Source organism: Aulostomus chinensis, chromosome 1, assembly GCF_037954235.1.
Source record: "Aulostomus chinensis isolate RoL2024-O1b breed Wild chromosome 1, RoL_Achi_v1.0, whole genome shotgun sequence".
Taxonomy (NCBI): Eukaryota; Metazoa; Chordata; class Actinopteri; order Syngnathiformes; family Aulostomidae; genus Aulostomus; species Aulostomus chinensis.
Window position 1 is genome coordinate 33040103 of NC_141320.1, and position 72089 is coordinate 33112191.

Below are 72089 nucleotides of genomic sequence, written 5' to 3' on the forward strand. Positions count from 1 at the left end.
AGCTCTGACTGTTGGGATGCACATCCATGTGATGGAAGAGCTGTTTTAAACAGGGAATCATTTGACCTCTTGACCTGTGTGGGCAGGTACAGAGGGACGATTCCATCATGAACAATAATATTACTTAACAAATGGGTCTTTAGCTTCTTTCTGAATGTGTCCACAGCGTCCTCATGTCCAGTGGGAGAGCGTTCCAGAGTGTAGGAGCTGCAACTTGGAAAGTTCCCTCTCCTTCAGTGAGGCTGAATCCCTGTGGTCAGGGAGGATAAGGGACCCCACAGGTATCACTAAAGTGCTTTAGACTGCAAAGCACTCAGCTAATCAAGCTGGGATCAACTGCTGTGGTGATCAAGGTATCATCATATATAACAAACAAAGAAAACAGAGTTGAGGAAAAGCACACAAAGAAGAAGCTATGAACATGAACAGAGCATCTTCTACACCAGATGTCACACGGCTCAGTAGACCTCTGGTTAGACCCGTAGCAGGTCCAGTCTCCAGGGTGCCCCCATCATTCTGCTTTTCAGTTGCAGGACATGCAGCAGAATCCCGTCGCTCCCCTGCAGAAGAACATGTGAGAGCGTCTGCTTGCTCTTCTATGGCTGGACGTAGGGGAGAGTCTGTTTGCTGTTCTCTGGCTGGACGTAGGGGAGAGTCTGTTTGCTCTTCTCTGGCTGGACGTAGGGGAGAGTCTGCTTGCTCTTCTCTGGCTGGACGTAGGGGAGAGTCTGCTTGCTCTTCTCTGGCTGGACGTAGGGGAGAGTCTGTTTGCTCTTCTCTGGCTGGACGTAGGGGAGAGTCTGCTTGCTCTTCTCTGGCTGGACGTAGGGGAGAGTCTGTTTGCTCTTCTCTGGCTGGACTTAGGGGAGAGTCTGCTTGCTCTTCTCTGGCTGGACGTAGGGGAGAGTCTGCTTGCTCTTCTCTGGCTGGACGTAGGGGAGAGTCTTTTTGCTCTTCTCTGGCTGGACGTAGGGGAGAGTCTGCTTGCTCTTCTCTGGCTGGACGTAGTGGAGAGTCTGTTTGCTCTTCTCTGGCTGGACGTAGGGGAGAGTCTGCTTGCTCTTCTCTGGCTGGACGTAGGGGAGAGTCTGCTTGCTCTTCTCTGGCTGGACGTAGGGGAGAGTCTGTTTGCTCTTCTCTGGCTGGACGTAGGGGAGAGTCTGCTTGCTCTTCTCTGGCTGTACGTAGGCGAGAGTCTGCTTGCTCTTCAGAAGTTTGCTGGACCTTCACTTGAAGGTCATGATTTTCCTCTTTCAAAAAGCTTTTTAAATCATGAAGATTTCCCAGGATTTCCCACTGAGCACTGCTCCTTTTCTTCTTTTGTGCTGTCACTGCACATAGAAGACTCTGAACTTCACCTTTCAGACTGCCAGTCTTTGTGGGGTCCTGGTCCTTCCTTGATTCAAGGTGGGCCAACTCAGCAGTGAAGGTCTCTGTACTGGTCTCACCACCAGTTAGGTTACCCAGTCAGATAAACACAGAGTCCAATAACACCAGTAGAAGTCGGAACTTGTTTTGGCCGTTTACTGAACATCAGTGTGAAACTGTAACACAAATATTACAAATACGGATATTATACATGTGTCCAATACAAATGTAAGCAACAGGATGAGTATAAAGCATTTTCTCTATCAGCCTTCATGTCACTTAAAGCGTTTCCAAATAACATAAATTACAGAATAATCTCGCAAATACCACTCTCTAAGCATTAATATAAACCTTATAAAAATAATACTTACAGACATTGCGTCTAAACAATGGCTATGAAAGGATGCAGACAGATGAAAGGAGCTAACACTGTTACGTTAGCTGCACATGTCCTTCATTTGCTGCTTCTGACAACTTCCTGTCTAAACCGGAAAAGATGTAGCATTAACTTTAAAAACTAATAACACCCACAAGGGGGCTCTAAACAACAAAATTTCAATAGTCTACTGAGACCTTAACACTCCCCACCTGGGGTCTTTCAACGACCCCACAAACTTTACCCTTCACAAAGCGGTCTCAGGAGACAGAAGAAGGACCACTTCTGTAACAGGTCGAGAAAAGACCTTTTGGGCTCCGTCTTTGAAGACTCTAATGTCCACTTTCCTTACTCTTCCATCTTGGCTTGGTGAAACTTTCTCGATGATGGCCATTGGCCACTCGTTCCTTTTGGCCTGGTTATCCTTCATCAATACCACATCTCCCTCCTTGAGATTGGGCCTTTTATCTTGCCACTTGCGTCTGCACTGTAGTGTGTTCAAATATTCCCGACGCCACCTGTTCCAAAAGGTCTCTGCCAGGTTCTGAACACGTTTCCATTCCAATTTGAAGAGATTCACTGTCCCAAAGTCTCCTGGCGGAGGTGGAGGGACGCCGTTTTTTTGCTTCAGCAGCACAGCTGGAGTCAAGATAAGTGGTGCTTCTGGGTCCGAAGACACAGGAATGAGGGGCCTTGAATTGATCACGGCTGTGACCTCAGCCATGAATGTTGTCAGCACCTCATGTGTAAGGCGAGATTGTCCACTTTGGAGAAGCATACAGTCGAGGATGCGACGGGCGATCCCGATCATCCGCTCCCATACGCCGCCCATATGGGATGAATGGGGCGGGTTGAAAACCCATTTGCACTGCTGCTTCTGAAGATACTTCCCCACAATGTCCGAACTGCAACTTGAGGCATCCATGTTCAGCTCATGGCAAGCACCAATGAAATTAGTGCCACGGTCAGAGTGGATCTGCTTCGCAGGACCTCGGATTGCGAAGAATCTTCTCAGGGCGTTTATGAAGCTGCTAGCAGTCATGCTCTCAATGACCTCTATGTGCACAGCCCTTGTACACATGCAGCAGAACAATGCAGCCCACCGTTTGCTGTTGGCGTGTCCACCTCTGGTGCGGCGTGAGACTACTCCCCATGGCCCGAAGATGTCTACCCCTACGTAGGTAAAGGGTGGTGCTGCTTGAAGACGCTCCGCTGGCAGATCAGCCATCTGTTGGTGTTCTGTTTTACCGCGAAGCTTTCTGCATGTGACACATTTGAAGAGGATACTTCTGATGCACCCTTTTGCTCCAACAATCCAGAATCCAGCAGCACGGATGGCGCCCTCTGTAAAATGTCTACCCTGATGCTTCACAGCATCATGGTGTTGACGCACAAGCAGGGTCGCCACGTGATGTTGACCAGGAATAATGATGGGGTTGGTTTCATCCATTCCAAAGTCAGACTGGGATATGCGGCCTCCCGCTCTCAGCAATCCACTACTGTCAATGATGGGACGTAGCTTTCTTAAGCTGCTTTGAGATGGAAGATTCAGTCCCCTTGCAATGCAGTCCAGTTCTTTCCGGAAACACTCATGCTGCACACTTTTGATCACGAGGATCTTCGCTTTCTTAAGCTCTTCTTCAGTAGGGCCTGCACGACAGATGTGCCATCCATGGCAGGTGTTGTCTGGTGCAGACTGAGCAAAGGAAAGAGCTATGTGTATCAGACGGGCAATTGCTGTCATGAGTGTGCTCCATGCAGAGAAACGCTCAAACTTCCTATTATTCATTAAACCCTTTGAAACTTCTGTGGCGCTAGCTGTGATCAGTGGACGAACTTCGGCATCAGCGTCAGAGTTGATGAGGTCAAAAGTTTCTTCAGGTTCAGAGAAGTGCAGAGATGAGTTCTGGAGAAAGGCTGGTCCAGACAACCAAGTCGTGGCACTAAGGGAGACAGCAGCGACTGACCTGGACCCATGGTCGGCTGGGTTATGTTCTGTGGGAACGTATCGCCACTGTTCTGGAGAAGAAGACTGTCGGATCCGCTGGACTCGGTTATTCACATAGATGTAGAACCGCCTTGCTTGGTTGTGAATATATCCCAGCACCACTTTGCTGTCAGTATAATAAGTGGTGTGGTCGAACCTCAGGGCCATTTCTTCAACCACCAGCTCTGCAACTTCAACTGCAAGAACTGCTGCGCATAACTCCAACCTAGGAACTGTAATCTCTGGTTGAGGTGCCAATTTAGCCTTCCCAAAGACGAAACTGACTTCGCTTTTGCCATCCTCCCTAGTTAGTTTCAAATAAGCCACTGCTGAAATGGCCTGAACAGAAGCATCTGAGAAGACAAATAGCTCTTTATCTCGAGCATCAGAGAACGAGAATGATGAGTAAGCCCGTGGTATCCGGAGTGCTTGAAGATCTTGAAGGGAGGTTTTCCACGCCGTCCATTCCCCTTTCATGTCATCCGGAAGCGGTGTGTCCCAGTCCTCAGCTTGCTTAGAGAGGTCGCGGAGTAGAAGTCTGCCTCGTATAGTGACGGGTGCCAGAAAGCCGAGAGGATCGTACAGGCGGTTGACCGTCGACAAAACTCCTCTTCGCGTGTATGGCTTCTCGTTGTCCGAGATCTGAAAAGTGAATGTGTCTGTGGCGATGTTCCAAGATACTCCAAGACTTCGCTGCAGAAGTAGATCATCAGAGAACAGGTTTAAGTCTTGGATTTCTTTTGCACGGTCTTCAGGAGGAAAAGCCGTGATGACTGCAGGTCTGTTGGAAGCTATCTTGTGTAGCCGAACGTTAGATGCTGCAAGCATTTGCTGAGCTCGCTTGATGACACAGATGGCTTCTGCTTCTGTAGAGAGGGACTTCAGTCCGTCATCAACGTAGAAGTCTCGCTCTACGTACTGTCTGGCATCGCTGCCAAACTCTGCCTCTCCTTGCTTGGCTGCTCTTCTGAGGCCGTAGATCGCAACTGCGGGGGATGGGCTGTTGCCGAAAACGTGCACACGCATGCGGTAATCTATAATGTCATGTTTGGATTGTTGTCACGGTACCACAAGAAGCGGAGATAATCCCTATGGTCCTCCCGTACCACGAAACAATGAAACATGTGCTGAATGTCTGCGGTAACAGCCACAAGTTCCTTCCGGAACCTCAACAGTACCCCCAGTAGGCTGTTGTTGAGATCAGGTCCAGTAAGCAGCACGTCATTCAGAGATATCCCTTCGAAAGGAGCGCTTGAATCAAAGACCACGCGAATCTGCTCCGGTTTCCTGGGATGATAGACCCCAAATGATGGGAGGAACCAGCACTCTTGGCCTTCAGGAAGCGGTGGAGCGACTTCAGCATGCTGGTTGATGAGCAGCTTCTCCATAAACTCTAGGTACTGTGCCTTCATCTTTGGCCGTTTTTCTAGAGTCCGGCGAAGTGAAGAGAGGCGCTGGTAGGCATAGTCTCTGTTGTTGGGTAGCCGTCGCCTTGGAGAACGGAAAGGCAGAGGTGCAACCCAGCTTTTAGAGCTGTCCTGATAGCACTCATCCTCCATCAACTGAAGGAAACTCAAATCCTCCATCGATGGCGCAAGTTGGTGGTCCTTGGCTGAGTGGTGGAAGACTGACTGGCCCAGACTCTCACTGGTGTCTATCAGTGAGTGACATGTAGTAAGGTTTGTGCTGAGGGGCCGGCAGATGAAATTCTCCTTTATGTAGACCTTACTAGTGCATGGCTCGAGGTAAGTGGGACGACCATTTTCCAGGATGCAGGTCTTGAAGGCTTTCACTTGAGATGGTCTGTGTGCACCTCTAAGGCACACGTCACCGATGATGACCCACCCTAAGTCCAGTCTTTGAGCAAAGGGGGCATCATGTGGACCATTAATTTGCTCCCTCACCTTATGCACTCGTAAAATGTCTCTTCCCAATAGCAGGAGGATGTCGGCTTCTGGATCGAGGGGAGGAATTTCTCCGGCGATACGTTTCAGGTGGCTGTGGTGAAGAGCTGCGTTTGAAGTGGGGATCTCAGAACGGTTTTTTGGGACCTGGTTACATTCCAGAAGTGTTGGAAGTGGTAGACTAATCTTCTCATCCACTGACTCAACCATGAACCCACAGGCCCTTCTGCCGGCTGTTTGCTTGCGTCCTGCGCACGTCTTCAGCGTGTAAGGTTGTTTGTCTCCTGTAATGTCAAAGAGCTTAAAGAATTCGGACCTTACCAAGGAACGATTGCTCTGGTCGTCTAGAATGGCATACATACGTTTCGACCTTTCATGATGTCCCTTGGGAAACACGTTGACGAGGCATATCTTTGAGCATGCTCTCTCGCTCACTCCGTCTCCACACACTTCAGTGCACTTAGAGGTCACCTCCTCGTCATCACCTTTGTCAGACTCCCCACCGTTCTCTGAAACAGTAGGATCTGACCTTGACCTCGAAGGTACTGGGCCTGGATGAAGTGCTGAAATGTGCTGAGTACTTTCACATTCCTTGCACTGTATTTCCACTTGGCAATCCTTGGCAAAGTGACTTGTGGATGAGCAGCATCTAAAACATATAGAACGCTCTTTCAGAAACTGTTTGCGATCTTCGTAACTCTTCTCTCTGAAGGTGCGGCACTTCCGCAGTGTATGGGGCTTATCATGAATTGGACAATGTTTGGCAAGATTCATCTCTCTTTTCTGATCTCCTTTTTTCTCTGGAGGTGAAACTTGGGTCTTGTGGACTGTGATGGGCGTCCGAACAGACTTGTCTGGCTTGTCTCTTTTTGCGGATTGGAAGGACGTGGTGTTAAAGCTGGGGTCTGTTTGTGTTCTAGCTTCAGTCCGGATGAAGTCCACAAACACACTAAAAGGTGGAAAAGGAACCTTGTTTCACGACTTGTATGTAGAACCCACTGACTTCCACTTTTCCTGTATGCCAAATGGGAGCTTCTCCACGATTGGGCAGACGCCTCTGGAAGTATCTAGGTATGAAAGCCCAGTCAGGATGCCATCCCCCTTAGCAGCTTCAACTTCCATCAATAGATCTGCTAATTCTTGGAGTTTATGTGGGTCTTTGTACGAGACCTTAGGAAAGGTTTCCAGCCTAGAGAAGAGAGCACTTTCAATTGCCTCAGGTGAGCCGTACGTTTCTTCCAGTCTTTCCCAAATCATTACTAAGCCTCTAAACGGGTCTCTCATATTGACAGCCTTTATCCTGCGCGCATGCTCGGACGATTGTTTCCCAAGCCACTTGATGAGTATGTCGAGCTCTTCTCTTGGTGAGAGGTCTAGTTTGGCAATGGCACCCTGGAAGGATGATTTCCAGGCCCAATAGTTTTCTGGCTTATCATCGAAGGCCGTTAACCCTGTAGTTACCAGCTGGGAACGGGTCATACATTTGACAAGGTCAAGAGTGGTGGTTTGGGTGCTTGGACTAGCTGGCACAAAGGGGTTGTAGTAGGGTTGGTAGGTGTCAGGCTGTCGCCTATATCGCTCCTGTGGTCTGTCTCCAGGCTGCGGCTGGGGACCAGGCTGAGGAACCACAGGCTGAGAGCTGTGTCCTGAATACTGGCTGTCGCACCCCTGCTGTTGTGGAGTGGTTAGTCGCTGAGGGAGAAATTCACCTTGAACCTTGGACTGTTGACTACGTTGAACAGCACCAGCTTGGAATGGTGCTCGACCAGCGGCTGGAAGCGGAAGGAAACCTGACTCTTTGTCATCTGATCCAGCTGGCTGAAGAATGGATTTGACCCTAGTTTGATCGTACACGTAGTTAGCTGTGCGCTGAAGTCGTTGCTCGAGAGGAACTGGTGTAGAAACACTTTCTGCTTCCATCAAGCCTGTCTCGAGCAAGCCTGCTTCCAGAATCTCCGCTTTAGCTAAGGCAGCATCGGCTTCCTTTTGGTCTTGCATAGCTTCTAAGGTGGCTTTAATGCGAGCTGTTTCAACCTTTAACTCTATTTCTCTATCTGCGAAGGCAGCTCTGGCTTTTGCTGCTTCTGCTCTAGCCCTTGCTTGAACGACCATCATGTTGGAACTGGAGATTGAAGAGCCTTTTGATTTTCTCGATTTAGATGACATAGAATGATTATCTCCATGCTGAGATGCTTCCTCACGCGAAGACATGATGGTGTTGTATATCGAAGCAAATACTTAGCTTGAGTAGTGGGATTGAGACAGCAGAGGCAGTATGCTTGCTAACCATGTGTTGGGCGAAGAATCCTCACGGCTCTCCTTTCTTCACAGCCTATCGTGTGGCTGTCTTTTCACTGTACTGGTCTCACCACCAGTTAGGTTACCCAGTCAGATAAACACAGAGTCCAATAACACCAGTAGAAGTCGGAACTTGTTTTGGCCGTTTACTGAACATCAGTGTGAAACTGTAACACAAATATTACAAATACGGATATTATACATGTGTCCAATACAAATGTAAGCAACAGGATGAGTATAAAGCATTTTCTCTATCAGCCTTCATGTCACTTAAAGCGTTTCCAAATAACATAAATTACAGAATAATCTCGCAAATACCACTCTCTAAGCATTAATATAAACCTTATAAAAATAATACTTACAGACATTGCGTCTAAACAATGGCTATGAAAGGATGCGGACAGATGAAAGGAGCTAACACTGTTACGCTAGCTGCACATGTCCTTCATTTGCTGCTTCTGACAACTTCCTGTCTAAACCGGAAAAGATGTAGCATTAACTTTAAAAACTAATAACACCCACAAGGGGGCTCTAAACAACAAAATTTCAATAGTCTACTGAGACCTTAACAGTCTCTGTCTCCTGAGATGCCGTAGAAACTCGTCTCCTCAAACATCCATTTTCTGCCTCTCTCTCCTCACTCTGGGACCTCAGCTGTTCAAGAGTCGTCTTCTTCTCAGTGAGTTCTTCTCTCATTTTGTTCTTCTCTGCGTGGATGGAGTTGAGCTCACACTTGAGGTCACACTTCTCCTTGTAAACCATCTTCACCTCAAGCTGAAGATAGTGGACTTGTGTGTTCAGGTCTCTGATCTGAGTCTGGTTCTCCTCCCTCACAGATTCAAGGTTGCCCACCATGGCAGACATGTTCTCTACCAGCTGATATGCAATGATCTTCTCTTGTCCAAGACTAGAAACCTGTCCCCACAAATTCTGGTTTTCTGTCCATCTCTTGTCACACAGAGACTGAAGCTGATCAAGTGCACTTTTCTTCTCAGTCAGGTCTTCCTCAAGACATTTCATCTCCATCTGTTCACTCTCCCTCAGAGACTGAACCTGGGTCAGCTCTTTTCTGAGCTCATTGTTCTCTCCATCAACCTTCCTCCCCTCACGCTGAAGACTGTGGATTGTTGCGTTCAGGTCTTCTATCTGAGTCTGGTTCTTGTCCTGGACCGTTTGGAGGTTGGCCACCACAGCAGTGAGGTTCTGTAGCTCCTGGATTGCTCTTTTATTCTCACGTTCAAGAGTAGAAACTTGTTCCCTCAAATTCTGGTTTTCTGCCTGTGTGTTGTCACTCAGAGACTGAAGCTGCTCAAGTGCAGCTTTCTTCTCAGTCAGGTCCTCCTGCTCTGTCAGCCTGAGAGATGGAGGAGCAGGATCACATTGACCAGGATCATTCAGTGGATAAATACAGCTCCTACTGAGATCCACCAGATCTCTGAATGCTCCAACTACACAATCCAATGGAGTCATAGCCTTCTGTCCTGGGTTGATCTGAAGATCTTGAGCCAGACTAAATCTCCTGGAACTGTCAAGTGTTTAAAGAGCAAAACTCCCCAGAAATGTGGAGTCTGGATTCTTTTCTAGAATGAGACGGCAATGACAGTCCTGCAGAGTGACATCACTGACATGACTGGATGACTTCAGTCACGTGACTGGATGACTTCAGTCATGTGACTGGATGACAATGTAGATGCCAATGTAGAGGTTGGGGAAATAGTCTCTGAGAATCCACCTTGAAGCCACACCCTCCTTGTTCTTCAAAAACCCAAACAGTGACCATCAGTCTCCCTCCAATCCTGTACTTGGTTCAATGTTGCTGTTCCAATCAGCTGTCAAATAAACTGGAGCCTATCCCAGCATCTACGGGCGAGAGGTGGGGTTCACCCTGGACGGGTCGCCAGTCCATCACAGGGCCAACACACAGAGACAAACAACCATTCACCCACACACTCATACCTACGGTCAATTTAGAGTATCAATCAGCCTCGTCCCCTAATGTCCATGTCTTTGGACAGTGGGAGGAAGCCGGAGTACCTGAAGAGAACACACGCAGGCCCGGAGAGAACATGCAAACTCCACACAGAAAGATCCCATGCCCGAGCCGGGACTCGAACCCGGGACCTTCTTGCTATGAGTGCACAGTGCTGACAGTGCTGACCGTGCAGCCCCGCTATGGGCTGGTCTGTCTAATTTCCTGCAGCCAGGAGGGAATTAAAGGCAGTCAGGGGTTTTTAATGTAAGTTGATGGTGTCTCATGCAATCTCTTTCAATGGTGGTTTAAGTGAAGAAAAACATGGGTTAGTCAGTAGGACTCTGTGTGTGTGTGTGTGTGTGTGTGTGTGTGTGTGTGTGTGTGTGTGTGTGTGTGTGTGTGTGTGTGTGTGTGTGTGTGTGTGTGTGTGTGTGTGTTCCCATGCAGATTTTCCCTTGTGACAACCGATTTGATTTGGAAACCATCTCATTAGAAACACTTGAACTGTTGAACAGTAGAATTTGTTTGAAACAGTTTACAACACTGAGTGACAGGATTGAAGAGGGAAGATTTTTGTATTTTCAGTTTAATTCTAACTTAAAACTGGGCATGAACATTTTTAGTCGTTCATATTCTAACATACAGAGGAAGTCATGACATTCCCTTTTTTTTAACCTGTCCTGTTCAGGAAATGGAAATGGAAATTTAGCTGCTATGTTGAATCAGAAAAACCTTTTGAAGTCTACTTTTGCTTCAGTCAGAAAGTGGACTGTTGTTAACTCTCACAATGGTTGGTGATTCTGGAGGAAGAAAAAATCCTTATGAACCTCTTTTTAACAGACACTCATTTCTAAAGATGCAGGTTCATTTTATTTTTCTTCTTTTAGCAGAGGATGGTTTCAATCCATCGACCTCTGGGTTATGGGCCCAGCACGCTTCCTCTGCGCCACTCTGCTCTACCATTGACTGAACAGTCCTTGTTTTAGGACAGCATTATCTGTCTTTGTCTCTGCCCTGCTCTCCTGCTCTCTTTCCCCTCACTTAGTCCTTGACATGATCCATGCTCTACAGCTCTGCGGGTGGAATGAAGACCTGCGTCTGCTCTGCCCGTGCCGTCCTTCGTCTCAACCTAAATTGTTTGACCCACCTTTATAATGATCGGACTCGCTCCCGCTGAGCGCGCCAGGCGCTGCAGACAACACAACCAAACTGGCCCCGATCAGGATTTGACAGGCCGAAACATGCCCTAAAAACACCAAGAATAATATCCACCACCTTCTGAACGGGGCCTGGCCCGTCTCCTGCATCAGGGGCCGCCGCAGTCGCGCATCAGTTGTTCAACAGCTGTTCGCCCTAACACTCAATGAGACAAAGACATAGAAGCTCAAGCTGCTGTTGAGGAGGCCCTGATCCTAGAGTGGTTATTACTCTGTGTTGTGGCTGCAGCAACCCCGGTTCGAATCCGGGTCACGGCAGCATGAGATAAATTTCTTTGTGTGTATTGATGGACACAAGCCAAGCAGAAATTTCCCACGATGCAATAGGGCAGTGTTTGGTCAGTGTTGAGCAGGCGTCAGTCTGACAATGATGTCATATTATTGTGTCATCACTTGACCAGACCCAAAAGTAGGCTCAGGTATCAGTTTCTTCTCAATGCTAATGTCTGCTAGCTTAGTCTGCTACTTTGATGGCTCTGCCTGCTCAAAGGTCCAGACCCCTGGATGTGGTGGTTCCTACCTGAACGTAGATTCTGTCAGCTCATGTTGTTAAATCAACTCACCAGGAACACCAGTAGATTTCAATGGACTGACAATGAGTCTCATTGAATGGTAAACATGTCAAATATGAAGTCATCACCTGAGGAGGTCTGCTGCTGGAATGAAGCTCCAGATATTCACAAGATATTCTAGACCTTAAAATAAAGCATTTTTATATTTGATTTATTGTTCATTCAGGTCATCCAGTCACGTGATTGAAGTCATCCAGTGATGTCAGTGATGTCACTCTGCAGGACTGTCACTGCCGTCTCATTCTAGAAAAGAATCCAGACTCCACCTGTGGCTCCATGATCACTGATGGACCTCTGGTTGGAGGCTGGACGATGATGTTTGGACTGGAAGGAAAACTCCTTGTCCAAATTCCATTGTGTTCAAGTTTAAAGTCCCACAATAAGAAGTCGCTGAATCTGACAGGTGGAGGTTTGGAACTACAAGATGGTGCTGTTTTCTTGACTTGATGCTCTGACTGTCAGGGTGGATGACAGCTTCTTCTGCTGCTGCATCTGAGTGGCTATGATTGGAGGTTTTACCTCCCCAGGTTGTCTGGTTCCAGGGGAAATTTTAAAATTCCAGTCCCCAACCTTGGCTGTTCTGAAACTCTTCCTCTGAATCACTCCTGAGTTCTTGTTAAGAGCTGGAAATGAGCTGCAGCAAGAACAAATACCAGTGCCAACCAGATCAACTTCATGGCTGTTTTTGTAGTGATTTGGTGCCTCATGAGGAGAAAATTTGGGCACAAAAGTTGGACAAGAGTGTTTGTGGAGGGTGTTTTTTTGTTGTTGTTGCAGTGTTGTAAGTCACTGTAACTGCAGCTGAATGATTGAACTTTCTCCAAATATCAATCCCTGTATCAATGTGAGATAGAGTGACATAAATGAATAGAACATTACTGACTGACTGAAACTTGAAAAGCACCAGACTTTGGTCAGAGCCTGGTTCTAATGTTACTTAACAGCACTTTTTTTCCACTTTTCTTTCTTCTTTTAATCAAGAAGAGTTGATTTGAGGAAATCACACTCACACATTCGACTGTCATGGAGGGAGCGCCACTGATGCAGTTTGGTCAGACGGTGCAGACACACTTGACCCCAGAGAGGTGAGCAGGTTTTGGACCAGGTTGGAACTTGTCAAGTATTTGAGACAGAAAATGACAGAAAACTTTAAAAACAAAAAAACTTTTTTTTGTTTTAGATTTATTGCCCTTGCAGTAATGTCTTATTTCCAGCTTTGCTCTCCCTCAACCACTGTTTAGTGTCGTACCGTAAATGACCAGTTAGTAGTTGGTAGGCGTTTATTTTTCCAAAGTCAATGTGGACCCCGGGTGTTGAAAAGAGACCAGGTGTCGATTGGTAACAGGCTTTTATTTTGGCACTGGCCAGCACTGGGCCATTTTTATTATTATACAAGGTATAACAATATACTGTAGTACTTTAAAGAACAGTAGTGCAAATATCAAGATTGTCCAGAGAACACTTTCCACAAGAACACTTTATTAGTAAGGAAAGGGGCGTGACAACTTGAGGCCCGTATCCTTCCACTTCCACGACAGTCTCATGTGGCCAAAATAGCAGATCTACAAGGTGATAACACGTCAGCCGTCTGAACCCACGCAGGCACAGGGAGAACATGCAAACTCCACACAGAAAGATCCCGCGCCTGAGCCAGGACTCGAAACCTGAACCTTTTTGCTGTGAGGCCACAGTGCTGACCACTGCACCACCGTGGAGCCCACGCATGGATTGATAGTAAGTTAAAAAAAATTGCAAAATCTTACATGAAACCAAGTTAAGATAACATTGATCTCAAATAATGGCCCCCAGGTGTTTAAACAAGCCTGGCGTTTATTTCAGACGGGCGTCTACTTTACAAAATGAGGTCGGACCCTCGGCCATCAAATGAGACCTGGCGGCACTTTGACACCAGGCTATTAATTGGTGATTTAGGGTATTTATTTTACTGACTACTTCATTGACAGGTGGTAAAAATGTCTGGTGTTTCCTGAACTCAACTGAGTGCTGCTCAGTAAAGTTGCCATGACTTGAGATTCTCTTCCTGCTGGGTCCATTTCAACATTCTTATCCTTCCTATCATTGGAGATAAAGTATCAGTCAGGGCTGTACTTGATTAGTACTGCATATAGTACACATCAGTCACTGCCATTACACAGTGGAATGGTAGTTGAAGTACTGTTTAGCAGCAAGCTGAAAACTGTTGTGGTCTTTGACAGTTCTCTTGTTTGTGAATGAAAATCCTGTGAAGGAGAATCATGGAGACATCCTAAAAATGGCTGAGGTCTCTGAGCTGCAGCAGGTCTGAGCTGCTTTTGATGCCCAGATGATGAGGAGGCAGTGAATGGTGGGTTTGGTGGAGCTGGAAAAAGGCTGCAGGTGGTGAGGGGTCTGCTGGTGTCAGGACTTCCTCTCCAGGTCTGAGGGCTCCTCCCTGCAGTTCCCACAAACACCACAACAGTCCTGGAACCCCTGCAGGTGGTGGAGTACCATGATGACCCTGATGCACCATCAGGGCATCAAAAACCAGTCCTGATGGTCAAAAAGGTCCCTCCACTCATCCAGGGTCGACTCTAGAAGAAGCTTCTGGAACACATGAGCAAACACTCTCAAATATAAATCCTGATGTAAACACACTGGCAAACCAACGTTTACCACAATGTTGATTTTTACAATTTCCTTCAATGTTTGAAAAACCATCAAAGTGGACAGAAGCCCAGATGGTCCAAACCTGTTTCCTGTCTCCTGCCATTGAAGAGAGCCTCTGTTCTGTCCTGCTGCTGTCCAGTTGTCTCTACTGAGCTCCTCTGCTGGTTCCACCTTGAAGAGGGTCTGAGCTAAAACTGAACCTTGGGGAACTTCAACCTTTGATCTCAGAGTTTTGTGTTTGATCTTAGAAGTCTTTGTTCTCTCAATGTCAAGTGTTTTATTCCTTTTGCTGTTTTCCCCACACTTGAAGGAGAGTTGTACCAATCAAGACAATCAGGCAGGAATGCACTCCAAACCAAACTGCTTTTTCTCGTTTTTATTTTTTCTTCATTTTCTCATCCACACCTACTGATCTTGGATCTGCTGCCCGTTCCTGCCTGGTAAAAGAAGGAACCAGCACCTGGTTCTCCAGGCTGAATGAACTCCAGGACGTTGGCCAGCTGGCACCAGGCGCTGACCCAGGTCCTGCATGGGAGATACTGTAAGTTCTGTTCTGCCCTGCTCACAACCACAGGCTGGTGTTGAGGCCTGCAGCAACCAGGGCCCCAGTCACCAAGAGTATAAAGGCTGGTCATTGTGGCAGTGGGAGGAGTCAAAATGAAGACAGACCAATGTGAGCAGGACGTTCCTGGAGAAGTCAGAAGAACTTGACCATGTTTCCTACAGTACCCAGGAGGCCTGGTAGTTGTTGAAGGAAGCTCCAAAAGCAAAGAGCAGACAGGAGGATATCAAAAGAAAAGATCCAGACATAATCCTCCTCTGAGTCCACAGACCTGAGCACCGCTGCTCTGACTACCAGGTTACCTCCTGGTTATCAGTGTGAAGTCAATAAAATAATTAATAATAATAATAAAAGAAATAAATAATACTAAATCAAGGCCAGTTTAATAAATGGTAGAGCAGAGAGGAGCAGAGGAAGCGTGCTGGGCCCAAAACCCAGAGGTTGATGGATCAAAACCATCCTCTGGTAAAAGAAAGGAGCAAAATAAACCTGGTTGTTTTGAAATGTGAATCTGTTAAAAAGAGGTGGAAATCAGAATTCAAACCATTGAGAGAGTTAATAACATTCTACTTTACCACTGAAGCAAAAGAAGTCTTCAGAAGGTTTTAGTGATTCAACATAGCAGCTAAGTTTCCATTTCTATACTGATTATCTGCAATGGTTCGTGGGGGTGGAGCCTATCACAGCTGACATCAGGTGAGGAGGGGGTTCACCCTTGATGGGTTGCCAGTCCATCCCAGGACCAACACATACAGACAGACAACCATTCACACTCACAGTCATTTAGAGTGTCCAGGTAACCACTACCCTCTTGATGTCTTTGGACCGTGGGAGGAAGCTGGAGAACCAGAGAGAACCCACCCAGAGACAGGGAAAACCTGCAGGAGGGGTGGAGATGCAGGGGCAGCAGAGTTGAATGAAGCAGGATCACCTGGCAGGTCTCAGCTGGAGGTGATGACATCACTGGCCTCAGTCCTCACCAGTGCTCTGCGCAGCAGGGACGATGGGGAGAAACTAGTAGAAGCACTCTGAGAGTTGGAGACAGCAGGAGAGAGACCACGACAGAGTCACCCATGGGAAACTGTTGGATCCACTCAGGACAGGCTGCTCCAGAGAGGTGGAGGCACCTGTACAGGGTGCTGGCACAGGTCTGGAAAGTCTTAAAAAAATGTGTGTGAAAGTATGGAAAACTTTTCTCTGGTAGGAGAATTTTAGAGGCACTCAAAGGCACATAATCTTGTCATTGCACGTAATCTTGTGGAATCTCTTTCAATACTCCAGTGGTGTTTAAGTGGTGACAATATGGGTTAGTGACTGGGAGTGTGTGTGTGTGTGTGTGTGTGTGTGTGTGTGTGTGTGTGTGTGTGTGTGTGTGTGTGTGTGTGTGTGTGTCTGTCTGTCTGTGTCTGTGTCTGTGTCTGTGTGTCTGTGTTTGTTTGTGTGTTTATATGCAAATCTTTCCATGGAACAACGGTTTTTATTTGAAGCAAGAGCCTCCAGATCAAAGTCAGAATTGATGATGATGTCATCAGGGGGCTTTTATTGTTTATTTATTTGTACCTAGAATTCTGTCTTTGATCTCAGGAGGACATGAAAGAAACTCAACTTTAAAAAGTATATGAGAGCATTCAGCTTGGTTCGAAAACATTCAACAACTTTCAACAGGAGAATTTGTTAGAAACAGTTTACAACACTCAGAATTAAATTGAAGACACAAAAACCTTCCACACTTAAATCCTGTCTCTAACTTCAAACTGGGGATGAACATTTTTATAATCAATCTGTCTCTATGTGTTGGCCCTGCCATGGACTGGTGACCTGTCCAGGATAAACCCCGCCCCTCACCTGAAGGCTGCTGTGATAGGCTCCACCCCCCACGAACCATTGCAGATCATCAATAACCAAAGCTACTAAGGAGGATTACAGAGTTTGGGAGTCAGTGACTTAATAGAGTCTAACAAAGGGTTGGACCTGAATGAGACAGTCACCCTTCAACATGGGGCCATGGCAGAGTGAACCAAGAACACTACAATGGGGGTGAGAGTGGAGCCATGATGGATTCACAGTTCATCACCTCCACCATCATGTGGACCACCTGATCACCTCTCCCTCAACCTCTAAATAACTCATTCCCTGACTGGGAATCGAACCCAGGCCACGGCGGTGAGAGCGCCAAATCCTAACCACTAGACCATCAGGGACCACACTGACCTCTCCAACAACAGAGACTATAGACAATGACTCAAGAACACAGGACTCTGTGGTCTCAGCTTGAGATGCAGAGGGTCCACCAAGACCACCAGACACCTCAGCCTCCTAAAGACAGTCCACCCCCAGGATCCTGCCCCCCTCTGCTCCAACTCAGCCCTCCATTCATAACGTGACTTTCGCTACGTCCGAACTGCCAAGTACCAACATACGTCCTCCTGCTACGACCTAAACATGGCGGCACCACTCAGACACCCTAGAAGATTGGTGGGGAAGCACGACCTCTGCTGGCAGAGCACAGACACCGCAATTAGGTAGACAGCACCAACGAAAGCTCCACCTGCTGGCCTGACTGTGGTACTGCACTCCACTCTGAACAAACCCTTCACTCATTCTCTATTATTAAGCATGTTAACGCACCTGTACAGGTGTGTTCACATTATATACATATTATATATTTATGCTTGGCCGTTTTTGATGAACTTGGGTGGGACTCTGGTGCAGGGATGAGGTCATGGAGCTGATCTGGGAGCAGTCCTGATGTTAAATGCTGTGATGAAGGACAGTGTGGTGGCAAAATGGGTCAATTTTAAATTGTCAACAGTTTAACGTTGTTGGCAGGACTCCAACCTGAGCAGGGAGACCCCAATGGATTTCTAGTCCATCGCCTTCACCACTCGGCCACAACGACCACATTCACACACATTTGTAGGAGACTGAAATTAGACAATGAAAGTTCATGTCAGCACAGTCAAACATTTTTTGTCCTCTCTCAAAGACAAACTATTTGTGTGTGTGTGTGTGTGTGTGTGTGTGTGTGTGTGTGTGTGTGTCAGTGTTGTGACTGAGCAGTGAAGAAGACGACCTTCTGACTCCATTTTCTTTGTTGCTCTTCTATCAGTTCCTCAGTTTCACTCATCAAGTGAAGCAGCTTTGACAGGTTTACTTCTCTGTGTGTTCACAACTTTGGTCTTTAAACTCCTGACAAACTCACCACGTCACACATTTGGTGAATTAAAGCAACAAATAATGACATCATGATGATTCAGGTTAGGGGGGCACGGCCTGGAGGCAGAGTGGCCGTCTAGCAGAGTTGCTGGTTCAGTTCTCACTTCAGCTGGTGACCATGTTGAAGTGTCCTTGAGCAAGACACTGAGCCCCTCATTGCTCCTGATGACCAGCATCCAAGACCAACAAGCTTCTGATTGGCTCTGATTCTCTGAGGCAAAGTCCAACACAGGAAACAGAAACTCTTGAGTTTGTCTCACTTTTTTTTAAAGAAACTCAGCACAGGACAGTGATAGGAGGCTGGTTTCCTTGATGTGGGCTTCACCTCCACTGTTGTCCACATTTAAATGCTGGCTGATGCTGGTCCCCTGTTGAAACCTGGACCAGACCAGGGACCTTCAGACCTTCAGTCTAACGCTGTTCCAGCATTGGATGAAAGAGACTGGTGCTCTCATCTTCTTCAACACTGACTTGTTCTACCAGGACAAGAGCTCTGAGCTTGGATGTCATTTAGCAGTCAAAGGCTTGTTAAACTGGTCAACATCAGCTGGTGTTCACTCTGATGATGTAGCGATGGTCTGGATTCTTCCTTCTGGAGCACCAAGCTGCTGGGAAGAAGCCTGATGATGTCAGAGTTGTGTTCAGTGGCTCCTGCTGGGTCCATTTCTGACAAATGGGCTCCAAAGAGTTCACTGTTTCAAAGGCTCAGAGAAAGCAGCACCTCATGGTGGTCAGGAGACGAGGTGGCCGAGTGTTTAAGGTGATGGACTGCTGATCCATTGAGCTCTGCAGGCGTGGGTTCCAATCCCATCCTCGTCGTAGGAGACTTTGGTTTCTGCTCCTAGATTCTGGAACGCCTCTGAACTGTGACGCTTTCCAAGAGGAGATCCTGCAGCACCAGAGAGCTGCAGTTCCAGGACCCCACAGCACCACCTACTGAATTGGATGGTAAAATGCATTTGTTGGACTTTTGTTTTTTGGTGACAGCGCCACCTATCGAATTAGATGATAGCAAAATACTACTTTCTAACTGTAGTATTAAAGGTTTATTCCACCAAAATACTACTTCCTGTCCTTTAGTTTCTAACTATAGTATAAAAGGTTTATTCCAATCCCAACAAAATACTTTCTAATTTATAGTTTTAAAGGTTCATTCCACAAAAAAATACTGCTTTCTGTCCAACTTCTCATTTTTAAAGGTTCCTTCAGTTGAGGGCTCCTGGTTCTGTGTGAGGGGTTGAGGGTCGATATGGGATGATGAGGAAGATTTCATGTCCCGATGGTCCTGCTAAAGTAACTGAAAGTCATGATATCAAACAATGTCACCAAAATATGCTTGAACTCTTAAAATGGTAATAAAATCCACTGGAATCATTTCACCACAAACACTTTTATTGTGATTTTGTGAGCATCATTTTTCAAACATTATAACATAAACTTTAAAAAGGGTCCATTCACTAACACTCTTACTTGAAGGTAGTCACTGATATCAGTAAACAGCTGATAAAGATTTGTGTTCATGTTTTAATTCTCTACTCTGACCTGTGCTGAGACACTGGACCAGAGAGGAAGACCTGCTCAGCCTCCTGCATGGACCAATTCTGCAGCTCAGTGATGACGACGAGGGATTCAGCATTGAGTTCATTTTAAACTTTTTGGAGGAAACAACTGTAAATTAACCAGCAGTTACTGGTGATGCTTCACAGTTTCCAAGCTCAAACGGCCTCCTGCTTGTTGGACTCACAATTTCCAAAAAAGGTAGACATCAGAAGTCAAATCATGTTTTTGTTTGGTTTTGTGTTGTTTTGTTTTTTACTGGAGGAAAACTTCAAATTGTGATGATGTGTCTGACTTAGAAACTGAACCCCCAAAAATCAAAAAGTCTCCTTCTTCTGTGCCGTGATCTCTGAGCTGATCATGATTGATCTCATCAATAATCCTTGGCAGCCGACCAGTCACACACAGCCCCCCCCCCCCCACACACACACACTGAGACATGCAGCAGCTCACAGTAACTGCCTCAGTCACACAGCAGATAGACTCCTTTCTATAACAAGATAAGCAGTAGAAAATGGATGGAAGTGATGATGAACTGATGAACAGGTGATTTGTCCAAAAGTCAACATCAGATTCATTTCCAATCTGTGGAAGCAGTTTCATCTTGAGGTTCCAGGTAAGAACAGCCAGCTGTGGGCTGACACACATCTCTTCAGGAGCACTTCTATGCTCCAAACTTGCCAGGTTGAATTGTGTCTGTATTCTGAGGGCAGCAGGAGGACGGAGGAGTGAGGACACACACATTTGGAACTGAGAGCAGCTGTGTGTGGGATTTCCCCTCCAAAGATAAAACCAGCTCCTTCATGCTGGCTATGAATGTTTACAGTCACACTGACCCTGCTACAAATACTTTGATATGCAACAGACTGGTTTCTCTTCTGGTAGTTTGTTATCGACTGTTGTCACATTTAAGGATCAATTTAGCTGATAAGATGAAGGCTCCAAAGGACCAGCTGGAGATGCCGGGGATTGAACCCGGGGCCTCATACATGCAAAGCATGCGCTCTACCACTGAGCTACATCCCCTCTGTCAGAGTCATTGTTTAACTGATGCAGCAACACAAACACAGACACAACATTTTTTTTAATTATTATTCTTCATTTTAGGGAAAAAAGGAAGTCAGCCTGTGATCTCAAAGGCTCTGTGATCTCAGGAGTTTCACTGTGATGTCAGCCCTCACAACCTTAGACCACAGAGGCAAGTCAGGCTCCAGGAAGCTGAGGCTGCTCCGTTCTCAGTCCAGTCCAGAGTGAAGGTTTCCCTCTCTGAAGCTTTCCAATCCAGCCCAGATCCTCTCTGACTAGCAGGAGTCTTTGACCAGGAAATGAGAATTATATTGAACGTCTGCTCATCCTCAGAATGAAGTAAAAGTATTTGTGTTCCTAAAATAATCTCCAGATGCTAAGATCAATTATTAACATTGATTGACAGCTCTAAACTGACCCACCATCACTATACAGTTGCAACTGAAATATTTAGAAATATTTCAAGGAAGCAGCAGGCCCTCATCTGCCCCGGTCCACCCGACTGTGTCCCCTGAGACAGATGACAGCTCGCTTCTGGCAGAGGCAGTTAGGTTGAGGACCGTTGCTGATGTCATCAACCGATGTCTCCATCACAAAAGGTGACAGACAGGATGGTCATGGACATAAAACAGAGGCCTAAGAATGAGAAAGAATGGTTGTCCTGACTGAAGTTTAGCTTGAGCTTTTTAATTTGTTACTAAAGGAAGTATTGGTACAAGTAAAGGCAGGCGAACTTTCCACAAATATTCAGAATTAACTTTGACAACCAAAACATGAACCAAGACGACAAAATAGTGAACATGAAAAAGGAACCAGTCCCACCTTCTTGTGTGTTCCTGCTGAAGTAAATGTTTATGAAGATTTGTTGTGTTCTTTTTCCAAAGGTCCAGCCAGCATTGCAGGTCTCAGGAGGAGGAGCCACTTCAGCAGGATCTGTGGGACAAATCCCCCCACGGTGAGACCTGTCCAGCTCCCTGCAGCTCTGCAAGTGTTACCAACTCTTCATTCCAGCTGTTTGGTTGAATCCCATTTTTTCACCTTTGAACCTTTTGAACACTGATGAGGAGGTGAGGCTGGAGGCAAAACCACAACCTCACGTCAGCTCACAGGATGAACCAAAATGCCAGACACTTCCTGTCACTGCTCCAGCACCACCTGTCTCCCCTCCATGTCTTTACCATCTGTGCAGCTTCCTGCTGTCCCTGCACCCTCACAGGTGATCGCTCCACCTGGAGCCTCACAGATGGGTTCTAACCTCCCAATACCTGCAGCCCAGCCTCGACCCACTCAGACACAGTCACCCGTTCAAGCTGGGCCTGGTACCACACTCCAGTACAGACAGAGAGAAAGAAGACACACGGGATCCTTTGAAGAAAATGTAATAAAGACAGGAAGCCCCCATCACATTGTCAGTGTTTCAGTGACTGGCATTGTGAAGAGACTGAGACAAAGTCAGTTATGAATGGAGGGCTGAGTTGGAGTAGAGGGGGGCAGGATCCTGGGGGTGGACTGTCTTTAGGAGGCTGAGGTGTCTGGTGGTCTTGGTGGACCCTCTGCATCTCAAGCTGAGACAACAGAGTCCTGTGTTCTTGAGTCATTGTCTATAGTCTCTGTTGTTGGAGAGCTCAGTGTGGTCCCTGATGGTCTAGTGGCTAGGATTCGGCGCTCTCACCGCCGCGGCCCGGGTTCGATTCCCGGTCAGGGAATGAGTTATTTAGAGGTTGAGGGAGAGGTGATCAGGTGGTCCACATGATGGTGGAGGTGATGAACTGTGAGTCCATCATGGCTCCAGTCTCACCCCCATTGCAGTGTTCTTGGTTCACTCTGCCATGGCCCCATGTTGAAGGGTGACTGTCTCATTCAGGTTCAACCCTTTGTTTGACTCTATTAAGTCACTGACTCCTGCAAGGACAAACTGTAATCCTCCTTAGTAGCTTTGGTTCCTTGCAGCACAGAAAGTCTGTTCACTGATGTAGGAACTGGAAAACTTAGAGCTCCGGTCCTTCGTTCCTTCCTACACTGAGCAGAACAAACACAGAACAGAGAGCAGTTCCTCCTACAGTTCTCAGAAAGTCTGAGGGCACCAAAGAAAGGAGGGAAATGCAATCAATGTTGAATTATTTTACATTTCTTATATTTGATCAAAGATAGAACTTAATAAGCGTCCATCAACCTGCAGGACAAACTCCTTCACTGTGTGGGAGGTTCAGAGTCCCTGGTTTGATTGCAGCTTTGACCTGAGCAGGTGTTCATCCTCATCTCAGTAACAGGGGACACTTTATCACAGCAGTGGACAAACATCAGCATTCATCACCCAGCAGCTCCTCTGATCAACAGAACAAGCTGAAGTATTCTGGAGAATGAGGGCATCGATCCCTCTACCTCTCACATGCTAAGCTAGCACTCTACCATTGGAGCTCAGTCCCCTTTTGAGCTTCCATTTGAGTTTTCTGTTCCCATCTCTATGGTAACGGTCAGTTTTGACCCACATCTTCAATCAGCTGTAAAATTCACTAAAAACAATTTTATATCATCCAAGTTGTTTCCATCTCTTGGTTTCCTTGGTAGGCTTCCTTATCCATGGAAATATTGATTTGAATATTTTGTTGTGGGCCTCTGGACCTTTTTTTAGTCAGTAAACCCTCGATTTCAATTAAAAAAATGATAAAATGAACCTTTGGGTTTGGCATAAAAGTCTTTTTTTCAGCAACAGAACTTTAATATAAACACTAAATGAAAAGCAGAACAGGCCAGAACACAAACTCTGCTCTGCCGTCCTTCCTGGTTACTGGGCATGGACTGCTGGAAGGGGCATTTTCCTCAGAAAGGGACAAGACGTTCATCCACTGTCACCTCTGGCCCTGGGTTGAATGTTGGTGCAAGGAGCTGCACCCATCTTTCCCAGACATCCCCAATGGGGGCAAGCTTGTCAGTTCTTGCTCCGGTGTCTCTGTGGTCAAATCTGAGGACTCTTGATGTTCGTTGAAAGTTCTGAAGTGGCCTTGTGGCCCGGAAAATATTTCTGCCTGTCGATGCGTCCCAGAGACGATCAGTGGCCTCACTGCAGGATCTGAACACTCCAGGAAGAAGAAGAACACCAATAGAAGCATCCAGGTGTCCCTCATCAATGTCTTTCCTCTTGTCACCATGGACTTTTTTTCCTTTGAGGTTTGTCACAGCAATGCTGACTCTTTGTAGTGACGGTGGCATGAACAGAACCATCAACCATAAACAGCTCCAAACATGTCTTGATGTCACTGCCTCTCGTCACAGCAAACCTTGTGATTCCAGGGCTCATTTTGATGACATCAGCAGCAGCTGCCCTGCCATGTACATCAGGAGACACTGAGCTCCAGCCAATGTTCCCTCTAGTTTTTCATGTGTCTGGTTATCCTCACAAGCTCCCTGAGCTCACTGAGGACCACTGTGAGCACCATCTGAGGTAGGACCTGCATGGAGGCCAGAGAGAGAGAAGAATCAGGGACAAGGATCTGTCGGTTTGCTGCTTTATGAAAATATTGTAAATGATTATTATTCTTCATAATATTGTTTTAGTAACCTGCTTAGGAGTTGTGAATGATGCAGAGTCCATGGGAAACAGCTAATGCTGTGGTACCCCCCCCCCAAGTTACTGTACAAACCTCAGAAACCTTTTGCCATAATAAGACAAGATGTTGTTATAGAGATGTAAAGATAAACCTATAGAGATGTACATGTATATAGATGTAGTCAAGTCAAGTCAGTTTTATTTGTATTGAACCAAATCACAACAAAAGTTCTCTCATGACTCTTTACTAGTAGAGCAGGTCTCGAACCAAACTCCTTCAATGAACCTCCACCCAACAGTTCTCCACCAGCAGCACATCCTGCAACAGTGGTGACAAAAACCTTCCTTTTAACAGGCAGGAACGTCGAGCAGATCCAGGATCAGTGGGGATGGCCTTCTGCTTTGACCGGTTGGGGGGAAAGAGAGCAGGAGAGCGGGGCAGAGACAAAGACAGAGAATGGAGGAAGACAGATATACAGAAGGAAAGAGAGGGACAGAGATAAAGAGAGAGAGAAGGGAAGAGACTGATGGACAGACGATGAGCAGGTGGAGCTACGGGTGGCAGCTTGAGCCTCTTCAGGTCTGCAGCCTCCTCCAGCAGCACCGACATCTGGGATGAAGGGAGAGAGAGTTAGTGACACATCTGAGTATGATTTATAAATGACAAATAAAGGAGGACAGAGAGGAGTAGAGAGAAGCCCAGTGCACCATGGGAGATCCCCCAGCAGCCTAAGCCTATAGCAGCATATCTAAGGGCCACCCTAAGCAGCCCAACTATAAGCCTGATCAAAAAGGAAGGTCTTTAGTCCGCTCTTAAAGGTCGAGAGGGTGTCTGCATCCTGGACTGAAACTGGGAGACGGTTCCACTGGAGGGAAGCCTGATAGGTGAAGGCTCTGGCTCCCAGTCTACTTTTAGAACTCTAGGAACCACCAGTAACCCTGCATCCTGGGAGCGAAGGGTTCTAGCTGGATAATAGGGGACTAGGAGCTCTGTCAGGGATGAAGGAGCCTGATTGTTGAGGACTTTGATGGTAGAAGGAGAATTTAGAATTCTATTCTAAATTTGACAGGTAGCCATGCAGAGAAGCCAGTACAGGAGTACTGTCTACTAGTTCTCATCAACACGCGGGCCGCAGCATTCTGGACCAGCTGGAGAGTTTTCAGGACCTACTTCTTCTTTTGGTCACAGGTTTGAAGATACCTGTGGAAGTGAAAGGAAAGGCTGTGAGAGCCACACCTCTCCAGTGACCTGGGACATGATGGCAGTGGTGGGATTTGAACCCACGCCTCCTTAGAGACTGGAGCCTTAATCCAGCGCCTTAGACCGCTGGGCCACACTACCTCACTGTGCTGTTCTCTGAGTTGGTCTGCTAAAGGCATGTTGAAGAGGAAGTAACAATGATATCAAACTTATTCTGAAGGGGGACCCCTTCCCTCCACGGTCACAGGAAGTGACGACAGCGCTGCTAGAAGCAGGAAAGAAATGGTAAAAGGACTCAGTTTGTACAGAGCCTTTCTACCTCAGCAGCACTCCAGGAGCTGAACAATGTCCTCTCATTCACACACACTCACACACTGATGCTGAAGGCTGCCATGCAAGGAGCCAACCTACTCATCAGAAGTATTTAGGGGTTCAGTCTCTTACTCAAGGACACTTTGACATGGTCACTGGAGAAAGTGAGGATCAAACCAGCCACCCTTTGGTTGCCAGACGGCCACGCTAATCCTGAGTCATGTGACCTGGATAAGATGGTGAACTACAGCTGATCGCCACGCTAGCAAACCTCTTTTGTTTGGTTTGTTGTTGTTTAGTGACTGTGGATGAATACACAGGAGAAGTTGAGCATGAATTTGTGTTCCCTGTTCACTTGAATATATGCAGGAGTGTGAGGTGGAAATAATACTTGGAGGAGAATGAGAGTTCAGTCTCAGCGCTATGACCTGTGCTGACACTAAAACATGTCAGCCCACAGAACAAAGATGGCAGTCCTCTGGGAAAGCAGGTACACCACACATACATGAAGAAACCCTACAGGAAGCAAATATGTTGCCAGAGACTTTTACTCTGTTTTTGTTGTTTACCCAAGTACAGGATTGGAGGGAGACTGATGGTCGCTGTTTGGGTTTTTGGAAAACAAGGAGGCTGTGGGTTCAAGCTGGATTCTCAGAGACGATTTCCCCAACCTCTACATTTGCATCTACACTGTCATCTAGTCATGTGACTGAAGTCATCCAGTCACGTGACTGAAGTCATCCAGTCATGTCAGTGATGTCACTCGGCAGGACTGTCATTGCCGTCTCATTCTAGAAAAGAATCCAGACTCCACCTGTGGCTCCATGATAACTGATGGACCTCTGGTTGGAGGCTGGACGATGATGTTTGGACTGGAAGGAAAACTCCTTGTCCAAATTCCATTGTGTTCAAGTTTAAAGTCCCACAATCAGAAGTAGCTGAATCTGACAGGTGGAGGTTTGGAACTACAAGATGGTGATGTTTTCTTGACTTGATGCTCTGACTGTCAGGGTGGATGACAGCTTCTTCTGCTGCTGCATCTGAGTGGCTAGGATTGGAGGTTTTACCTCCCAAGGTTGTCTGGTTCCAGGGGAAATTTTAAAATTCCAGTCCCCAACCTGGGCTGTTCTGAAACTCTTCTCCTGAATCACTCCTGAGCTGCAGCAAGAACAAATACCAGTGCCAACCAGATCAACTTAATGGCTGCTAACAGCCTCAGACACTTGATTTCCATCAATCTGGAGCCAAGAAGGCACTCACCTGTGGTTCTCCTCCAGGAGGGTCCAGGTTCTGCCATTGGGGCTCCTGGTGCCACTGCCAGAGAGCCTCAGCTGCACACTGCAACATTTCAACAGGAGATTGACATTCCTTCAAATGTCCTGACATCTTATTCCAATGGTTCTGTTCCATATTTATATTTCAAAATAAATCATACAATGAGGGGTGCACGGTGGTGCAGTGGTGCAGTGGTTAGCACTGTGGCCTCACAGCAAAAAGGTTCCGGGTTTGAGTCCCAGCTCTGGCACAGTATCTTTCTGTGTGAGTCTCCATGTTCTCCCTGTTCCTGTGTGGGTTCTCTTTGGTACTCCAGCTTCCTCCCACCATCCAAAGACATGCAATTTGGGGACGAGGCTGATTGATACTCTAAATTGACTGTAGGTATGAATGTGAGTGCGAATGGTTGTTTGTCTCTGTGTGTTGGCCCTGCGATGGACTGGCGACCTGTCCAGGGTGAACCCCGCCTCTTGCCCGTAGATGCTGGTATAGGCTCCACACCCCGCGACCCTTACTAGTAAGGAATAAGTGGAAGATGACGACAACGATCACACAATGAAACCTGCCACAGCTGGTTTAAGAGAGCGAACAAGCTAAGAGATCTGAAACCAGTAAAAAATGCTTTTCTGTGTGCAAACTAGTGAGGGGCATGGAAGGATATTTTACCACCAATACAGAACCCAGACTTTAGTCATGTGATGAGATGGCGACTCTGATTATGAAGTTAATGGACAAAATGTGAATTGAAAGAAAATACATTAAAAAATACGAACTAAACTAAATAAATAAATAAAGAAGCAGCACAAATAACGTTTTCTTCTGCACAAATTTACTGGAATTAGACTGTATTTTTGGTCAATGAGTAGATGAAAGAGTGTCAGATATATATTATATACATGTGATACATGAACGTGGCTTTGGACAAAAGCTCAGTGAAACTGTAGGATTGTAGAATTATTTAAACGTACTAAGTGGACTGTTTCAGGTTTCTTGAAGACGCTTCAGCTCTCATCCAAGAGGTGTCTTCAGTTTTCTTCACTGATGGGAGGATTTATGGCTCTAAGGGGGCGGGACCTTCTCCAGAGGTGATTGACACATGCGAGCTCTGGATTTCAGAGTTGTTTTGGTCAGGTTATGAAAGGGAAGTTGACACAAGTGGTATCTGTGTCAGTTAAAAGCCTCACAGTAATTCCATAATCTAGGAGCAGAAACTAGAGACACTTGCGACAAGGATGGGATTCGAACCCACGCGTGCAGAGCACAATGGATTAGCAGTCCATCGCCTTAACCACTCGGCCACCTCGTCTGCCGACAGCAACCCTGACCTCTGAAACAGCTGAACTCTTTGGAGCCCATTTGTCAGAAATGGACCCAGCAGGAGCCACTGAACACAACTCTGACATCATCAGGCTTCTTCCCAGCAGCTTGGTGCTCCAGAAGGAAGAATCCAGACCACCGCTACATCATCAGAGTGAACACCAGCTGATGTTTACCAGTTTAACAAGCCTTTGACAGCTAAATGACATCCAAGCTCAGATTCTCTTGTCCTGGTAGAACAAGTCAATGTTGAAGAAGACGAGAGCACCAGTCTCTTTCATCCAATGCTGGAACAGCGTTAGACTGAAGGTCTGAAGGTCCCTGGTCTGGTCCAGGTTTCAACAGGGGACCAGCATCAGCCAGCATTTAAATGTGGACAACAGTGGAGGTGAAGCCCACATCAAGGAAACAAGCCTCCTATCACTGTCCTGTGCTGAGTTTCTTTAAAAAAAAGTGAGACAACCTCAAGATTTTCTGTTTCCTCTTGTAGGATTTTGCCACATAGAATCAGAGCCAATCAAAAGCTTGTTGGACTTTAACGTTGGAGGACTGAACAAGTCATGACATCATCAGTTTTACCTTCACAGGTGCTCAATTTACTTTACTTTCAATTTTACAGAGGTAGAACCTGAAATCAAAGCTGTCTGTCCAAAGAAGTGAAAGCTTCCCAGGTTGTGATGTTCTTGTCTACAGACTCTGTCTTGTATGGAGCTTCAGTCTTTAATGAAAAGACTCCTCCATTAATAACATCACTGTGCCTCTGCAGTGAATCAGTCACTCCATCCATTTTCTGTACCACTGATTTGTTAAAGGTTATGGGGGGGTGACATTTGGTGAGAGGCAGGGTTCACCCTGAACAGGTCACCAGTCCTCAGGTCCACTGAACAGGTCCCCCATGTGGGATGATGGCGTTGAAGGCAGAGGAGAAGTCCAGGAAGAGAAGGCGGACATAGGAGTTCCTGCTCTCCAGATGGGTGAGGGCTCTGTGGACCACTGGTGAAATGGCGTCATCAGTGGAGCGGTGTTGCCTGTAGGCGTACTGGTGGGGGTCCACAGAGACATTGATGGAGGCCTCTATGTGGGCCTTGACCAGCCTCTCAAAGTACTTCATGACTACTGGGGTGAGTGCAATGGGTCGGTAGTCATTTTGGCCTGTCACTGTGGAGCACTTGGGGACAGGGACAATAGTGGCAGTCTTTAGGCAGGTGGGGACAGATGGCAGCGCCCGTGAGGTGTTGAAGATGTCCGCCAGCACCTTGGACAGCTGTTGTGCACAGTTCTTCAGTCCTCACCCTGGGATGTTGTCTGGGCCTGCAGCTTTGCGAGGGTTGATTCCCTGAAAGGTCTTCCTCACGTCTGCTGTGGTCACACTGAGGGGCGTGTCGTCAGGTGGTGGTGTGAGTCTGGTGCTGGGGGGGGGGGGGGGTGTCAGGGTCCTCGAAGCGGAGAAGAAACTGATTGAAGGAGTGAGGCGCTGGACCTGCTCTACTTGTGAAGTGTCATGAGATAACATTTGTTGTGATTTGGCGCTGTACAAATAAAACTTATGACTTAAATGGAAACTGTCTGGGGGGGGGGGGGGTGTAGCCTCCATCAGGGATGTGTTTGATGTCTGAATTCTGTCTTTGATGTCTGAATTTTGTTCATTGATCTCCTGCTTCAGTCTTTGATCTCTGAGTGATCCTAAACTCATCAACTCATCACATCACCTTCACAATCTGTAAAGAACCCGGGTGTCATTTTGGACTCTGAGCTGAATTTCATTCCACACGTCAAGAACATAACTAAGAGAGGTTTTTAATCATCTTAAGAACAGAGCCAGAATCGCCCGTTCCTCTCAGGCCAACACGGAGGTGCTGATGCATGCTTTTATTTCCAGTCGTTCAGATTCTTGTAGTGCCCTGCTGCTCTCTGGTCTCCCCAAAACAACCATCTACAATCTACAATGACTCCAGAACTCTGCAGCACGTGTGCTGACGAGGACCAGAGGGCGGGAGCTCATTACACCAGTTTTAAAGTCGCTGCATCGGCTCCCCGTGTGTTTCAGGATCAATTTTAAGGTTCTTTTAGTAGTTTTTAAGTGTCTTAATGGTCTTGGCCCACCTTATTTATCTGAACTGCTTTTGTCATATCAACCTTCGCGGACCCTGAGGTCCTCTGGCACCGGCCTTTTAGTCATTCCAAGAGTCAGAACTAAAACCCACGGGGAAGCTGCATCCAGCCATTATGGCCCAAAGTTCTGGAACAGCCTGCCAGAGAACATCAGGACCGCAGAGACTGTTGATGTTTTTAAAAGGAGGCTCAAGACTCCCCTTTTTAGCTAAGCTTTTAACTGACTTAGTCTCTCTTGTCCTTTCATTTTATCACAATATCTTATTGTTACTTTAGTCTTTTAATTATTTTATTCTACTTTTTTATTAGCTCTTAAAACTTTTAGATTTTGTAAATATTTTATGTCATTCTGATATTTTAATATGATTGTAATTTCTGTTCTTTCCTATTCTACCTTCTTTTAGTCTTTTAGTTTTTAGCTCCAGTGTTTCCTGGTGGGGGCCCTCCACACTGGGAGGTGTGTCTGGTCCGCCTGCGGGGGCGTCGTCCTTGGGATTGTCCAGGCCCGGAGAGCTGGGGGGCTCTGCATTATATGTGGAGTGTACCGGGGTCTGGGTGGCGGCGCTCCCTGTGGTTGTGGGCTGTGGCACCTCCTGGTGAGGATGGCCCCCATAGGTGGTCTTTCCTCACTAGGATTTTCAGTGCCCTGCCATGTTCCTACTTACAGTCAGTGTGTGGTTGTGTGTATGCGTGTGTGTGTGGGGGGGGGGTAGTGTGTGCATGTATGTGGTCATGTGGGTTGGGAAGGCCGGGTTCTTAACATGTATTTATTGTATTGTTTTATATTTTATTGAATGTTGCCTGTTTTCTCTCAGTTCTGTGAAGCACTTTGTGTTGCAGTCTCTGGATGAAAAGTGCTGTAAAAAATATAAATAAAGTAAACTAAAGCAGACGGACGACTCGAGAATGAGAGAGGAAAGAGTAAACAAAGCAGACTCTTTTGAGGTCTTCTCCTTGGTCCCTTCATTTTTTGAGAAGACACTGGACTCAACTGCTGTCCATGATTCTGGATTGTGTTGATATCGTTGTGAACGAGGATTAGGCCAGGTTTTGTAGGCGGGATCACTGGTGTGCAAACACACCTGACGCTGTGGAGAAAAGATGGCGAGCCACCCACAGGAGAGAGAGAGTCGGAGTGGAAAATGGCGCTGCAAACCTCACCCACCCAGGTGACACTGACCCTGACGGTGGGATTGTGGTAGGACAGAACTGACAGGTTTCACAGAGACACCTTGAATTTCTTTTGGACTGATAACGGACTGAACGAAAAGACTGGTGATGAACGGGAGAGACTCTGATTATTGATTTGTGAGATTGACTTGTAAATTGAAATACTTTGGCCCTGAGTTTTATTTTTATAACTTTGTTTTGTTCACGTTTCCTGATTGTGTGCCAAATCGGTGTTACATGAGTGGGTTGTTGAAAGGGAGTTCAAGCTTGGATAGAGCCGGTGAAACAAACCAACAGGAAGAGGGAACGTAGAACTAAAACTCATACATAGGCTGAACCAAGATCAAATGAGAACCTAGACTGAGGAAACTCAAATAGACACCGTGAAGTAAACAAACAATCATAGAAATCCAGCCACCAAATTAAACCTCAACTCAAATAAGTCGGGTTAACTTCAAATAAGACTCAAAAGAGGTCAATAACCTGATTCTCCTGAGGTCTGGTTTCTGTCTGTTGGTTGGAGGGAGACTCCTTTATTGAATGTGTGTGGATGTAAAGGGTTTGGAACCAATAGTTTTTGTTTTTCTGACATTTTCTGTCTATAAAGAAGTCGGCAGTTTTATTCACTGACTAGTCTGTGGTCTGTTATTCTTACATTAGAATCAACCACTCACATGAGCCTAAAATCTCTGGTCCTCCACCTGAAGTGAGACACATGGGAACTTTGACCCTCATCAACCATGCAGGGAGGAGTTCTCAGAGTTTGATTGTGCTGATGAATCATCAGAACTCTCCATCACGCCGTGACGAGGACATCTCAGTGTCAAATCTGTCATTTCCTGCTGCCAGTAGGTGGCGCTGTGGTCACCACTGACCTGTAGATGTGTTCAGACTGGGATGTTGATCAAACCTGGAAGTTTCAAACAGATCTGACAGGTGGAGAGGATTCAGAAGAGTTGAAGCTTCATTTTAGTTGGAGCCTGAAAATGAGGAGAGACTGAGGGCTCCCAGGAGTTGCAGGTAGGTGCTGCCCCCTAGTGACTCAATGGAGAACAACATGTAATGACATGAACGTTCTCCATTTTTCCATTTCTTGACTTCATTCATCCTCAAACTTCTTCAAGCTGGAAGAGAGTGAGATCATTTAAAGTAGAGAGTCAATAATCAGCATCTCATCACTCATTTGTTCTCTGGTGGTGACCTCACGACTCAGCAGTGTGACATCACACATTTCGCTGATGTCATCCTCAAGTGTGTCACTCAGTTCATGCAGCCTTCATTGTTTTATTTTATTATTTCCTTTCACTTTGATCTTCACAAAGACAAAGTGCGTCTGATGGAGGCACCGCTGACAGAGTGGAATGTTTCCATGTTGCCATGACAACGTGAGGCCCCTCACCTCCTCTGTTCCTTCTGCCGGTCGGCGTCAGAAGAGCAAGATGGCTGCTTCTCCATCTGGGTGGATGAGCAGCTCCTCCCATCTCAGGCAGACGCTCCCTGGCTGCATGTCAGCAGCTCCTCAAAGCTCCTTCTGGTTTCTTTGCTCTCCTGATGCTGCGCTGGTGGATTTGTCCACCTCTCATTCTCCAGGATTCTCAGCCTCATGTTCTCTCCCTCCTGTTCCAGCTCCTCCAAGTTTCCAGTGGAAGTTTGGCTTTTGTTTGCTACTTTGTCTTTTCTCCTCTGTTGGTGCTTTGAGTTCCTTTGTTGTTCTTTGTCTTTTCATCATTCAAGCCTCCTTTTGTTGAACGCTCCTCTCCCCCGTCTGTATTTGGGTCCTGTTCTCCTCCACTTTGGCCAAGAAGGCGGCCCAACAAGAGTCACCAGTGATGTCACAGCTCCTGGATGCCCCGCCCCTTTATCTGGTGCAGGTTGTGTGATGTCACTGAATCCCACTCAGACCAAACCAGTCAGAGATCAGTGTGTTTGTGTCAGTGATGTCATCGCTGCTGACGTCACAGCCCTCCATCCAGACACGCCAGACTGAGGTGGAGGAGGTGATGTTGGGGTTTTCAAGGTCTTCGTCATGAGTGGGAGGGGCTGAGCTGGTGAATGATCAGCTGACCAGGTCTGGGCTCAGTTCAGATGTTGGGCCACTGCTGACTGCCGTTTGCCTGAGGAAGACCCAACGTTCCCCTCAAGAAATGGAGGACAGTTTTTAGTGCAGCGTTCATTCTGGTTGGAGTTTTCCTTTCCTTTGCCCTGCACCTCTCTGGTGGGGAGGTGCTCCCTGTTGACGAGGACTCAGTGGAGAAGACTGGACCAGGACCTTCACTGGTTCAAGGAGCACCGAGGCAAAGGGAGGCCCAGACCAGCAGCCAGGGTGACCAGTTTGAAAAGCTGCTCCTCTTCCATGCTGACTTGTTGGTGTCTCCTCTTTTATTCCTGAGTGATTTTAATCTCAGCTCTCTGAACCTGAATGGAGCAGAACCAGGAAATCATTGCAGGAAATCATGGAGGAGAAATGAATGAATGAGACTTCCAGTCAAACTGAGACAAACGTCCAGGTTTGGTCATCAAAGATATCTGACATTCATCAGTAGACTGACAAAGATGCTCATTATTATTGCAGCAGATTAAACTAGAGAATAAAGAGGGTCTCACTTTGGAAAACAATATTGCAGGATATTTTTGTTTTATCAGAGAGGCTTTAATGTCTGTCTTTGATGTCTAAACTCTGACTCTGATGTCCTTGGTGGTGACTGAATTCTACCCCCTGACAGACGGAAGGCTCATATTGGCGATGCAGGTAGGTGCTGCCCCCTAGTGACCCAATGGAGAACAACATGTAATGACATAAACGTTCTCCATTTTTACACTTGTGAGATAAAAATACCTCACAGCAAGAAGGTTCAGGGTTCCAGTCCCGGCTGGAGCACAGGATCTTTCTGTGGGAGTCTCCATGTTCTCCCTGTTCCTGTGTGGGTTCTCTCTGGTACTCCAGCTTCCTCCCACAGTCCAAAGACATCAAGAGGGGACGAGGCTGATTGATACTCTAAATTGACTGTAGGTGTGACTGTGAGTGTGAATGGTTGTCTGTCTCAATGTGTTGGTCCTGTGATGGACTGGTGACCTGTCCAGGGTGAACCCCACCTCTCACCTGTAGATGCTGGGATAGGCTCCACCCCCATGACCCTTATCAGGAATAAGAGGAAGACAATGGATGGATGGATGTTGGAAACGACTGCAATACAGTATATAAATATTCTAGTTCCATACATGGGAACCTGGTTCTTCTGCTCTTTAACATCCTCCAATAGGAATGGACCGTCTATGACAAAGTATCAATAAATCTATCAAGGAGGAAGAAGAATTCTGATCAAAGAACTGAAGTCAATCTGGAGATCAGTTGATCTCTGGAAGGAGGAGGAGGAGGCATCCTGTGCTTTTATCTCTCTGTTCATGTCTCCTGCTGAGTGTGTGTGTGTGTGTGTGTGTGTGTGTGTGTGTGTGTGTGTGTGTGTGTGTGTGTGTCCCAGCTGCAGCAGTCAGTTCAGGTTCCTTCAGTGTGACTGAGGGAGGTTTCTGTCCGATGGTTTCTCCCAGTGTGAACACAGCCTGACTGCTGATGCTGTGCCGACTCTGACAGTGGTTCAGTTTTTCTCAGTGGCTTTGTTGCTGCTCTCAGATCAGAATGAAAGTTCTCTCAACTCTGAGTTCAGCCTCCACAACATCGAGTCACTTGTTTCTCCTTCCTTTGATCAAATAGCGAACGCTTTTGGACGAGGAGGGAGGAAACCACGGCGTTTCACTGCTTTACATTTAGAATCTCACGCCAAGCCGGAGAAACAGGTCCTGAATCAGTCACGTGGTCACTGCCAGCTGGCGAGGCTTCGGACGTCACCACATACGTCATCAAAATGCGCTTCGAAAGAAGAAGAAGCGGAAGGTTTTCGTTTTCAAACAACAAGGAAAGAAGGAGAAGTCCGTGAACCCCCGGCCTCGGTCTTTGTCTCCTGAAGGCTGAGTGGCGCACGCACACACGCACACACACACACACACACACACACACACACACACACACACACACAGCCTGTCTTCAGTATAAAATGGTCTGTCACGTTCTCTCACGTTGGAAGATTTCTCTGACTCCATTGTGAATACAGAGATTCTTCATCTGCCACCTGAGTCTTGATCCACTGATTCCTCTGATCCACCTCTTTCTGCTCCAACAAGGCTGACATGGATCAGGTGGGTCCATGTCATCCAATCAGGAGGTTTCTCCTCTCAGTTAATTTTCTTCATCCCAGTTTAGATTGATTCTCCTCAGCCTGATGAAGGAGCATCTGATCAGGTGTTTGGCTGCTTGTTGGTTGTAATTCCATAGATTTTAATCTCAGATGTTATAGAATTAATAAGAACACCTTAAAGACCTTTGTCCAACACTTGAAACTCTCCTGTCTGTCCAGGCCCACTGGCCTTTGGTAGTGAGGTGGTGGATGCATGTGAATGAAATGAGGCTGGTGTTGCTGTGAGGAGCCACTAGAGGGAGACACCTGTCGTTCCTCCCAGCTGACAATGAGGCTTCACAGCTGCATTTGAAGCTGTCCTTTATTGGTCCCAACTGTCTTGAGCTCAGGGGCCAAACTCACCAACAACACTTCCTCCTGGTCATGTGGTCTGTTTGTCAGGAGATTCCCAATCCAAAGTTGTTGACACACAAGAGAAGAAAACACGTCAAAGTTTGTTCATTTTTATGAATCAAACTGAAAATGAACAGAAGAGTGACGATGAAAATGGATTCAAAAATAATAAATAATCATGAATAATGAATAAATACTCAGAATTTACTGGCATTTGACTGCATTTTGTGGTTAATCAGTAGATGAAAGAGGAACATATATATTCTATACATGTGATGTACGTACGTGGCTGTGGACAAAAGCGTCTGCTCAATGAAATTGTAGGATTGTAGAATTCTATAAATGTAGAATATAATTGTAGAAATGCTCTCTCTCACCACCCCCAACGTCTGTGCCAGGGTCTCTGGCCAGTGGTCAATGGCTCCTATCACCTGCCCAGGATGGATCCAGCTTGCTTGTCTTTGTAATTCTGCACTTATTAGAGACCTGGAAACAAAGGAATGCTGAAAAAGAGAAAATAGGACCTCACACAAATGGGCTTGTGACAGAAATTAAGATCATTTTGTGGATATCCATCCTCTTCAAATGTGTGTGTGAATGTGGTCGTTGTGGCCGAGTGGTGAAGGCGATGGACTAGAAATCCATTGGGGTGTCCCTGCTCAGGTTGGAGTCCTGCCAGCAACGTTAAACTGTTGATGTTCTATGTCAGGGTGAACGTCCTACCTGTGCCTGATTCAGTGTGGTGGCTCACACCTGAATTTATCCTAACAAGCTAACTTCTTAACGCCAATCTACACAGTTTGAATCATCAAAACCTCAAACTGCAGTAAGATTTTTCAATTCTCTCATCCACAACAATCCTCATCAATAAAATCTGGAAGAAGGAACCGCAGAAAGTCTGCAGGAGAACGTCGACGAGTGCTGCCACCGACCCGTCATGGGGAGGACCGGTAACGTGGCGACCCCACTTCCCAAAAGAAGCCGACCGTCCAGCGCACCCTCATCACCCAATAAGGACCTAGGGGACATCCTGGACTCAGTTGACAGGAAACTAACAAGTTCCGATGCTGGACTCTCTCGTGGAAATCCTCCACGAAGAGCCTCCATGAGTCTCTGGGACTCAGCCAGCAAAAGGTGGCTTCACTGGCCGCTAAAAATCAAGCCCTTAAAGCCTCCAGCCTCCCATCACTGTTTCCTCCCTCTCAAATATGTATCCTGAAATATGGATTTGAGTCTTTAGATGCTGTAACGTCCAAAGATCATATTCTTATTGACCCTCCCCCTTCTTTGTTCCACCATGGAAAGAGGAGAACTCTATTCTAGTTTAGTGGATGAACATAGAGGGACTACACCTGGATCTCTGTGTTTAACAAACAATTGAGTTAAACATCAGGAGTCATGAGTTTGCTCAAAACTAATGACTTGGAGTGAGTTCAATGAGTTCATAGCCAACAATTCTCCATCAGCAAGCACATCCTGCAACAGTGGTGATAAAAACCTTCCTTTTAACAGGCAGGAAAGTCGAGCAGATCCAGGATCAGTGGGGACGAGGTTACAAACAAAGGTACCTCAAAACCTCAAAATAATACTGCAGTGATGTCGAAAGAATTGCTCATGATCTCAAAATGATGCGACAGTAATGGAGGAAGAGTTGCTAATAACCTCAAAATAATGCTACAATGATGTTGTAAAAATTGCTAATGAACTCAAAATGATGCTAACAGTAATGTAGTGAAAGTTTCGAATAACCTCAAAGTAATGCTGACAGTGAGTTGCTTCGAACCACAAAATAATGCGACAGTGATGTTGGAAACATTGCCAATGATCTCAAAATAATGCGACAGTAATGTAGTTAAAGTTGCTACGAACCTAAAAATAAATACGACAGTGATGTCGTGAGAATTGCTCATGAACTCAAAATGATGCTCACAGTAATGTAGTGATAGTTGCTAATAAACTCAAAGTGATGCTGACAGTAATGTAGTAAGAGTTGCTACGAACCTTAAAATAATGCAAAAATAATGTAGTAAGAGTTGCTACGAACCTCAAAATAATGTGACAGTGATGTCAGAAGAATTGCAAATGATCTCAAAATGATGCGACAGTGATTTAGTAAGAATTGCTAATGAACTCAAAATGATGCTAACTAATGGAGTGAACGTTTCGAATAACCTCAAAGTGATGCTGACAGTAATGTAGTAAGAGTTGCTACGAACCTTAAAATAATGCAAAAATAATGTAGTAAGAGTTGCTACGAACCTCAAAATAATGTGACAGTGATGTCAGAAGAATTGCTAATGATCTCAAAATGATGCAACAGTGATGTAGTAAGAATTGCTAATGAACTCAAAATGATGCTAACAGTAATGGAGTGAAACTTTCGAATAACCTCAAAGTGATAGCTTACAGTCATGTAGTAAGTGTTGCTACGAACGTCAAAATAATGCGACAGTAATGTAGTAAAAGTTGCTACGAACCTCAAAATATTGCGACAGTGATGTCGGAAGAATTGCTAATGAACTCAAAATGATGCTAACAGTAATGTAGTGATAGTTGCTAATCAACTCAGTCATGCTTACAGTAATGTAGTAAGTGTTTCGAATAACCTCAAAGTGATGCTGACAGTCATGTAGTAAGGGTTGCTACGAACCTCAAAATAATGCGAAAGTAATGTAGTAAAAGTTGCTACGAACCTCAAAATATTGCAACAGTGATGTCGGAAGAATTGCTAATGAACTCAAGATGATGCTAACAGTAATGTAGTGGTAATTGCTAATCAAGTCAGTGACGCTTACAGTAATGTAGTAAGAGTTTCGAACAACCTCAAAGTGATGCTGACAGTCATGTAGTAAGAGTTGCTAATGAACTCAATTCAATGCTACAGTGATGTCGTGAGAATTGCTCATGAACTCAAAATGATGCTAACAGTAATGTAGTGATAGTTGCTAATAAACTCAAAGTGATGCTGACAGTCATGTAGTAAGAGTTGCTACGAACCTTAAAATAATGCAACAATAATGTAGTTAGAGTTGCTACGAACCTCAAAATAATGTGACAGTGATGTCAGAAGAATTGCTAATGATCTCAAAATGATGCGACAGTGATTTAGTAAGAATTGCTAATGAACTCAAAATGATGCTAACAGTAATGGAGTGAACGTTTCAAATAACCTCAAAGTGATGCTGACAGTCATGTACTAAGAGTTGCTACGAACCTCAAAATAATGCGACAGTAATGGAGTAAAAGTTGCTACGAACCTCAAAATAATGTGACAGTGATGTCAGAAGAATTGCTCATGATGTCAAAATGATGCGACAGTGATTTCGTAAGAATTGCTAATGAACTCAAAATGATGCTAACAGTAATGGAGTGAACGTTTCGAATAACCTCAAAGTGATGCTGACAGTCATGTACTAAGAGTTGCTACGAACCTCAAAATAATGCGACAGTAATGTAGTAAAAGTTGCTACGAACCTCAAAATATTGCTACAGTGATGTCAGAAAAATTGCTTATGAACTCAAGATGATGATAACAGTAATGTAGTGATAGTTGCAAAGAAACTCAGTGATGCTTCCCGTAATATAGTCAGAGTTTCAAACGACCTCAAAGTGATGCTGACAGTCATTTAGTAAGAGTTGCTAATGAACTCAATTCAATGCTACAGTGATGTCGTGAGAATTGCTCATAAACTCAAAATGATGCTAACAGTAATGTAGTGATAGTTGCAAATAAACTCAAAGTGATGCTGACAGTAATGTAGTAAGAGTTGCTACGAACCTGAAAATAATGCAAAAATAATGTAGTAAGAGTTGCTACGAACCTCAAAATAATGTGACAGTGATGTCAGAAGAATTGCTAATGAACTCAAAATGATGCTAACAGTAATGGAGTGAACGTTTCAAATAACCTCAAAGTGATGCTGACAGTCATGTACTAAGAGTTGCTACGAACCTCAAAATAATGCGACAGTAATGTAGTTAAAGTTGCTACGAACCTAAAAATAAATACGACAGTGATGTCGGAAGAATTGCTAATGAACTCAAGATGATGCTAACAGTCATGTAGTGATAGTTGCTAAGAAACTCAGTGATGCTTACAGTAATGTAGTAAGAGTTTCGAACAACCTCAAAGTGATGCTGACAGTCATTTAGTAAGAGTTGCTAATGAACTCAATTCAATGCTACAGTGATGTCGTGAGAATTGCTCATGAACTCAAAATGATGCTAACAGTAATGTAGTGATAGTTGCTAATAAACTCAAAGTGATGCTGACAGTAATGTAGTAAGAGTTGCTACGAACCTTAAAATAATGCAAAAATAATGTAGTAAGAGTTGCTACGAACCTCAAAATAATGTGACAGTGATGTCAGAAGAATTGCTAATGATCTCAAAATGATGCGACAGTGATTTCGTAAGAATTGCTAATGAACTCAAAATGATGCTAACAGTAATGGAGTGAACGTTTCGAATAACCTCAAAGTGATGCTGACAGTCATGTACTAAAAGTTGCTACGAACCTCAAAATAATGTGACAGTGATGTCAGAAGAATTGCTAATGATCTCAAAATGATGAAACAGTGATGTAGTAAGAATTGCGAATGAACTCAAAATGATGCTAACAGTAATGGAGTGAAACTTTCGAAAAACCTCAAAGTGATGCTGACAGTCATGTAGTAAGAGTTGCTACGAACCTCAAAATAATGCGACAGTAATGTAGTAAAAGTTGCTACGAACCTCAAAATATTGCGACAGTGATGTCAGAAGAATTGCTAATGAACTCAAAATGATGCTAACACTAATGTAGTGATAGTTGCGAATCAACTCAGTCATGCTTACAGTAATGTCGTAAGTGTTTCGAATAACCTCAAAGTGATGCTGACAGTCATGTAGTAAGAGTTGCTACGAACCTCAAAATAATGCGAAAGTAATGTAGTAAAAGTTGCTACGAACCTCAAAATATTGCGACAGTGATGTCGGAAGAATTGCTAATGAACTCAAGATGATGCTAACAGTAATGTAGTGGTAGTTGCTAATCAAGTCAGTGATGCTTACAGTAATGTAGTAAGAGTTTCGAACAACCTCAAAGTGATGCTGACAGTCATGTAGTAAGAGTTGCTACGAACCTCAAAATAATGGGACAGTGATGTCGGAAGAATTGCTAATAAACTCAACATGATGCTAACAGTAATTTAGTGATAGTTGCTAAGAAACTCAGTGATGCATACAGTAATGTAGTAAGAGTTGCTACGAACCTTAAAATAATGCAAAAATAATGTAGTAAGAGTTGCTACGAACCTCAAAATAATGTGACAGTGATGTCAGAAGAATTGCTAATGATCTCAAAATGATGCGACAGTGATTTAGTAAGAATTGCTAATGAACTCAAAATGATGCTAACAGTAATGGAGTGAACGTTTCGAATAACCTCAAAGTGATGCTGACAGTCATGTACTAAAAGTTGCTACGAACCTCAAAATAATGTGACAGTGATGTCAGAAGAATTGCTAATGATCTCAAAATGATGAAACAGTGATGTAGTAAGAATTGCGAATGAACTCAAAATGATGCTAACAGTAATGGAGTGAAACTTTCGAATAACCTCAAAGTGATGCTGACAGTCATGTAGTAAGAGTTGCTACGAACCTCAAAATAATGCGACAGTAATGTAGTAAAAGTTGCTACGAACCTCAAAATATTGCGACAGTGATGTCAGAAGAATTGCTAATGAACTCAAAATGATGCTAACACTAATGTAGTGATAGTTGCGAATCAACTCAGTCATGCTTACAGTAATGTCGTAAGTGTTTCGAATAACCTCAAAGTGATGCTGACAGTCATGTAGTAAGAGTTGCTACGAACCTCAAAATAATGCGAAAGTAATGTAGTAAAAGTTGCTACGAACCTCAAAATATTGCGACAGTGATGTCGGAAGAATTGCTAATGAACTCAAGATGATGCTAACAGTAATGTAGTGGTAGTTGCTAATCAAGTCAGTGATGCTTACAGTAATGTAGTAAGAGTTTCGAACAACCTCAAAGTGATGCTGACAGTCATGTAGTAAGAGTTGCTACGAACCTCAAAATAATGGGACAGTGATGTCGGAAGAATTGCTAATAAACTCAACATGATGCTAACAGTAATTTAGTGATAGTTGCTAAGAAACTCAGTGATGCATACAGTAATGTAGTAAGAGTTTCGAACAACCTCAAAGTGATGCTGACAGTCATTTAGTAAGAGTTGCTAATGAACTAAATTCAATGCTACAGTGATGTCGTGAGAATTGCTCATGAACTCAAAATGATGCTAACAGTAATCTAGTGATAGTTGCTAATAAACTCAAAGTGATGCTGACAGTAATGTAGTAAGAGTTGCTACGAACCTTAAAATAATGCAACAATAATGTAGTAAGAGTTGCTACGCACCTCAAAATAATGTGACAGTGATGTCAGAAGAATTGCTAATGATCTCAAAATGATGCGACAGTGATTTAGTAAGAATTGCTAATGAACTCAAAATGATGCTAACAGTAATGGAGTGAACGTTTCGAATAACCTCAAAGTGATGCTGACAGTCATGTACTAAGAGTTGCTACGGACCTCAAAATAATGTGACAGTGATGTCAGAAGAATTGCTAATGATCTCAAAATGATGCAACAGTGATGTAGTAAGAATTGCGAATGAACTCAAAATGATGCTAACAGTAATGGAGTGAACGTTTCGAATAACCTCAAAGTGATGCTGACAGTCATGTACTAACAGTTGCTACGAACCTCAAAATAATGCGACAGTAATGTAGTAAAAGTTGCTACGAACCTCAAAATGTTGCGACAGTGATGTCGGAAGAATTGCTAATGAACTCAAGATGATGCTAACAGTAATGAAGTGATAGTTGCTAATAAACTCAAAGTAATGCTGACAGTAATGTAGTAAGACTTGCTACGAACCTTTAAATAAAGCAACAGTAATGTAGTTAGAGTTGTTACGAACCTCAAAATAATGTGACAGTGATGTCAGAAGAATTGCTAATGATCTCAAAATGATGTGACAGTGATGTAGTAAGAATTGCTAAAGATCTCAAAATGATGCGACAGTGATGTCAGAAGAATTGGTAATGATCTCAAAATGATGCTAACAGTAATGGAGTGAAACTTTCGAATAACCTCAAAGTGATGCAGACAGTCATGTAGTAAGTGTTGCTACAAACCTCAAAATAATGCGAAAGTAATGTAGTAAAAGTTGCTACGAACCTCAAAATATTGCGACAGTGATGTCAGAAGAATTGCTAATGAACTCAAGATGATGCTAACAGTAATGTAGTGATAGTTGCTCATAAACTCAAAGTGATGCTGACAGTAATGTAGTAAGAGTTGCTACGAACCTTAAAATAATGCAACAATAATGTAGTAAGAGTTGCTACGAACCTCAAAATATTGCGACAGTGATGTCGTAAGAATTGCTAATGATCTCAAAATGATGCGACAGTGATGTCGTAAGAATTGCTCAAAAACTCAAAATGATGCTAACAGTAATGGAGTGATTGTTTCGAATAACATCAAACTGATGCTGACAGTCTTGTAGTAAGAGTTGCTACGAACCTCAATATAATGCGACAGTAATGCAGTAAAAATAGCTACGAACCTCAAAATGATGCGACAGTGATGTCGGAAGAAATGCTCATGAACTCAAAATGATGCTAACAGTAATGTAGTGATAGTTGCTAATCAAGTCAGTGATGCTTACAGTAATGTAGTAAGAGTTTCGAATAACCTCAAAGTGATGCTGATAGTCATGTAGTAAGAGTTGCTACGAACATCAAAATAATGCGACAGTGATGTCAGAAGAATTGCTAATGATCTCAAAATGATGCGACAGTGATTCAGAAAGAATTGCTCATGAACTCAAAATGATGCTAACAGTAATGGAGTGAACGTTTCGAATAACCTCAAAGTGATGCTGACAGTCTTGTACTAAGAGTTGCTACGAACATCAAAATAATGCGACAGTGATGTCAGAAGAATTGCTAATGATCTCAAAATGATGCGACAGTGATTCAGAAAGAATTGCTCATGAACTCAAAATGATGCTAACAGTAATGGAGTGAACGTTTCGAATAACCTCAAAGTGATGCTGACAGTCTTGTACTAAGAGTTGCTACGAACATCAAAATAATGCGACAGTGATGTCAGAAGAATTGCTAATGATCTCAAAATGATGCGACAGTGATGTCGTAAGAATTGCTTTTGAACTCAAAATGATGCTAATAGTAATGGAGTGAAAGTTTCGAACAACCTCAAAGTGATGCTGACAGTAATGGAGAAAAAGTTGCTACGAACCTCAAAATAGTGCGACAGTGATGTCAGATGAACTGCTAAAGATCTCAAAATCATGCGACAGTGATTTAGTAAGAATTGCAAATAAACTCAAAATGATGCTAACAGTGATGGAGTGAAAGTTTCGAATAACCTCAAAGTGATGCTGACAGTCATGTAGTAAGAGTTGCTACGAACCTCAAAATAATGCGACAGTAATGTAGTAAAAGTTGCGATGAACCTCAAAATATTGCGACAGTGATGTCGGAAGAATTGCTCATGAACTCAAAATGATGCTAACAGTAATGTAGTGATAGTTGCTAATCAAGTCAGTGATGCTTACAGTAATGTAGTAAGTGTTTCGAATAACCTCAAAGTGATGCTGACAGTCATGTAGTAAGAGTTGCTACGAACCTCAAAATAATGCGACAGTGATGTCGGAAGAATTGCTCATGAACTCAAAATGATGCTAACAGTAATGTAGTGATAGTTGCTAATCAAGTCAGTGATGCTTACAGTAATGTAGTAAGTGTTTCGAATAACCTCAAAGTGATGCTGACAGTCATGTAGTAAGAGTTGCTACGAACCTCAAAATAATGCGACAGTGATGTCGGAAGAATTGCTAATGAACTCAAGATATTCTAACAGTAATGTAGTGATAGTTGCTAAGAAACTCACTGATGCATACAGAAATGTAGTAAGAGTTTCGAACAACCTCAAAGTGATGCTGACAGTCATTTAGTAAGACTTGCTAATGAACTCAATTTAATGCTACAGTGATGTCGTGAGAATTGCTCATGAACTCAAAATGATGCTAACAGTAATGTAGTGATAGTTGCTAATAAACTCAAAGTGATGCTGACAGTAATGCAGTAAGAGTTGCGACGAACCTCAAAATATTGCGACAGTGATGTCGGAAGAACTGCTAATGATCTCAAAATGATGTGACAGTGATGTAGTAAGAATTGCTAATGAACTTAAAATGATGCTAACAGTAATGTAGTGATAGTTGCTAAGAAACTCAGTGATGCTTACAGTAATGTAGTAAGAGTTGCTACGAACCTCAAAATATTGCGACAGTGATGTCAGAAGAATTGCTAATGATCTCAAAATGATGTGACAGTGATGTAGTAAGAATTGCTAATGAACTCAAAATGATGCTAACAGTAATGGAGTGAACGTTTCGAATAACCTCAAAGTGATGCTGACAGTCATGTACTAAGAGTTGCTACGAACCTCAAAATATTGCGACAGTGATGTCGGAAGAATTGCTCATGAACTCAAGATGATGCTAACAGTAATGTAGTGATAGTTGCTAATAAACTCAAAGTAATGCTGACAGTAATGTAGTAAGACTTGCTACGAACATTTAAATAAAGCAACAGTAATGTAGTTAGAGTTGTTACGAACCTCAAAATAATGTGACAGTGATGTCGGAAGAATTGCTAATGAACTCAAGATGATGCAAACAGTAATGGAGTGAAACTTCCGAATAACCTCAAAGTGATGCTGACAGTCATGTAGTAAGTGTTGCAACGAACCTCAAAATAATGCGACAGTAATGTAGTAAAAGTTGCAACGAACCTCAAAATAATGCGACAGTAATTTAGTAAAAGTTGCTACGAACCTCAAAATATTGCAACAGTTATGTCGGAAGAATTGCTAATGATCTCAAAATGATGCGACAGTGATTAAGTGAGAATTGCTCATGAACTAAAAATGATGCTAAAGGTAATGGAGTGAAAGTTTCGAATAACCTCAAGGCGATGCTGACAGTCATGTAGTAAGAGTTGCTACGAACCTCAAAATAATTCGACAGTGATGTCGGAAGAATTGCTAAAGATCTCAAAATGATGCGACAGTGATGTCAGAAGAATTGGTAATGATCTCAAAATGATGCTAACAGTAATGGAGTGAAACTTTCGAATAACCTCAAAGTGATGCAGACAGTCATGTAGTAAGTGTTGCTACAAACCTCAAAATAATGCGAAAGTAATGTAGTAAAAGTTGCTACGAACCTCAAAATATTGCGACAGTGATGTCGGAAGAATTGCTAATGAACTCAAGATGATGCTAACAGTAATGTAGTGATAGTTGCTCATAAACTCAAAGTGATGCTGACAGTAATGTAGTAAGAGTTGCTACGAACCTTAAAATAATGCAACAATAATGTAGTAAGAGTTGCTACGAACCTCAAAATATTGCGACAGTGATGTCGGAAGAATTGCTAATGATCTCAAAATGATGCGACAGTGATGTCGTAAGAATTGCTCATGAACTCAAAATGATGCTAACAGTAATGGAGTGATTGTTTCGAATAACATCAAACTGATGCTGACAGTCTTGTAGTAAGAGTTGCTACGAACCTCAATATAATGCGACAGTAATGCAGTAAAAATTGCTACGAACCTCAAAATGATGCGACAGTGATGTCGGAAGAAATGCTCATGAACTCAAAATGATGCTAACAGTAATGTAGTGATAGTTGCTAATCAAGTCAGTGATGCTTACAGTAATGTAGTAAGAGTTTCGAATAACCTCAAAGTGATGCTGATAGTCATGTAGTAAGAGTTGCTACGAACATCAAAATAATGCGACAGTGATGTCAGAAGAATTGCTAATGATCTCAAAATGATGCGACAGTGATTCAGAAAGAATTGCTCATGAACTCAAAATGATGCTAACAGTAATGGAGTGAACGTTTCGAATAACCTCAAAGTGATGCTGACAGTCTTGTACTAAGAGTTGCTACGAACATCAAAATAATGCGACAGTGATGTCAGAAGAATTGCTAATGATCTCAAAATGATGCGACAGTGATTCAGAAAGAATTGCTCATGAACTCAAAATGATGCTAACAGTAATGGAGTGAACGTTTCGAATAACCTCAAAGTGATGCTGACAGTCTTGTACTAAGAGTTGCTACGAACATCAAAATAATGCGACAGTGATGTCAGAAGAATTGCTAATGATCTCAAAATGATGCGACAGTGATGTCGTAAGAATTGCTTATGAACTCAAAATGATGCTAACAGTAATGGAGTGAAAGTTTCGAACAACCTCAAAGTGATGCTGACAGTAATGGAGAAAAAGTTGCTACGAACCTCAAAATATTGCGACAGTGATGTCAGATGAACTGCTAAAGATCTCAAAATCATGCGACAGTGATTTAGTAAGAATTGCAAATAAACTCAAAATGATGCTAACAGTGATGGAGTGAAAGTTTCGAATAACCTCAAAGTGATGCTGACAGTCATGTAGTAAGAGTTGCTACGAACCTCAAAATAATGTGACAGTAATGTAGTAAAAGTTGCGATGAACCTCAAAATATTGCGACAGTGATGTCGGAAGAATTGCTATTGAACTCAAAACGATGCTAACAGTAATGTAGTGATAGTTACGAATCAACTCAGTGATGCTTACAGTAAAGTATTAAGAGTTTCGAACAACCTCAAAGTGATGCTGACAGTCATGTCGTAAGAGTTGCTACGAACCTCAAAATAATGCGACAGTGATATAAGAAGAATTGCGAAAGATCTCAAAATGATGCGACAGTGATTTAGTAAGAATTGCTAATGAAATCAAAATGATGCTAACAGTAATGGAGTGAACATTTCGAACAACCTCAAAGTGATGCTGACAGTCATGTAGTAAGAGTTGCTACGAACTTAAAAAATAATGCGACAGTGATGTCAGAAGACTTGCTAATGATCTCAAAATGATGCTACAGTGATTTAGTAAGAATTGCTAATGATCTCAAAATGATGCTACAGTGATTTAGTAAGAATTGCTAATGAACTCAAAATGATGCTAACATTAATGGAGTGAAAGTTTCGAATAACCTCAAAGTGATGCTGACAGACATGTAGTAAGAGTTAATACGAACCTCAAAATATTGCGACAGTGATGTCGGAAGAATTGCTAATGATCTCAAAATGATGCGACAGTGATGTCGTGAGAATTGCTAATGAACTCAAGATGATGCAAACAGTACTGTAGTAAGTGTTTTGAACAACCTCAAAGTGATGCTGACAGTCATGTACTAAGAGTTGCTACGAACCTCAAAATAATGCGACAGTAATGTAGTAAAAGTTGCTACGAACCTCAAAATATTGCGACAGTGATGTCGGAAGAATTGCTCATGAACTCAAGATGATGCTAACAGTAATGTAGTGATAGTTGCTAATAAACTCAAAGTAATGCTGACAGTAATGTAGTAAGACTTGCTACGAACATTTAAATAAAGCAACAGTAATGTAGTTAGAGTTGTTACGAACCTCAAAATAATGTGACAGTGATGTCGGAAGAATTGCTAATGAACTCAAGATGATGCTAACAGTAATGGAGTGAAACTTCCGAATAACCTCAAAGTGATGCTGACAGTCATGTAGTAAGTGTTGCAACGAACCTCAAAATAATGCGACAGTAATGTAGTAAAAGTTGCAACGAACCTCAAAATAATGCGACAGTAATTTAGTAAAAGTTGCTACGAACCTCAAAATATTGCAACAGTTATGTCGGAAGAATTGCTAATGATCTCAAAATGATGCGACAGTGATTAAGTGAGAATTGCTCATGAACTAAAAATGATGCTAAAGGTAATGGAGTGAAAGTTTCGAATAACCTCAAGGCGATGCTGACAGTCATGTAGTAAGAGTTGCTACGAACCTCAAAATAATTCGACAGTGATGTCGGAAGAATTGCTAAAGATCTCAAAATGATGCGACAGTGATGTCAGAAGAATTGGTAATGATCTCAAAATGATGCTAACAGTAATGGAGTGAAACTTTCGAATAACCTCAAAGTGATGCAGACAGTCATGTAGTAAGTGTTGCTACAAACCTCAAAATAATGCGAAAGTAATGTAGTAAAAGTTGCTACGAACCTCAAAATATTGCGACAGTGATGTCGGAAGAATTGCTAATGAACTCAAGATGATGCTAACAGTAATGTAGTGATAGTTGCTCATAAACTCAAAGTGATGCTGACAGTAATGTAGTAAGAGTTGCTACGAACCTTAAAATAATGCAACAATAATGTAGTAAGAGTTGCTACGAACCTCAAAATATTGCGACAGTGATGTCGGAAGAATTGCTAATGATCTCAAAATGATGCGACAGTGATGTCGTAAGAATTGCTCATGAACTCAAAATGATGCTAACAGTAATGGAGTGATTGTTTCGAATAACATCAAACTGATGCTGACAGTCTTGTAGTAAGAGTTGCTACGAACCTCAATATAATGCGACAGTAATGCAGTAAAAATTGCTACGAACCTCAAAATGATGCGACAGTGATGTCGGAAGAAATGCTCATGAACTCAAAATGATGCTAACAGTAATGTAGTGATAGTTGCTAATCAAGTCAGTGATGCTTACAGTAATGTAGTAAGAGTTTCGAATAACCTCAAAGTGATGCTGATAGTCATGTAGTAAGAGTTGCTACGAACATCAAAATAATGCGACAGTGATGTCAGAAGAATTGCTAATGATCTCAAAATGATGCGACAGTGATTCAGAAAGAATTGCTCATGAACTCAAAATGATGCTAACAGTAATGGAGTGAACGTTTCGAATAACCTCAAAGTGATGCTGACAGTCTTGTACTAAGAGTTGCTACGAACATCAAAATAATGCGACAGTGATGTCAGAAGAATTGCTAATGATCTCAAAATGATGCGACAGTGATTCAGAAAGAATTGCTCATGAACTCAAAATGATGCTAACAGTAATGGAGTGAACGTTTCGAATAACCTCAAAGTGATGCTGACAGTCTTGTACTAAGAGTTGCTACGAACATCAAAATAATGCGACAGTGATGTCAGAAGAATTGCTAATGATCTCAAAATGATGCGACAGTGATGTCGTAAGAATTGCTTATGAACTCAAAATGATGCTAACAGTAATGGAGTGAAAGTTTCGAACAACCTCAAAGTGATGCTGACAGTAATGGAGAAAAAGTTGCTACGAACCTCAAAATATTGCGACAGTGATGTCAGATGAACTGCTAAAGATCTCAAAATCATGCGACAGTGATTTAGTAAGAATTGCAAATAAACTCAAAATGATGCTAACAGTGATGGAGTGAAAGTTTCGAATAACCTCAAAGTGATGCTGACAGTCATGTAGTAAGAGTTGCTACGAACCTCAAAATAATGTGACAGTAATGTAGTAAAAGTTGCGATGAACCTCAAAATATTGCGACAGTGATGTCGGAAGAATTGCTATTGAACTCAAAACGATGCTAACAGTAATGTAGTGATAGTTACGAATCAACTCAGTGATGCTTACAGTAAAGTATTAAGAGTTTCGAACAACCTCAAAGTGATGCTGACAGTCATGTCGTAAGAGTTGCTACGAACCTCAAAATAATGCGACAGTGATATAAGAAGAATTGCGAAAGATCTCAAAATGATGCGACAGTGATTTAGTAAGAATTGCTAATGAAATCAAAATGATGCTAACAGTAATGGAGTGAACATTTCGAACAACCTCAAAGTGATGCTGACAGTCATGTAGTAAGAGTTGCTACGAACTTAAAAAATAATGCGACAGTGATGTCAGAAGACTTGCTAATGATCTCAAAATGATGCTACAGTGATTTAGTAAGAATTGCTAATGATCTCAAAATGATGCTACAGTGATTTAGTAAGAATTGCTAATGAACTCAAAATGATGCTAACATTAATGGAGTGAAAGTTTCGAATAACCTCAAAGTGATGCTGACAGACATGTAGTAAGAGTTAATACGAACCTCAAAATATTGCGACAGTGATGTCGGAAGAATTGCTAATGATCTCAAAATGATGCGACAGTGATGTCGTGAGAATTGCTAATGAACTCAAGATGATGCAAACAGTACTGTAGTAAGTGTTTTGAACAACCTCAAAGTGATGCTGACAGTCATGTAGTAAGAGTTGCTACGAACCTCAAAATAATTCGACAGTGATGTCAGAAGAATTGTTAAGGTCTCAAAATGATGCAACAGTGATGTAAGAAGAATTGGTAATGATCTCAAAATGATGCTAACATTAATGGAGTGAACGTTTCGAATAACCTAAAGTGATGCTGACAGTCACGTACTAAGAGTTCCTACGAACCTCAAAATAATGCGATAGTAATGTAGTAAAAGTTGCTACGAACCTCAAAATATTGCGACAGTGATGTCGGAAGAATTGCTAATGAACTTAAAATGATGCTAACAGTAATGCAGTGACAGTTGCAAAGAAACTCAGTGATGCTTACAGCAATGTAGTAAGTGTTTCGAATAACCTCAAAGTGATGCTGACAGTCATGTTGTAACAGTTGCTACGAACCTCAAAATAATGCGACAGTGATGTCGGAAGAATTGCTAATGATCTCAAAATGATGCGACAGTGATGTAGTAAGAATTGCTAAAGAACAAAAAATGATGCAAACAGTAATGGAGTGAAAGTTTCGAATAACCTCAAAGTGATGCTGACAGTAATGTAGTAAGAGTTGCTACGAACCTCAAAATATTGCGACAGTGCCGTCGAAAGAATTGCTAATGAACTCAAAATGATGCTAACAGTAATGTAGTGATAGTTGCTAATTAACTCAGTGATGCTTACAGTAATGTAGTAAATGTTTCGAACAACCTAAAAGTGATGCTGTCAGTCATGTAGCAACAATTGCTTCTAACCTCAAAATGATGCAGACAGTAATGTAGTGATAGTTGCTAATTAACTCAGTGATGCTTACAGTAATGTAGTAAGTGTTTCAAACAACCTCAAAGTGATGCTGACAGTCATGTAGTAAGAGTTGCTACTAACCTCAATTTAATACGACAGTGATGTCTATGAATTGCTAATAAACTCAAAATGACGCTAACAGTAATGTAGTGATAGTTGCTAATAAATTCAAAATGATGCTAAAAGTAATGTAGTGATAGTTGCTAATCAACTCAGTGATGCTAGCAGTAATGTAGTAAGTGTTTCGAACAACCTCTAAGTGACGCTGACAGTCATGTAGTGAGAGTTGCTTCTAACCTCAAAATGATGCTAAAAGTAATGTAGTGATAGTTGCTAATGAACTCAAAGTGATGCTGACAGTAATGTAGTAAGAGTTTCGAACAACCTCAATGTCATGCTGACAGTAATTTAGTAAGAGTTGCTAATGAACTCAATTTAATGCGACAGTGATGTCGTGAGAATTGCTCAACAACGTAAAATGATGCTAACAGTAATTTAGTGATAGTTGCTAATAAACTCAAAGTGATGCTGACAGTAATGTAGTAAGAGTTGCTACGAACCTTAAAATAATGTAGTAAGAGTTGCTACGAACCTTAAAATATTGCGACAGTGATGTCGGAAGAATTGCTAATAATCTCAAACTGATGCGACAGTGATGGAGTAAGAATTGCTAATGAACTCAAAATGATGCTAACAGTAATGGAGTGAAACTTTGAATAACCTCAAAGTGATGCTGACAGTCATGTACTAAGAGTTGCTACGAACCTCAAAATAATGCGACAGTAATGTAGCAAAAGTTGCTACGAACCTCAAAATATTGCGACAGTGATGTCGGAAGAATTCCCAATAAACTAAAAATGATGCTAACAGTAATGTAGTGATAGTTGCTAATCAACTCAGTGATGCTTACAGTAATGTAGTAAGTGTTTCGAATAATCTCAAAGTGATGCTGACAGTCATGTACTAAGAGTTGCTACGAACCTTAAAATAATGCGACAGTAATGTAGTAAAAGTTGCTACGAACCTCAAAATAATGCGACAGTGATGTCAGAAGAATTGGTAATGATCTCAAAATGATGCTAACAGTAATGGAGTGAACGTTTCGAATAACCTCAAAGTGATGCTGACAGTCATGTACGAAGAGTTGCTACGAACCTCAAAATAATGCGACAGTAATGTAGTAAAAGTTGCTACGAACCTCAAAATATTGCGACAGTGATGTCGGAAGAATTGCTAATGAACTTAAAATGATGCTAACAGTAATGTAGTGATAGTTGCTAATCAACTCAGTGATGCTTGCAGTAATGTAGTAAGTGTTTCGAATAACCTCAAAGTGATGCTGACAGTCATGTAGCAAGAGTTGGTACAAACCTCAAAATAATGCGACAGTGATGTCGGAAGAATTGCGAATGATCTCAATATGATGCGACAGTGATGTAGTAAGAATCGCTAATGAACTCAAAATGATGCTAACAGTAATGTAGTGATAGTTGCTAATCAACTCAGTGATGTTTACAGCAATGTAGTAAGTGTTTCGAATAACCTCAAAGTGATGCTGACAGTCATGTAGAAACAGTTGCTACGAACCTCAAAATAATGCGACAGTGATGTCGGAAGAATTGCTAATGATCTCAAAATGATGCGACAGTGATGTAGTAAGAATTGCTAAAGAACAAAAAATGATTCAAACAGTAATGGAGTGAAAGTTTCGAATAACCTCAAAGTGATGCTGACAGTCTTGTACTAAGTGTTGCTAGGAACCTCAAAATATTGCGACAGTGACTTCGGAAGAATTGCTAATGAACTCAAAATGATGCTAACAGTAATGTAGTGATAGTTGCTAATTAACTCAGTGATGCTTACAGTAATGTAGAAAGTGTTTCGAACAACCTAAAAGTGATGCTGTAAGTCATGTAGTAACAGTTGCTTCTAACCTCAAAATGATGCTAACAGTAATGTAGTGATAGTTGCTACGAACCTCAAAATAATGCGACAGTGATGTCAGAAGAATTGGTAATGATCTCAAAATGATGCTAACAGTAATGGAGTGAACGTTTCGAATAACCTCAAAGTGATGCTGACAGTCATGTACGAAGAGTTGCTACGAACCTCAAAATAATGCGACAGTAATGTAGTAAAAGTTGCTACGAACCTCAAAATATTGCGACAGTGATGTCGGAAGAATTGCTAATGAACTCAAGATGATGCTAACAGTAATGTAGTGATAGTTGCTCATAAACTCAAAGTGATGCTGACAGTAATGTAGTAAGAGTTGCTACGAACCTTAAAATAATGCAACAATAATGTAGTAAGAGTTGCTACGAACCTCAAAATATTGCGACAGTGATGTCGGAAGAATTGCTAATGATCTCAAAATGATGCGACAGTGATGTCGTAAGAATTGCTCATGAACTCAAAATGATGCTAACAGTAATGGAGTGATTGTTTCGAATAACATCAAACTGATGCTGACAGTCTTGTAGTAAGAGTTGCTACGAACCTCAATATAATGCGACAGTAATGCAGTAAAAATTGCCACGAACCTCAAAATGATGCGAAAGTGATGTCGGAAGAAATGCTCATGAACTCAAAATGATGCTAACAGTAATGTAGTGATAGTTGCTAATCAAGTCAGTGATGCTTACAGTAATGTAGTAAGAGTTTCGAATAACCTCAAAGTGATGCTGATAGTCATGTAATAAGAGTTGCTACGAACATCAAAATAATGCGACAGTGATGTCAGAAGAATTGCTAATGATCTCAAAATGATGCGACAGTGATTCAGAAAGAATTGCTCATGAACTCAAAATGATGCTAACAGTAATGGAGTGAACGTTTCGAATAACCTCAAAGTGATGCTGACAGTCTTGTACTAAGAGTTGCTACGAACATCAAAATAATGCGACAGTGATGTCAGAAGAATTGCTAATGATCTCAAAATGATGCGACAGTGATGTCGTAAGAATTGCTTATGAACTCAAAATGATGCTAACAGTAATGGAGTGAAAGTTTCGAACAACCTCAAAGTGATGCTGACAGTAATGGAGAAAAAGTTGCTACGAACCTCAAAATATTGCGACAGTGATGTCAGATGAACTGCTAAAGATCTAAAAATCATGCGACAGTGATTTAGTAAGAATTGCAAATAAACTCAAAATGATGCTAACAGTGATGGAGTGAAAGTTTCGAATAACCTCAAAGTGATGCTGACAGTCATGTAGTAAGAGTTGCTACGAACCTCAAAATAATGCGACAGTAATGTAGTAAAAGTTGCGATGAACCTCAAAATATTGCGACAGTGATGTCGGAAGAATTGCTATTGAACTCAAAACGATGCTAACAGTAATGTAGTGATAGTTACGAATCAACTCAGTGATGCTTACAGTAAAGTATTAAGAGTTTAGAACAACCTCAAAGTGATGCTGACAGTCATGTCGTAAGAGTTGCTACGAACCTCAAAATAATGCGACAGTGATATAAGAAGAATTGCGAAAGTTCTCAAAATGATGCGACAGTGATTTAGTAAGAATTGCTAATGAAATCAAAATGATGCTAACAGTAATGGAGTGAACATTTCGAACAACCTCAAAGTGATGCTGACAGTCATGTAGTAAGAGTTGCTACGAACTTAAAAAATAATGCGACAGTGATGTCAGAAGACTTGCTAATGATCTCAAAATGATGCTAACAGTAATGCAGTGACAGTTGCAAAGAAACTCAGTGATGCTTACAGCAATGTAGTAAGTGTTTCGAATAACCTCAAAGTGATGCTGACAGTCATGTTGTAACAGTTGCTACGAACCTCAAAATAATGCGACAGTGATGTCGGAAGAATTGCTAATGATCTCAAAATGATGCGACAGTGATGTAGTAAGAATTGCTAAAGAACAAAAAATGATGCAAACAGTAATGGAGTGAAAGTTTCGAATAACCTCAAAGTGATGCTGACAGTCATGTAGTAACAGTTGCGACGAACCTCAAAATAATGCGACAGTGATGTCGGAAGAATTGCTAATGATCTCAAAATGATGCTAACAGTAATGGAGTGATAGTTGCTAATTAACTCAGTGATGCTTACAGTAATGTAGTAAGTGTTTCGAACAACCTAAAAGTGATGCTGTCAGTCATGTAGTAACAGTTGCTTCTAACCTCAAAATAATGCTAACAGTAATGTAGTGATAGTTGCTAATAAACTCAGTGATGCTTTCAGTAATGTAGTAAGAGTTTCAAACACCCTCAAAGTGATGCTGAAAGTCATGTAGTAAGAGTGGCTACTAACCTCAATTTAATGCTACAGTGATGTCTATGAATTGCTAATGAACTCAAAATGACGCTAACACTAATGTAGTGATAGTTGCTAATAAACTCAAAATGATGCGAAAAGTAATGTAGTGAAAGTTGCTAATGAACTCAAAGTGATGCTGACAGTAATGTAGTAAGAGTTGCTTCAAAACTCAAAGTAATGCGACAGTGATGTCAAAAGAATTGTTAATGATCTCAAACTGATGCGACAGTGATGTAGTAAGAATTGCAAATGAACTCAAAATGATGCTAACAGTAATGGAGTGAAAGTTTCGAATAACCTCAAAGTGATGCTGACAGTCATGTTGTAACAGTTGCTACGAACCTCAAAATAATGCGACAGTGATGTCGGAAGAATTGCTAATGAACTCAAGATGATGCTAACAGTAATGCAGTGATAGTTGCTAAGAAACTCAGTGATGCTTACAGTAATGTAGTAAGAGTTTCGAACAACCTCAAGGTGATGCTGACAGTCATTTAGTAAGAGTTGCTAATGAACTCAATTTAATGCTACAGTGATGTCGTGAGAATTGCTCAACAACGCAACATGATGCTAACAGTAATGTAGTGATAGTTGCTCATAAACTCAAAGTGATGCTGACAGTCATGCAGTCAGAACTGCTACGAACCTTAAAACAATGAAACAATAATGTAGTAAGAGTTGCTACGAACCTCAAAATAATGTGACAGTGATGTCAGAAGAATTGCTAATGATCTCAAAATGATGCGACAGTGATGTCGTAAGAATTGCTAATGAACTCAAAATGATGCTAAAAGTAATGGAGTGAAAGTTTCGAATAACCTCAAAGTGATGCTGACAGTCAAGTTGTAAGAGTTGCTACGAACCTCAAAATAATGCGACAGTGATGTCACAAGAATTGCTAAAGATCTCAAAATGATGCGACAGTGATTTAGTAAGAATTTCTAATGAACTCAAAAAGATGCTAACATTAATGGAGTGAACCTTTCGAATAACCTCAAGGTGATGCTGACAGTCATGTACTAAGAGTTGCTACGAACCTCATAATAATGCGATAGCAATGTAGTAAAAGTTGCTACGAACCTCAAAATATTGCGACAGTGATGTCGGAAGAATTGCTGATGAACTTAAAATGATGCTAACAGTAATGTAGTGATAGTTGCTAATCAACTCAGTGATGCTGACAGTAATGTAGTAACAGTTGCTACGAACCTCAAAATAATGCGACAGTGATGTCGGAAGAATTGCTAATGAACTTAAAATGATGCTAACAGTAATGTAGTGATAGTTGCTAATCAACTCACTGATGTTTACAGTAATGTAGTAAGTGTTTCGAATAACCTCAAAGTGATGCTGACAGTCATGTAGTAACAGTTGCTACGAACCTCAAAATAATGCGACAGTGATGTCGGAAGAATTGCGAATGATCTCAAAATGATGCAACAGTGATGTCGGAAGAATTGCTAATGAACAAAAAATGATGCTAACAGTAATGGAGTGAAAGTTTCGAATAACCTCAAATTGATGCTGACAGTCATGTAGTAAGAGTTGTTAGGAACCTCAAAATAATGCGACAGTAATGTAGTAAGAGTTGCTACGAACCTCAAAATATTGCGACAGTGCCGTCGGAAGAATAGCTAATGAACTCAAAATGATGCTAACAGTAATGTAGTGATAGTTGCTAATTAACTCAGTGATGCTTACAGTAATGTAGTAAATGTTTCGAACAACCTAAAAGTGATGCTGTCAGTCATGTAGTAACAATTGCTTCTAACCTCAAAATGATGCTAACAGTAATGTAGTGATAGTTGCTAATGAACTCAGTGATGCTTACAGTAATGTAGTAAGTGTTTCAAACAACCTCAAAGTGATGCTGACAGTCATATAGTAAGAGTTGCTACTAACCTCAATTTAATGCGACAGTGATGTCTATGAATTGCTAATAAACTCAAAATGACGCTAACAGTAATGTAGTGATAGTTGCTAATAAATTCAAAATGATGCTAAAAGTAATGTAGTGATAGTTGCTAATCAACTCAGTGATGCTAGCAGTAATGTAGTAAGTGTTTCGAACAACCTCTAAGTGACGCTGACAGTCATGTAGTGAGAGTTGCTTCTAACCTCAAAATGATGCAAAAAGTAATGTAGTGATAGTTGCTAATGAACTCAAAGTGATGCTGACAGTAATGTAGTAAGAGTTTCGAACAACCTCAATGTCATGCTGACAGTAATTTAGTAAGAGTTGCTAATGAACTCAATTTAATGCTACAGTGATGTCGTGAGAATTGCTCAACAACGCAAAATGATGCTAACAGTAATGTAGTGATAGTTGCTAATAAACTCAAAGTGATGCTGACAGTAATGTAGTAAGAGTTGCTACGAACCTTAAAATAATGTAGTAAGAGTTGCTACGAACCTTAAAATATTGCGACAGTGATGTCGGAAGAATTGCTAATAATCTCAAACTGATGCGACAGTGATGGAGTAAGAATTGCTAATGAACTCAAAATGATGCTAACAGTAATGGAGTGAACGTTTCGAACAAACTCAAAGTGATGCTGACAGTAATGTAGTAAGAGTTGTGAGTAACCTAAAAATGATGCTGACAGTGATGTCGCAAGAATTGCTAATGAACTCAAAATGATGCGACAGTGATGTTGTAATAATTGCTCATGAACTCAAAATGATGCTTACAGTAATGTAGTAAGAGTTGAAACTAGAACAACAAACTGTCCTCTGATGGTTGGACAGGTTGCTTTGGTCCGTCCTCTCACTCATCATTAAAAGCCCTTATTACTAATCATTCATCCAATCTGACACTCACGTCTGCAGTGGGGAATCTCCAGCAACCCGCGGCCCACATGGAGCAGTCTCGGCCAATCACGTGGGGCCTGCAGCGGCACCGACCACCAAATGACTCGCAGGTTTCACTCTCAGCTCCAACCTCATGGCAGGCACAAGGCAGGGCGCCGTTGTTGAAGAGAGCCCAAGAGACACAGCTGAGCTGAGACAGAATGGAGACGAAGGACAGGAGGGATGACAGAGAAAAAGGAAACGTTAGCGAGACATTTTAGGAAAATTAGTTTAGTGGGGAAACGGTTCTTAGCCAAACTTGCTAAATGGAAGGACAACAAAAAACAAAGATCTTCAAAAGAAAATTAGCACAAAATGAAACCCTGCAAGAGAAAGTAAATCAAGAACTAAATATTCTTGAGGCTCAGGTCTTTAGTTCCAATGCTTGTAAATGACATCTGAATGCATTCACAACCCAAATCTGAGCAGACAGAAGCGTCCCAGTCAGGCCCAGTTTAGTTCCTCTAGAACATTCAGGGATACAGAACATGGACCAACTCAGGCTGAGAGACACCGACTTGACATGAAAGCTGTTGAGGCCACAGTTGCTGATGAAGTGGTCAGATTTCTCCAGTGGTTCTTGGTTCAGGGAGCTGGAGCTGGAGCTGCTCTCAGGCACCACCAGGACGTAATCCTGGAGAGACAGAAGGAAGAAGTCCAGGCCTGACAGAGGAGAAGGAGGCACAGAGTAGAAACAGCAGATACGTGTCGGGAAAGGGAGAGGGTATCAGTCCAGCAGAGGAGCAGGAAACCTACCACCACAGGGCTCTGCCTGCAGGAACCTGCAGGTGAGGAGGACCTGGTGGTCCGGCACATCCAGAATGATCTGGTTTTCAGACACCGGCACGTTTCGGCAGCCGTAAGCGTGGGGACAGAAGGAGGCGTTGGCGTGGCCTGAAAGACACAAACAACCATCTCCATTTGAATGTTTCTCAAACAGCCGGAGCAGGAAAGCTAAGATGAATCAAAGATCCTCCACCCTGCCAGATCCGACCCTGGTAATGTAGACCTGCACAGGGTGGGTGGGGTGGAGCGGCTGGTGGTGGTGGAGGATGAAGACGTATCTGCCCAAAGCCTGGACACGGTGGAGTCCACCGCAGCGTTCTGAGTAGAAGGATGAGAGCGATGTTCAATGGTACATGTTTTCTTTCCTGAACCGCCGATGTTACCAATCACGAATCTCAGTCATGAGATTTGAACATCATGAAGGAGTTCAAAAGTGTCAAACGTGGGAGGGAGTTTGGAAACGTGAGGGGACACAGGAGGAGCTACAGGGGGAGGGAAGGTGGATCAGAACCGTTCTAACAAGAGCGCTGAGGGGACACAGGAGGAGCTACAGGGGGAGGGAAGGTGGATCAGAACCGTTCTAACAAGAGCGCTGAGGGGACACAGGAGGAGCTACAGGGGGAGGGAAGGTGGATCAGAACCGTTCTAACAAGAGCGCTGAGGGGACACAGGAGGAGCTACAGGGGGAGGGAAGGTGGATCAGAACCGTTCTAACAAGAGCGCTGAGGGGACACAGGAGGAGCTACAGGGGGAGGGAAGGTGGATCAGAACTGTTCTAACAAGAGCGCTGAGGGGACACAGGAGGAGCTACAGGGGGAGGGAAGGTGGATCAGAACCGTTCTAACAAGAGCGCTGAGGGGACACTGGAGGAGCTACAGGGGGAGGGAAGGTGGATCAGAACCGTTCTAACAAGAGCGCTGAAGGGACACAGGAGGAGCTACAGGGGGAGGGAAGGTGGATCAGAACCGTTCTAACAAGAGTGCTGAGGGGACACAGGAGGAGCTACAGGGGGAGGGACGGTGGATCAGAACCCTTCAAACAAGAGCCTGAGGGGACACAGGAGGAGCTACAGGGGGAGGGAAGGTGGATCAGAACTGTTCTAACAAGAGCGCTGAGGGGACACAGGAGGAGCTACAGGGGGAGGGAAGGTGGATCAGAACCGTTCTAACAAGAGCGCTGAGGGGACACAGGAGGAGCTACAGGGGGAGGGAAGGTGGATCAGAACCCTTCTAACAAGAGCGCTGTCCCACTAATGTTCCTCACCAGAATCCTCCTGTCAGGGGGGAACCGTCCATGGGTGCTGATGCAGCGGACTGAAGGTTCAACGTAGTCCATGCTGAACTGGTCTTTAGGCACCAGGTGGACTTTGTGCTAAAAACAGCAGAAAAAAAAGACAAAAAGGGGAGAATTTTAACAAAAGTATGCAAATGAACTGAAGATCAAAATACAAAAAGTAAATCAAGTTTTTCTTCAAATGATTGCCAGCTATTTAGCTAAGAGAAGGACAAATGTCAATCAAGATGTCAGAATGGAACGATCCCACTGGCTTCTGGTCAAGGGAACCATGGAGATGCTAACTTCCTGTTGGACTATCAGGGTGTCTCATCCCTGACATGCTAACTTCCTGTTGGACGATAAGCGTGTCTCATCCCTGACATGCTAACTTCCTGTTGGACGATTAGCGTGTCTCATCCCTGAATGCTAACTTCCTGTTGGACGATTAGCGTGTCTCATCCCTGACATGCTAACTTCCTGTTGGACGATAAGCGTGTCTCATCCCTGACATGCTAACTTCCTGTTGGACTATGAGGGTGTCTCATCCCTGACATGCTAACTTCCTTTTCGACTTTCAAGCCTGATTTAAGCCTGATTTATGCTTCTGTGTCGAGTAGTTCGAGTATTCATACCTCCGCCGTCGCCTGACACGCGCCTCCAAAAAATCCTGCTTACGCATCGCGTCGACGCGTGGTGACGTCAACGTCGAGGACTGTGATTGGTCCGCCCAAAACGTCATTTCCGGTTCAGTCGCAGCACAACACCGCCATTTTCAAAGTTTCTGTGGTGAAGGCTCCAAGAAAAAATGGACCAAGCTGAAGAAAGGATTATCGAGGAGGTGCTCAAGTACGACCACCTCTACAACTCCTCTTCGCGGCACTACAAAGACTGACAAATGGCCAACAATTGTTGTCTGTGACCGGAAGAAAACCAAGGAATCCGACAAGAGCCCGTAAACAATACAAAGACAAAGCCACACCCCCTAGTGGCTTGGCGGTGAATTGCAGAGCAACGCGTTCCCTCGACTCAGAATAAACCAGGCTTTCCAGTCGCACCTGTTTTACACCCCCGTGCCAGATAAGGACCCCCATCGGGCTGTGCCACTCTGGAGGGAGCGCGTCTCACATTCAGTCAGCGGAACCATGCGGATCCGGGCCGGAGCTGTGGGAAGGAGCGCCAATTGTATCGGGTTGTTGTTTTCTGGACTGCAGCAGAACAGGAGCAGCCGGGACTGGAATGTAGAAGTAGGTTATCTTGAAGTTGACTCAGTTATGGTGAACGATATTGTGGTTCAACACTTTAATGAGCTTTAAGGCAAACATATTTCATGAGGAAACAACGCCGGAATTGGACGGATTTCAGCGGCACACAACAACGTATCCGATACACCTCATTGGAAACCTGGTGGTCTAAGACTAAGAAACACCAGTCACCATGAAGAAAGGAACTTTTAGCTGAGTACTCATGTTCTTTTCTGCAGGTTGAATGTCGCATTTGTTGGACAGAAGCGTCTCATCTCAACAAAAGCACCTCTTCAGTGCTGAGGCATGATGGGGCCAGGCATGAGAATGAAGTCCCAGATCCACCAGGATGAACTCAGGTATACAGCCACTCTCCAACTGACTCACAGTTGCTTCATTGATCATTAATTCCTCTTCATTTCTTCTCTCCTTCATCTTTAACCATCCAGCTTCCAGGAAGCAGATGCTGGATGAGGCTCTGCTGAATTTGATCCTGAAGGACTGCCAGCCCCTCAGCACTGTTGAGAGGGAAGGGTTCAGGGAACTGGTTCAGGTCCTTGAGCCTCATATGTTTGCCAACCAGAAAGGTTTGTGTGGAAATGATCTAAAGCAGTAGTTGATATCTCCAGTTTGTTTCATCTCTAATTTCAATGTATTGATTTACTCTGGGTGGATCTCTGTAAGCATCACTGAGTTTATTAGCAACTATCACTACATTACTGTTAGCATCATTTTGAGTTCATTAGCAATTCTTTCTACATCACTGTCGCATCATTTTGAGATAATTAGCAATTCTTCTGACATCACTGTCGCATTATTTTGAGATAATTAGCAATTCTTCCGACATCACTGTCGCATTATTTTGAGGTTCGTAGCAACTCTTTCTACATGACTATCAGCATCACTTTGAGGTTATTCGAAACTCTTCCTACATTACTGTAAGCATCACTGAGTTGATTAGCAACTATCACTACATTACTGTTAGCATCATTTTGAGTTCATTAGCAATTCTTACTACATCACTGTCGCATCATTTTGAGATCATTAGCAATTCTTCTGACATTACTGTCACATTATTTTGAGGTTCGTAGCAACTCTTACTACATTACTGTCAGCATCACTTTGAGTTTTTTAGCAACTATCACTACATTACTGTTAGCATCATTTTGAGTTTATGAGCAATTCTCACGACATCACTGTAGCATTGAATTGAGTTCATTAGCAACTCTTACTAAATTACTGTCAGCATCACTTTGAGGGTGTTCGAAACTCTTACTACATTACTGTTAGCATCATCTTGAGTTCATTAGCAATTCTTCCGACATCACTGTCGCAATATTTTGAGGTTGGTAGCAACTTTTACTACATTACTTTCGCATTATTTTGAGGTTTGTAGCAACTCTTACTACATTATTGTTGCATTATTTTAAGGTTCGTAGCAACACTTACTACATGACTGTCAGCATCACTTTGAGGTTATTCGAAACTTTCACTCCATTACTGTTAACATCTTTTTGAGTTCATTAGCAATTCTTATTACATCACTGTCGCATCATTTTGAGATCATTAGCATTTCTTCCGACATGACTGTTGCATTATTTTGAGGTCCGTAGCAACTCTTAGTACAAGACTGTCAGCATCACTTTGAGGTTATTCGAAACGTTCACTCCATTACTGTTAGCATCATTTTGAGTTCATGAGCAATTCTTACTAAATCACTGTCGCATCATTTTGAGATCTTTAGCAATTCTTCTGACATCACTGTCGCATTATTTTGAGGTTCGTAGCAACTCTTACTACATTACTGTCGCATTATTTTGAGGTCCGTAGCAACTCTTACTACATGACTGTCACCATCACTTTGAGGTTATTCGAAACACTTACTACATTACTGTAAGCATCACTGACTTGATTAGCAACTACCACTACATTACTGTTAGCATCATTTTGAGTTCATTAGCAATTCTTCCGACATCACTTTCGCAATATTTTGAGGTTCGTAGCAACTTTTATTACATTACTGTCGCATTATTTTGAGGTTCGTAGCAACACTTACTACATGACTGTAAGCATCACTTTGAGGTTATTCGAAAGTTTCATTCCATTACTGTTAACATCATTTTGAGTTCATTAGCAATTCTTACTACATCACTGCAGCATTGAATTGAGTTCATTAGCAACTCTTACTAAATGACTGTCAGCATCACTTTGAGTTGTTCGAAACTCTTACTACATTACTGTAAGCATCACAGAGTTGATTCGCAACTATCACTACATTACTATTAGCATCATCTTGAGTTCATTAGCAATTCTTCTGACATCACTCTCACATTATTTTGAGGTTCGTAGCAACTCTTACAACATTATTGTTGCATTATTTTAAGGTTCGTAGCAACTCTTACTACATTACTGTCAGCATCACTTTGAATTTATTAGCAACTATCACTACATTACTGTTAGCATCATTTTGAGTTCATGAGCAATTCTCACGACATCACTGCAGCATTGAATTGAGTTCATTAGCAACTCTTACTAAATGACTGTCAGCATCACTTTGAGTTGTTCGAAACTCTTACTACATTACTGTAAGCATCACTGACTTGATTAGAAACTATCACTACATTACTGTTTGCATCATTTGGAGTTCATTAGCAATTCTTCCGACATCACTGTCGCAATATTTTGAGGTTCGTAGCAACTCTTACTACATGACTGTCAGCATCACTTTGAGGTTATTCGAAAGTTTCACTCCATTACTGTTAGCATCATCTTGAGTTCATTAGCAATTCTTCGGACATCACTGTCGCAATATTTTGAGGTTCGTAGCAACTTTTACTACATTACTGTCGCATTATTTTTAGGTTCGTAGCAACACTTACTACATGACTGTAAGCATCACTTTGAGGTTATTCGAAAGTTTCACTCCATTACTGTTAGCATCATTTTGAGTTCATTAGCAATTCTTACTACATCACTGTCGCATCATTTTGAGATCTTTAGCAATTCTTCTGACATCACTGTCGCATTATTTTGAGGTTCGTAGCAACTCTTACTACATTACTGTCGCATTATTTTGAGGTTCGTAGCAACTCTTCCTACATGACTGTCACCATCACTTTGAGGTTATTCCAAACACTTACTACATTACTGTAAGCATCACTGACTTGATTAGCAACTACCACTACATTACTGGCGCATCATTTTAAGTTCATGAGCAATTCTTCCGACATCACTGTCGCAATATTTTGAGGTTCGTAGCAACTTTTACTACATTACTGTCGCATTATTTTGAGGTTCGTAGCAACTCTTAGTACATGACTGTCAGCATCACTTTGAGGTTATTCGAAACACTTACTACATTACTGTAAGCATCACTGAGTTGATTAGCAACTATCACTACATTACTGTTAGCATCATTTTGAGTTCATTAGTAATTCTTCCGACATCACTGTCGCAATATTTTGAGGTTCGGAGCAACTTTTACTACATTACTGTCGCATTATTTTGAGGTTCGTAGCAACTCTTACTACATGACTGTAAGCATCACTTTGAGGTTATTCGAAAGTTTCACTCCATTACTGTTAGCATCTTTTTGTGTTCATTCGCAATTCTTATTACATCACTGTCGCATCATTTTGAGATCATTAGCAATTCTTCCGACATCACTGTCGCATTATTTTGAGGTTCGTAGCAACTCTTACTATATGACTGTCAGCATCACTTTGAGGTTGTTCGAAACACTTACTACATTACTGTAAGCATCACTGACTTGATTAGCAACTACCACTACATTACTGTTAGCATCATTTTAATTTCATGAGCAATTCTTCCGACATCACTGTCGCAATATTTTTAGGTTCGTAGCAACTTTTACTACATTACTGTTGCATTATTTTGAGGTTCGTAGCAACTCTTAATACATGACTGTCAGCATCACTTTGAGGTTATTCGAAACACTTACTACATTACTGTAACCATCACTGAGTTGATTAGCAACTATCACTACATTACTGTTAGCATCATTTTGTGTTCATTAGCAATTCTTCCGACATCACTGTCGCAATATTTTGAGGTTCGTAGCAACTTTTACTACATTACTGTCGCATTATTTTGAGGTTCGTAGCAACACTTACTACATGACTGTAAGCATCACTTTGAGGTTATTCGAAAGTTTCACTCCATTACTGTTAGCATCATTTTGAGTTCATTCGCAATTCTTTCTACATCACTGTCGCATCATTTTGAGATCATTAGCAATTCTTCTGACATCACTGTCACATTATTTTGAGGTTCGTAGCAACTCTTACTACATTATTGTTTTATTATTTTAAGGTTCGTAGCAACTCTTACTACATTACTGTCAGCATCACTTTGAGTTTATTAGCAACTATCACTACATTACTGTTAGCATCATTTTGAGTTTATGAGCAATTCTCACGACATCACTGTCGCATTAAATTGAGTTCATTAGCAACACTTACTAAATGACTGTCAGCATCACTTTGAGGTTGTTCGAAACTCTTACTACATTACTGTAAGCATCACTGAGTTTCTTAGCAACTATCACTACATTACTGTTAGCATCATCTTGAGTTCATTAGCAATTCTTCCGACATCACTGTCGCAATATTTTGAGGTTCGTAGCAACTTTTATTACATTACTTTCGCATTATTTTGAGTTTTATAGCAGCACTTACTACATGACTGTCAGCATCACTTTGAGGTTATTCGAAAGTTTCACTCCATTACTGTTAGCATCTATTTGAGATCATTACCAATTCTTCCGACATCACTGTCGCATTATTTTGAGGTTCGTAGCAACTCTTAGTACATGACTGTCAGCATCGCTTTGAGGTTATTCGAAATGTTCACTCCATTACTGTTAGCATCATTTTGAGTTCATGAGCAATTCTTACTAAATCACTGTCGCATCATTTTGAGATCTTTAGCAATTCTTCTGACATCACTGTCGCATTATTTTGAGGTTCGTAGCAACTCTTACTACATTACTGTAAGCATCACTGAGTTGATTAGCAACTATCACTACATTACTGTTAGCATCATTTTGAGTTCATTAGCAATTCTTACTACATCACTTTTGCAATATTTTGAGGTTCGTAGCAACTCTTTCTACATTACTGTTGCATTATTTTAAGGTTCGTAGCAACTCTTACTACATTACTGTCAGCATCACTTTGAGTTTATTAGCAACTATCACTACATTACTGTTAGCATCATTTTGAGTTGTTGAGCAATTCTCACGACATCACTGTAGCATTAAATTGAGTTCATTAGCAACTCTTACTAAATGACCGTCAGCATCACTTTGAGGTTGGTCGAAACTCTTACGACATTACTGTAAGCATCATTGAGTTTCTTAGCAACTATCACTACATTACTGTTAGCATCATCTTGAGTTCATTAGCAATTCTTCCGACATCACTGTCGCAATATTTTGAGGTTCGTAGCAACTTTTACTACATTACTGTCGCATTATTTTGAGGTTCGTACCAACACTTACTACATGACTGTCAGCATCACTTTGAGGTTATTCGAAACGTTCACTCCATTACTGTTAGCATCATTTTGAGTTGATGACCAATTCTTACTAAATCACTGTCGCATCATTTTGAGATCTTTAGCAATTCTTCTGACATCACTGTCGCATTATTTTGAGGCTCGTAGCAACTTTTACAACATTACTGTCGCATTATTTTGAGGTTCGTAGCAACTCTTCCTACATGACTGTCACCATCACTTTGAGGTTGTTCGAAACACTTACTACATTACTGGAAGCATCACTGAGTTGATTAGCAACTATCACTACATTACTGTTAGCATCATTTTGAGTTCATTAGCAATTCTTCCGACATCACTGTCGCATTATTTTTTGGTTCGTAGCAAGTCTTACTACATGACTGTCAGCATCACTTTGAGGTTGTTCGAAACTCTTACTACATTACTGTAAGCATCACTGAGTTGATTAGCAACTATCACTACATTACTGTTAGCATCATTTTGAGTTCATGAGCAATTCTTCCGAGATCACTGTCGCATCATTTTTAATTCTTTAGCAATTCTTCTGACATCAATGTCGCATTATTTTGAGGTTCGTAGCAACTCTTACTACATTACTGTCGCATTATTTTGAGGTTCGTAGCAACTCTTCCTACATGCCTGTCACCATCACTTTGAGGTTATTCGAAACGTTCACTCCATTACTGTTAGCATCATTTTGAGTTCATTAGCAATTCTTACTACATCACTGTCACATCATTTTGAGATCATTAGCAATTCTTCTGACATGACTGTCACATTATTTTGAGGTTCGTAGCAACTCTTACTACATTACTGTCAGCATCACTTTGATTTTTTTAGCAACTATCACTACATTACTGTTAGCATCATTTTGAGTTTATTAGCAATTCTCACGACATCACTGTAGCATTGAATTGAGTTCATTAGCAACTCTTACTAAATGACTGTCAGCATCACTTTGAGGGTGTTCGAAACTGTTACTAAATTACTGTGAGCATCATCTTGAGTTCATTAGCAATTCTTCCGACATCACTGTCGCATTATTTTGAGGTTCGTAGCAAGTCTTACTACATGACTCTCAGCATCACTTTGAGGTTGTTCGAAACACTTACTACATTACTGTGAGCATCACTGACTTGATTAGCAACTACCACTACATTACTGTTAGCATCATCTTGAGTTCATTAGCAATTCTTCCGACATCACTGTCGCAATATTTTGAGGTTCGTGGCAACTTTTACTACATTACTTTCGCATTATTTTGAGGTTTGTAGCAACTCTTACTACATTATTGTTGCATTATTTTAAGGTTCGTAGCAACACTTACTACATGACTGTCAGCATCACTTTGAGGTTATTCGAAACTTTCACTCCATTCCTGTTAGCATCTTTTTGAGTTCATTAGCAATTCTTATTACATCACTGTCGCATCATTTTGAGATCATTAGCAAATCTTCCGACATCACTGTCGCATTATTTTGAGGTCCGTAGCAACTCTTAGTACAAGACTGTCAGCATCACTTTGAGGTTATTCGAAACGTTCACTCCATTACTGTTTGCATCGTTTTGAGTTCATGACCAATTCTTACTAAATCACTGTCGCATCATTTTGAATTCTTTAGCAATTCTTCTGACATCAATGTCGCATTATTTTGAGGTTCGTAGCAACTCTTACTACATTACTGTCGCATTATTTTGAGGTTCGTAGCGACTCTTCCTACATGCTTGTCACCATCACTTTGAGGTTATTCAAAACGTTCACTCCATTACTGTTAGCATCATTTTGAGTTCATTAGCAATTCTTACTACATCACTGTCGCATCATTTTGAGATCATTTGCAATTCTTCTGACATTACTGTCGCATTATTTTGAGGTTCGTAGCAACTCTTAGTACATGACTGTCAGCATCACTTTGAGGTTATTCGAAACGTTCACTCCATTACTGTTAGCATCATTTTGAGTTCATTAGCAATTCTTACTAAATCACTGTCGCATCATTTTGAGATCATTAGCAATTCTTCTGACATCACTGTCACATTATTTTGAGGTTCGTAGCAACTCTTACTACATTACTGTCAGCATCACTTTGAGTTTTTTAGCAACTATCACTACATTACTGTTCGCATCATTTTGAGTTTATTAGCAATTCTCACGACATCACTGTAGCATTGAATTGAGTTCATTAGCAACTCTTACGAAATGACTGTCAGCATCACTTTGAGGGTGTTCGAAACTGTTACTACATTACTGTGAGCATCATCTTGAGTTCATTAGCAATTCTTCCGACATCACTGTCGCATTATTTTGAGGTTCGTAGAAAGTCTTACTACATGACTGTCAGCATCACTTTGAGGTTGTTCGAAACACTTACTACATTACTGTTAGCATCACTGACTTGATTAGCAACTACCACTACATTACTATTAGCATCATCTTGAGTTCATTAGCAATTCTTCCGACATCACTGTCGCAATATTTTGAGGTTCGTGGCAACTTTTACTACATTACTTTCGCATTATTTTGAGGTTTGTAGCAACTCTTACGACATTATTGTTGCATTATTTTAAGGTTCGTAGCAACACTTACTACATGACTGTCAGCATCACTTTGAGGTTATTCGAAACTTTCACTCCATTACTGTTAGCATCTTTTTGAGTTCATTAGCAATTCTTATTGCATCACTGTCGCATCATTTTGATATCATTAGCAATTCTTCCGACATCACTGTCGCAATATTTTGAGGTTCGTAGCAACTTTTACTACATTACTGTCGCATTATTTTGAGGTTCGTAGCAACTCTTAGTACGTGACCGTCAGCATGACTTTGAGGTTATTTGAAACGTTCACTCCATTACTGTTCGCATCATTTTGAGTTCATTAGCAATTCTTACTAAATCACTGTCGCATCATTTTGAGATCATTAGCAATTCTTCTGACATCACTGTCGCATTATTTTGAGGTTCGTCGCAACTCTTACTACATTACTGTCGCATTATTTTGAGGTTCGTAGCAACTCTTAGTACATGACTGTCAGCATCACTTTGAGGTTATTCGAAACACTTACTACATTACTGTAAGCATCACTGAGTTGATTAGCAACTATCACTACTTTACTGTTAGCATCATTTTGAGTTCATTAGCAATTCTTACTACATCACTGTTGCAATATTTTGAGGTTCGAAGCAACTTTTACGACATTACTGTCGCATTATTTTGAGGTTCGTAGCAACACTTACTACATGACTGTAAGCATCACTTTGAGGTTATTCGAAAGTTTCACTCCATTACTGTTAGCATCATTTTGAGATCATTAGCAATTCTTACGACATCACTGTCGCATTATTTTGAGGTTCGTCGCAATTCTTACGACATCACTGTAGCATTATTTTGAGGTTCGTAGCAACTCTTACTACATGACAGTCAGCATCACTTTGAGGTTATTCGAAACGTTCACTCCATTACTGTTAGCATCACTGACTTGATTAGTAACTATCACTACATTACTGTTAGCATCATTTTGAGTTCATAAGCAATTCTTCCGACATCACTGTCACATTATTTTGAGGTTCGTAGCAACTCTTACTTCATTATTGTTGCATTATTTTAAGGTTCGGAGCAACTCTTCCTACATGACTGTCACCATCATTTGGAGGTTATTCGAAACACTTACTACATTACTGTAAGCATCACTGAATTGTTTCGCAACTATCACTATATTACTGTTAGCATCATTTTAAGTTCATTAGCAATTCTTCCGACATCACTGTCGCAATATTTTGAGGTTCGTAGCGACTTTTACTACATTACTGTCGCATTATATTGAGGTTCGTAGCAACTCTTACTACATGACTGTCAGCATCACTTTGAGGTTATTG

At 42.5% G+C, this 72089-nt stretch overlaps 5 non-coding genes across 5 annotated transcripts; 1 reads left to right on the forward strand and 4 right to left on the reverse strand.

Annotated features, from left to right (window-relative positions):
• Nucleotides 1-17031: 17031 nt before the first annotated feature.
• On the reverse strand, nucleotides 17032-17103 carry trnae-cuc (transfer RNA glutamic acid (anticodon CUC)). The gene has a single exon. It is a non-coding gene; the product is annotated as a tRNA-Glu (tRNA).
• Nucleotides 17104-20629: 3526 nt separating this feature from the next.
• On the reverse strand, nucleotides 20630-20701 carry trnaa-ugc (transfer RNA alanine (anticodon UGC)). The gene has a single exon. It is a non-coding gene; the product is annotated as a tRNA-Ala (tRNA).
• A 1634-nt stretch (nucleotides 20702-22335) lies between these two features.
• trnae-cuc (transfer RNA glutamic acid (anticodon CUC)) lies at nucleotides 22336-22407 on the forward strand. Its single transcript has one exon. It is a non-coding gene; the product is annotated as a tRNA-Glu (tRNA).
• A 3101-nt stretch (nucleotides 22408-25508) lies between these two features.
• On the reverse strand, nucleotides 25509-25590 carry trnal-aag (transfer RNA leucine (anticodon AAG)). The gene has a single exon. It is a non-coding gene; the product is annotated as a tRNA-Leu (tRNA).
• A 2670-nt stretch (nucleotides 25591-28260) lies between these two features.
• trnas-gcu (transfer RNA serine (anticodon GCU)) lies at nucleotides 28261-28342 on the reverse strand. The gene has a single exon. It is a non-coding gene; the product is annotated as a tRNA-Ser (tRNA).
• Nucleotides 28343-72089: the final 43747 nt, after the last annotated feature.